This window comes from Antechinus flavipes, chromosome 2 (assembly GCF_016432865.1).
Source record: "Antechinus flavipes isolate AdamAnt ecotype Samford, QLD, Australia chromosome 2, AdamAnt_v2, whole genome shotgun sequence".
Lineage (NCBI taxonomy): Eukaryota > Metazoa > Chordata > Mammalia > Dasyuromorphia > Dasyuridae > Antechinus > Antechinus flavipes.
Window position 1 is genome coordinate 76,136,073 of NC_067399.1, and position 60,948 is coordinate 76,197,020.

Here is a 60,948-nt window from a genome sequence, read left to right on the forward strand (position 1 = left end):
TCATTATTCTAGGACATCTGTTCCCTTATCTCCATCCATCTTGTAACAGTCTTCTAATAGGGTTCTGGGTTCCTAGGTATTCCCATTTTCAGTCTATTCACTACACAGTTGCCACAATATAAGCTTTCTAAAGCACAAATCTGACTTTTCAAGAACCTTCAGTAGCTACTTATTATAAACTAAAACTTAATTTGGCTTTAAAAATCCATCATATTTGACTATCTTACTTATGTAAGCTAATGATACACAGTACTTCCCTTCTTCCACTTTAGATTAAATTAGACTAGCTGTTCTTTTAAATTCAGCACTTGCTCATCTGTATCTGGCCTTTTGCATAGCTTATCTTCCATGCCTGGAATGTATGTCTTTCTTTTTTCTGCTTCTTAGTATCTTAAAGACTTAGTGTCATTTCTGATAGGAAACTTCTTGTTCTACTTAGTTGTAAATACTCTTTTATTTTCTCCTGAAATTATCATACATATTTTTTTTTTTTACAAGTTGTATGTCTACCTCTTCCCTCAGGAGAATCTAAAGATTACTACTTCTTTTGTCATTGTATCTCTATACTTAACTGCATATAGTAAATACTTAAAGAATGTTTACCAAATTTATATTCATGACAGCCTTTAAAATAATTGAAGACATTTATTTCCCCCACCATGTCTAATCTTCCAGATCAAAATTTCCAATTTAGCAGATCTTTATATGGTCTCAAATATCTTCATGATGTTCCTCTGGAGATGTCAGCTTATTTCCTAACTGGAATTATTTCCTAATATGGAACTCCCTCTAGTTCTGGTCTGACAAAGACAGAAGGAAAGAAGGGACACTAATGAAAGAGAAAAATATTGATAAAGCTTTGAAAACATTTGTCCTTATCCCTTTGAGGGAGGGTCATGCTTTCCAAGATAGTGGTGGTTTGTGACCACGTCATTTGGATCTTGACTCTATGACCCCATTTGGGGTTTTCTTGGCAAAGAAACTGAAGGGATTTTCAACTATCTTCTCAAGTTCATTTTATAGATGAGGAAGGGTTAAGTGGCTTATCCAGAGTCACACAATTTAAAAGTGTCTTAAGGCCATATTTGAGCTCAGGAAGATGTCCACCTGACCCCAGACCTAGTTTTCTGAGTTGAATTCTGTCCTCAGATATTTTCTAGCTGTAGAACTATAGACAGATTACTTCACTTTGTTTGCTTGTTTCCTTATCTGGCACTAGAGAAGAAAGTGGTAAATTATTCCAGTATTTCTGCAAGAAAACCCCAAATAGAGTCATGTAATCAATCACAACTGAAATACTACTTTGCAAAGGAAACAAAAGAGAGCAAAGTTTACTATTCCAGAAACCAAACCTAATGGTATGGTAGAAACAGATTACAGAGATCAGTGGAGGCCTTATGAAAATCTAAATGTGATTTTTAAAATCAATTTTTTTAAAAGAACAGGGAAAATTAATAACAAATGAGGGATTAAATAAAATTGTCAAGATAGTCTATTATGTGGCACAAAGATTAAAACTTAAAATGGGATTAATATTTACAGAACTATAAATCCCCTGATAGATTTCTTAACACAAAAAGAAATACATAGGGCAAAAACCCAAACTTAGAAATTGAGCAGTCCATAAATGATCTGAGTCTTGGAATGACCTACAAGTGAAGAGTCAAAGAACCATTCCCATATTGAATAAATTTTTGTAAAAATGGGAAGGTAACCTTATTAAGGGTAAAATGTAAGAAAAATATGGTCCTGATAGTTTTAACTAGGTAGAGAAAACAGGCTACTGACAAAATAAGTAAGATAATAAAAATGTTATATTTAAAAATTATTCCATTATGATAATATTGGATTTATACCAAAACTATAGGAATAGTTAATTTTAAAATAAAACATTTAAAAATATATCTTATGGCAGTAGACTTGGGAAAGTATTAGACAAAATACACCAAGTCATTTGCGCATGTGTGCATATGTTTTAAAGACTAAAAGGATTGGGACTTATGATTTAATTGCTCTGGGAAACTTGCTAGATGAGAAAATTTCCTCTGCTGCACAGGTCAGCACTTTCCCTTCATCCATAGTTAGTTTTACAGCACTACAAAGTTAAGTAAGTAACATTCTAAGAAGAAAATAAATGTATATAGGAAAAAAGGAAGCAAAATTGTTTCTGCAGACATGCAAAAAAATTTTTTTAATTTAGATCCAGTAGATAAACTCAAATAATCAATAACTTTATTAAGGTAGCAAAATATAAATTAAACCTATAAAATGATCTTTTCTGTATTTTATAAAAAACCCTAGGAAGATACAGAAAAAAATTTTACTTGACATAACTATAAAATGCATAAAATATTGGAGAACTAATCTCTCAACCAAGCAGAACCTATATGAATGCAATAAAGATAATTAGGGAAAGTTTGGTCATGATAAGCTGCACTAATAGATGGCTGTAATAACTAAATTTACTTCTATAGCAATGCAATTATCAACGGGTTTATTGAACTAGACAAAATAAGACTCTAAAATGAAATTTCTAAAAAGTGAAATGGAGGAAGGAGGGAAGGCTAATGTGAACAGTCCACAAACTACATTATAAAGCAATAGTAGTCAGAGCTATTTAAAACTGATTAAAAAGTATAAAAATACATAAATAGGTAACCTTAGTAGTAAACAATTGAGCCAAGTGGCCTGTTGTTGGATAAATGCCTGGTAAATTCAATAGATCACACAAACTATTGGAAAGACTGGAAAAAACAGACGGTTCACTGTGATTTTTCCTTGACTTTTTATTTGAGAGGTTTTGAAGTTCTTTGTGGAGGAAGTATGCTGGATGAGCTAAGCAAAAATACTTCCTTTCACTTCACCATCTTTTCCTATGAATTTTAAATGTTATGTATTTTCATTTATTAAAACATGTTTTTTATACCCAGCCTAAATTTGCCTCACCCCAATTTCCTTCTGTGGCTTCTAGTTCTAAGACCAAGAAAAATATGTCTAATCTGCCTTCCCTTGTCTTCTGTTAAGTCATTATCCACATTCCACCCTTTCCTTCTGTTTCCCTCTAACAATTCCATTAAATTTTACCTCTTTCATTTGAAAGCATCACCATCATTATTCTAGGGCATCTGTTCCCTTATCTCCATCCATCTTGTAACAGTCTTCTAATAGGGTTCTGGGTTCCTAGGTATTCATTTTCAGTCTATTCACTACACAGTTGCCACAATATAAGCTTTCTAAAGCACAAATCTGACTTTTCAAGAACCTTCAGTAGCTACTTATTATAAACTAAAACTTAATTTGGCTTTAAAAATCCATCATATTTGACTATCTTATGTAAGCTAATGATACACAGTACTTCCCTTCTTCCACTTTAGATTAAATTAGACTAGCTGTTCTTTTAAATTCAGCACTTGCTCATCTGTATCTGGCCTTTTGCATAGCTTATCTTCCATGCCTGGAATGTATGTCTTTCTTTTTTCTGCTTCTTAGTATCTTAAAGACTTAGTGTCATTTCTGATAGGAAACTTCTTGTTCTACTTAGTTGTAAATACTCTTTATTTTCTCCTATAATTATCATACATATTTTTTTTTTTTTTACAAGTTGTATGTCTACCTCTTCCCTCAGGAGAATCTAAAGACTACTACTTCTTTTGTCATTGTATCTCTATACTTAACTGCATATAGTAAATACTTAAAGAATGTTTACCAAATTTATATTCATGACAGCCTTTAAAATAATTGAAGACATTTATTTCCCCCACCATGTCTAATCTTCCAGATCAAAATTTCCAATTTAGCAGATCTTTATATGGTCTCAAATATCTTCATGATGTTCCTCTGGAGATGTCAGCTTATTTCCTAACTGGAATTATTTCCTAATATGGAACTCCCTCTAGTTCTGGTCTGACAAAGACAGAAGGAAAGAAGGGACACTAATGAAAGAGAAAAATATTGATAAAGCTTTGAAAACATTTGTTCTTATCCCTTTGAGGGAGGGTCATGCTTTCTAAGATGGTGGTGGTTTGTGACCACGTCATTTGGATCTTGACTCTATGACCCCATTTGGGGTTTTCTTGGCAAAGAAACTGAAGGGATTTTCAACTATCTTCTCAAGTTCATTTTATAGATGAGGAAGGGTTAAGTGGCTTATCCAGAGTCACACAATTTAAAAGTGTCTTAAGGCCATATTTGAGCTCAGGAAGATGTCCACCTGACCCCAGACCTAGTTTTCTGAGTTGAATTCTGTCCTCAGATATTTTCTAGCTGTAGAACTATAGACAGATTACTTCACTTTGTTTGCTTGTTTCCTTATCTGGCACTAGAGAAGAAAGTGGTAAATTATTCCAGTATTTCTGCAAGAAAACCCCAAATAGAGTCATGTAGTCAATCACAACTGAAATACTACTTTGCAAAGGAAACAAAAGAGAGCAAAGTTTACTATTCCAGAAACCAAACCTAATGGTATGGTAGAAACAGATTACAGAGATCAGTGGAGGCCTTATGAAAATCTAAATGTGATTTTTAAAATCAATTTTTTTAAAAGAACAGGGAAAATTAATAACAAATGAGGGATTAAATAAAATTGTCAAGATAGTCTATTATGTGGCACAAAGATTAAAACTTAAAATGGGATTAATATTTACAGAACTATAAATCCCCTGATAGATTTCTTAACACAAAAAGAAATACATAGGGCAAAAACCCAAACTTAGAAATTGAGCAGTCCATAAATGATCTGAGTCTTGGAATGACCTACAAGTGAAGAGTCAAAGAACCATTCCCATATTGGATAAATTTTTGTAAAAATGGGAAGGTAACCTTATTAAGGGTAAAATGTAAGAAAAATATGGTCCTGATAGTTTTAACTAGGGAGAGAAAACAGGCTACTGACAAAATAAGTAAGATAATAAAATGTTATATTTAAAAATTATTCCATTATGATAATGGATTTATACCAAAACTATAGGAATAGTTAATTTTAAAATAAAACATTTAAAAATATATCTTATGGCAGTAGATTTGGGAAAGTATTAGACAAAATACACCAAGTCATTTGCGCATGTGTGCATATGTTTTAAAGACTAAAAGGATTGGGACTTATGATTTAATTGCTCTGGGAAACTTGCTAGATGAGAAAATTTCCTCTGCTGCACAGGTCAGCACTTTCCCTTCATCCATAGTTAGTTTTATAGCACTACAAGGTTAAGTAAGTAACATTCTAAGAAGAAAATAAATGTATATAGGAAAAAAGGAAGCAAAATTGTTTCTGCAGACATGCGAAAAATTTTTTTAATTTAGATCCAGTAGATAAACTCAAATAATCAATAACTTTATTAAGGTAGCAAAATATAAATTAAACCTATAAAATGATCTTTTCTGTATTTTATAAAAAACCCTAGGAAGATACAGAAAAAAATTTTACTTGACATAACTATAAAATGCATAAAATATTGGAGAACTAATCTCTCAACCAAGCAGAACCTATATGAATGCAATAAAGATAATTAGGGAAAGTTTGGTCATGATAAGCTGCACTAATAGATGGCTGTAATAACTAAATTTACTTCTATAGCAATGCAATTATCAACGGGTTTATTGAACTAGACAAAATAAGACTCTAAAATGAAATTTCTAAAAAGTGAAATGGAGGAAGGAGGGAAGGCTAATGTGAACAGTCCACAAACTACATTATAAAGCAATAGTAGTCAGAGCTATTTAAAACTGATTAAAAAGTATAAAAATACATAAATAGGTAACCTTAGTAGTAAACAATTGAGCCAAGTGGCTTGTTGTTGGATAAATGCCTGGTAAATTCAATAGATCACACAAACTATTGGAAAGACTGGAAAAAACAGACGGCAAGTTAGCATATATTAGACTTTTATATTCTGTGCCTCGATAAATTCCAAAAGTATATACATTTTTAATACAAAAGGTAATATATAAATAATTAGAGGACAATAGAAGGATGGGAGAAAAACCAGAAAGTATCTTTCCCAACTATAGCTAGGATTAGAGATGATCATCTTTTAAAATAAGTTTATTTTATAAATTTTTAAGCTTTTGCAAGACAAAATGTCTAAAATAAGAGAAGCCATATATTTATGAAAAAATGTAGCAAATATTCAGTAAAGGTCTCACAAATGATGAAGATACATGGTAAATTGATATAGAGGAGCAAAAGTCATTTCCCAGTAAGTGGTCAGAGTTTTCAAAAAAAAGAAAAAAAATGCAAACTGTTAATAAAGAAATGAAAGAATGCTCCAAATCTATGGTATGCAGAAAAAGTTCAATTTCATTTCTCTGAAGATTGATTCTATTTTTAAGATATAGTTGAGCTGACATAGGTTTAATACCCCTCATATGTGTAACTTACCTTTCACCTAAGTCCTGAAGAAACTTACTTAAAAATCAAACTGAACAACAATCCAGTGAGAAATAATAGGGAGGATCTGAGATAACTCAATCTACCAATTGGGATGATTTTATCTTTGCAAGGAGAGTTTCAAAAGATGTACTGTCAGGCTAATGAGAAGGAAGACACTTAAGTTTCAAAGATCCTGTCAACCCTCACTCAGGGTCTTTGAACATTGAAAGACCATTGTTCAATTCATTAGTTGCTGCTAGTATAACTAATAAGTTGACCATTCTTGCAACTTCATTTGTTAGTTTCATTTTCAAACAACACACTCATCAGATTGGCAAAAAAAAAATAAAAAAAAAGGTGGAATGTTGTAAATGATGTTTGGATACAGGAACAATAATACGCTGTTAGTGGAGGTGTGAATTTGTCCAACCATTTTGAAAAACAATTTGGAACCATATTAGGAAATTATGAAGTCCAAAAGAATAATCAGGTGGGAAAAGGGCTGTCCCCTTTTTAAATGGAGGCTCTGAGAAAGGCTCTCAATGTCCACCCTCTCCATTCTGAGGGAGGGGCTCAAAGGGTATTGAAGAAATTAATTTCATCTGGTAGGAAAATAAATTATAACATGAGCAACAAGATGGGAGACTAAACATTTTCTACAATACCCATGATCTCTAAAATCTCTCCAAAACAGAAATTATGCACCAAAAATAAAAGAATTTTAGCTGTTTCCATGGTCAAGGACAAACAAAATTTTGAAAAAGCCTTTAAAAAACCCCAGGAACTAATGCTCACTGACCCTTACACTCAGCACCCCTGTTTCCCTCAAAACTGGCAACAAGGCTGCTCTAGGAGACCCAAGAACACAATATAGACTTACATCAAAATCATCTGAGCCCTAGTCCCCCCTTACCTATTTCCAGAGCTATAGAGATCTGAGCTGCTGAAGTTTTGTTCCAGCCTTGACATCCAGGTTGACCATAGCACATCAGGAGCCAAAACCTGTCAGGAACTGTAACTCAAAAACACCACCACTGCCAGTGGCAGAGAAAATTCAACTGCTGATACCAGCCCAGGGGTCAGAGCACCAGACCTGTGGGCATAAAATCTGAGAAAAAGAATATAGTATCCATCACTTTCAACAACTCAAAAGTCAGTTGAGGCAGAAATGACCTATGCTGGTGAACTATGAATTGCTCAGTGTGGGAGGATACGAAGATGCTTTGAAAACCAGCCCCCAAGGAAACCACAAACAGAAGGGAAGGAATCAGGAGGTGAATGATGAAGAAAATAAGGAAGAAAAATCACTGAATTGTACCTTTCATTCAACAATACCACTACTAGGCATAAACCCTAAGGGAAAAATCCCATATACAAATTTATATTAGTAATTTTTGTGATAGCAAAACAAAACAAAACAAACAAACAAAAAAAAAAACCTTTGAGAGAAAAGTTGAAACCCAAATGGACAACAATTGAACAAATTGTATTATAGGAATGTGGTGAAATATTGAACAGTTTTTAAAAAGACTGAAGAATTTGGACAACCTTGAGAAGAATTGTATGAACTACTGCAGTGTGGAATAAAGAGAATCAATACAATTATCACAGTAATGTAAAGAAAACAACTTTGAAAGTTCTGTTCAGTGAAATGACTTTCCTATTCAAAATATTTGACAATAAGACATACTTTTTTTCTCTGGAGGGAGATGTATCAAGGTCAAATTGGGGCAGATTGAGGCTTGAATTGGTAAACCTGGCCAATGTATAGATTTGTTTTGTTTGGCTCCATCTATCTAACTATCGATATATATTTTAGAAGGGAGGGTCCTATGATGGCATGTGATTGGGAAGTAACAGTGATATTTTTAAAATGCATCAATAAAATATTAAAATAAACTCCATATAAATCATTTAGTCAATAAACATTACATATCTATTGTGTACCAAGTACTGTACTAAGCATTGGTAAACAAAGAAAATGGAGGAAAATAGTCCCTGCCTTCAAAAAACACACAATTTAATGAAAGAAGACAGTACATATAAAAACTAAACATTGAAATTTTGAAACAGAGAGAGTGAATTTTTGTTCATTGTTGGTTGTAATAATAATAATAATTCCCCCCCCCAACCATTGTGAATATCTTGTCATCATTTTTTTTTTTGGTGGGGGGAGAGAGTGAGAACAGTTAAAAAAAAGAGTATCAGTAGTCCACATATTCAGAGAAGTATGCATAATGTAATTCTCTTTTGAAAGAAACATTTTATGATTTTTAAAATAAATTTAGTGAACCTAAAATAATTCCTAAATCATAGTCCTATTCTCATTCTTCTGCCCTTTTAACTTAAATCATAAAACACTAAAAATGGAGTTTGCACTAGAAAATGAATTGCAGGCAATCTAGAAATCACTTCCCTGCCCTTTCACCACCTCTTTTCCTCTATCATTTTGTAAGTACATACTTATTAAACACCAGCTAAGTGCCAAGAACTGTACTAAGTGTTGGGGATAGAAAAAGGCAAAATGAAGCTCACAGTCTTATGGGATAATATACACAAATAAGTTATATAAGGAAAATTAGGAAATAATTGACAGCAGAAGGACATTAAAATTCAGAAGCGATGGGATGGCTTCATGTAGAAGATGAAATTTTAGTTGAGGTTTAAAGGAAGCCAGGGAAACTTATAGCCAGAGATGAGTGGGGATATGTTGAAACTGTGCTTTTGGAAAATCTCTATGCTAGTTCAATGGTGGATGAATGTAGGGGGGAGAGATTTATGGCACAAAGCCCAGCCAGCAGCATTTTGCAATAGTCCAAGTGTGAGGTGATTAGGAGCTGCAACCAACATAGTGGCAATATCCAAAGAAAGCAGGGAGAGTATTTCAGAGAGATATTATAAAAATGGAATTGATAGGCCTTAGTCACAGATTGGATGGAGGTGAGAGATCCTGGTTTTAAGATTGGATGAGGTGGGGGGATGTTAGTACCCTCAACAGTAATACAGAAGTTTGGAAGCTAAGAAAGATTTAGATGGAAAGATAATGAGTTGAGGAACGTATTGAACATGTTGAATTTAAAATGTCTATTGGATATCCAATTTAAGATGTTTGAAAAGCAATAGAATATGTGAGACAGGTCAACAGAAAGGATATGGCTGGATCAGTAGAAATGAGAATCATCACCATAGAAATGGTAATGATTAATTAAAGCCATGTGATTAATTAAATTCATGGGAGCTAATGTGATCACCATGTGAAGTAAGATAAAGAGAAAAGAGAGGATGACCTCGAACTGAGCCTTGTGGCTTAGTGGGAATGACCTGGATGAAGGTCCAATAATAGAGATAAGGAAATAGGTAGGAGAACTAAAAACTATGGAGAGAAGAAAACATCAAGTTAAAAAGGATGATCAGTGTCAAAGGCTACAGTTAGGTTAAGAACAAGGACTCAGAAAAGATTATTGGATTTGGCAGTTAGAAGATCATTGATAACTAAGCCTTGATTGCTCTTCCTCCACACCTTGTCTCCTGATTTTCCCCAGTTTCCAACAAAATCTGCAACTCAAATACTACCCTATGCAGGACTGGCCTTCCATGATCCTCACCCTACCTACCTTTTTTTTAAGACTGAAGAATTTGGGCAAATTTGAGAAGAACTGTATGAACCACTGCAGTGTAGAATAAAGAGAATCAATACAATTATCACAGTAACATAAAGAAAACAACTTTATAAGGCTTCAGACTTCTGTTCAGTGAAATGACAAATTTCTATTTCAGAAAATTTTACAGTAAAACATACCTTCTTTTTTGGGGTGGAGATGGGTTGTAGAATCTTTATGTGGACTAATAAGGGCTAGCTGTGGTATTTTTAAGATTTGCGAAGTGCTTTATAAGTATCTCATTTGATTCTCAAAACAATCTGTGACAAATAAGAAAACTGAAATTTAAAGAGATTGTAATTTGCCTAGGGTCACATAGCTAGTAAGTGTCTGAGAGGGAATTCAAAGAGGTCTTGATTCCTAACACTCTGCTTTATCAATGTGCCTCTCAAAAACAGATTAACCAAAATACAGATCTTCCTTCTGAAATAAGAAAGTACTTGGCAGAAAGAATCTAGTATTTATCTTGAGTCCTAAATGCTGTATGATTCTCGGAATAGTTACCTGCTATGAGGCTTTATTTGCCAAGATAAACCTCACTATATTTTGAATTCAATCTCTTCTACATCATGGATGTTAGTTCTTATAAGGGCTTTTCATTTCTGTGACCCAAGATTTCCCCACAAAAACTTTTAATATTAATAATAAAAAAAAATGTGAACTAACAACTGGCATTTATATAGTGTTTGAAATTAAAGTGTTTGTATGTATCTGATTCTTGGTCACTTTGCACTTCGTCCCAGTTTTCCCCACTAGATTATACCCTCCCAATGGGAGTCACATTATCCTAAAAACTATATTTACCCTCTAAATTAGCTCATTTAAATCTCTCCCTATCTCACTTCTACTTCCCCACTGAACTCAATTAAGAGTTCCTATATCAGGTGTTTACATTTAAGGTATCAGTGAAATCTTTGCTGTTGACAAGATATAGTGTTTTAGTTATTTACAAACAGAAAGGAGGGGGAGAGAAGCAGAAGGGGGAGAAAAACTAAACATTGAAATTTTGAAACAGAGAGAGTGAATTTTTGTTCATTGTTGGTTGTAATAATAATAATAATTCCCCCCCCCAACCATTGTGAATATCTTGCTTTGTGGTCATCATTTTTTTTTTGGTGGGGGGAGAGAGTGAGAACAGTTTTAAAAAAGAGTATCAGTAGTCCACATATTCAGAGAAGTATGCATAATGTAATTCTCTTTTGAAAGAAACATTTTATGATTTTTAAAATAAATTTAGTGAACCTAAAATAATTCCTAAATCATAGTCCTATTCTCATTCTTCTGCCCTTTTAACTTAAATCATAAAACACTAAAATGGAGTTTGCACTAGAAAATGAATTGCAGGCAATCTAGAAATCACTTCCCTGCCCTTTCACCACCTCTTTTCCTCTATCATTTTGTAAGTACATACTTATTAAACACCAGCTAAGTGCCAAGAACTGTACTAAGTGTTGGGGATAGAAAAAGGCAAAATGAAGCTCACAGTCTTATGGGATAATATACACAAATAAGTTATATAAGGAAAATTAGGAAATAATTGACAGCAGAAGGACATTAAAATTCAGAAGGGATGGGATGGCTTCATGTAGAAGATGAAATTTTAGTTGAGGCTTAAAGGAAGCCAGGGAAACTTATAGCCAGAGATGAGTGGGGATATGTTGAAACTGTGCTTTTGGAAAATCTCTATGCTAGTTCAATGGTGGATGAATGTAGCAGGGAGAGATTTATGGCACAAAGCCCAGCCAGCAGCATTTTGCAATAGTCCAAGTGTGAGGTGATTAGGAGCTGCAACCAACATAGTGGCAATATCCAAAGAAAGCAGGGAGAGTATTTCAGAGAGATATTATAAAAATGGAATTGACAGGCCTTAGTCACAGATTGGATGGAGGTGAGAGATCCTGGTTTTGAGATTGGATGAGGTGGGGGGAATGTTAGTACCCTCAACAGTAATACAGAAGTTTGGAAGCTAAGAAAGATTTAGATGGAAAGATAATGAGTTGAGGAACATATTGAACGTGTTGAATTTAAAATGTCTATTGGATATCCAATTTAAAATGTTTGAAAAGCAATAGAATATGTGAGACAGGTCAACAGAAAGGATATGGCTGGATCATTAGAAATGAGAATCATCACCATAGAAATGGTGATGATTAATTAAAGCCATGTGATTAATTAAATTCATGGGAGCTAATGTGATCACCATGTGAAGTAAGATAAAGAGAAAAGAGAGGATGACCTCGAACTGAGCCTTGTGGCTTAGTGGGAATGACCTGGATGAAGGTCCAATAATAGAGATAAGGAAATAGGTAGGAGAACTAAAAACTATGGAGAGAAGAAAACATCAAGTAAAAAAGGATGATCAGTGTCAAAGGCTACAGTTAGGTTAAGAACAAGGACTCAGAAAAGATTATTGGATTTGGCAGTTAGAAGATCATTGATAACTAAGCCTTGATTGCTCTTCCTCTGCACCTTGTCTCCTGATTTTCCCCAGTTTCCAACAAAATCTGCAACTCAAATACTACCCTATGCAGGATTGGCCTTCCATGATCCTCACCCTACCTACCTTTTCTTTAAGATAACCATCAATTTACATTGTATATATCACATATGTAACTAAGTATTTGCCATTTTCTCACCCATTAGTTCCTTGAAGGCAAAGATTAAACAATTCTTAAAACTGTCTTTTTTTAAATTCTCAGAACTCAGCAAAATGAGACATAGTATTTCACAAATGCTTCTTGACTAAATATATGAAGAAATTATGTTTTAAAAGCTTATTTCTTAGGTGTTTGGATGAATAATCATTTATATAAGCACTTACTATGTGCCTTGCTTGGCAGTGTTAAATGCTGAGAAAATAAAGATTAAAAATATTATCCCTAATCTCAAGAAATTAACATTCAAATGGAAAATCTACTGAGTCTAATAATGTAAATAACCATGTATATGTGAAATATATACAATGTAAATAGGAAAGCAATCTCAGAGAGAAGGAACTGTACTGGAGAAGAGGTAGAGAAAAAACAGACATGGCCTCTTCCAGGAGATGAGATTTAAACTTAGTCTGAAAGGAAACCAGGGAAAGTAGAAGGCATTTGAGACATGGAAGTCAGCCAATGAAAAGGACAGACAGGAGATATGTGTAGATAGAAAAGAGGTTAGTGTAGCTGGATCATAAGGTACATGAAGTAATAATAAGTATAACATTTTAAAAGTAGGAAGAAATCAAGTTGTGAAAGAATTTAAATGCCAAGCAGAGGATTTTTTTGATTCTTGAGGTTATCCTCTAAAGTTTTCCAAGAGAGCCCCTGAAATTTATGGAACAGGGGAATGATGAATTAGATGTGTGCTTTGTCAGCTGAATGGAAGATGGACAATACAAATGAGGAACAATGAGCGTTCAAACTAGGATTGAGGATATATGAATTGAGAGAATGGGTATATAGGAGATATGTTATGAAGACAGAAATGACAAAATTTGACAACAGATGAGATGTATGCATTTTAGTACAAGTGAAGAGTTCATGATGACACTGAGATTACAAGCCTGAGTGATCAGGAAGATATATGTGTTCATTCTTTCTTGGGAAGTTGAGAGTGTGAAAATGACTATGCTAACTACCTTGATTTTCTGGGTAGTTCCTACTTTCCTTGGCTTCCTATCAGACTAAGTTCAAATCTCATCTCCTGGAGGAGGTCATGACTGTTTTTTCTCCACCTCTTCTCCTGGGTAACTGTAAAGACTGACTTGACCAAGCAGGATACAAGACGGCTTGACATACCAGAATCCTTTGTGAATTTGGAGATGTCTGTAGCTGTCAGAAACCGCAGCACCAGCCTTGATCAGCTCAGGATCAAGCTTGAGCAGAAGCTGCAGACTCAAGACCTGGCTCAGTATTTTCTAAACAACCTATTCTTTTTATCTATACTTAAGTTTAGACTCTGCGTCATACTGCTTATCTTGTACAAAGAAATCAGTGCTCTTGTTTCTCCCACTCATGCCTGGAACACTCTATCCATAATAAAGTCCCTTTCCCTCCCAGAGCAACACCCCCTTTCCTATTTCCCACCTCTCTGTGTTAGAAAAGTATATAAACTATCTCCTGTTTTCCCCAAATTGCAGGCTGTCTCCTCCACATGATTATGTTTGTACATGCCTAATAAAGATCATTCTTGACTTTAACAGGCATAATCTTGCTTCAGTTTTCTTGCCTTTGGGAAAGAATGATCCAGCTTTTCAACTAAGCTAAACAGATTTATTTTTTGTTCATTATACATGGCATTCTATCTCCATCTCTGTGCTTTTGCACAGGCAGATATTAAAAATATTATCCCAGATCTCAAGAAATTAACATTCTAAGGGAAAATCTACTGATTATAATAATGTAAATAACTATGTATATGTGAAACATATACAATGTGAATAGAAAGGCAATCTCAGAGGGGAGGGACTGTGTTGGAGAAGAGGTGGAGAAAAAACAGACATAACCTCCTCCAGGAGATGAGATTTGAACTTAGTCTGATAGGAAGCTAAGGAAAGTAGGAACCATTTCAGACATGGGAGTCAACCAATGAAAAGGGACAGACAGGAGATACAAGTGTACTATAGACCTGGAATATATTTCCTACTCACCTCTATATATCACTAGTAACCTTTAAGACAAGTCTCAAGGCAGAGAGTACTGGACTCTGAAGTCAGGAAGGTCTGAGTTCAAATCTCACCTCAAACACTTGACACTTACTGTATGACTCTTTACCCACTGAAAATAAATAAAACTTGGCTCAAGGACTATCCCTTGAAGCCTTTCTTGATTCCTCCAAATGCTAGGGACAACTGCCCCAAAAAAGTCACCTTGTATTTGTTTTACGTTTTATGTTAATATGCTGGTTCTAATCTAATGCTAAGTTCTTTGAGGGGAAGAACAATGGTTTTGTGCCTTGCACATAAAAATGACTGATTAGGAGTAAAAGGAGGGAGATGCTGGAATTGAGTAAACCACACTGACTCCATCTTGTGACACAATTTTGGAGCTAGCTCAGTTCTTTTTATTGCATTATAGTCCAATTTCTGTCTTATGAGAAAAGTTTATTCAATTATGGGAATTATGGGAAAATTTTATTGCATTGTCTGAACCTAGAACTACATGGCTAGGAAGCTGGACCACCTCGACCATCTCTAAAAGATCTTTAACTGAGGATCTGGGTTATGTTCACTAGAAACCTACTCAGATCTAAAGATTGATATGTTTTCTCACAATTATACAATTTAAGCAACCTATATATATTATCTGAAAATTGTCCCCATACTGGTCAGTCTGTTACTTTTTTTCAGTGTTCCTCTGATTAAATATATATACACATCACCAACTTCCATCCATTTAAACAAAGAACTTTCACATAGGAACAAGTGGCAGTATTCTATTAATGATGACCAAAAAAAACTCTCAAGTTAGTTTGGGCTCTGCTGGCCAAATAATACCACTTAGAATGACTAAAATTTCTATACCCTTTGATTCAGAGATTTCACTGTCAAGCATATACTCCAAGAAATCAATGATAAAAAGAAAGATCTTATTTGTACTAAAGTATTATAGCAACATTCTTTTTAACAAAGAAGTAAAGACAAAGCATATATCTGTTATTCAAGAAATGACTAAACAAGCTTGGTATTGAGTACATTAGAATAAACAATGAATATGATGAATAGACAAGCCTGAAAAGACTTATTTAAATCAAAGTAATACTCTTAAAATGGTGTGCAAGTTAAGGAATAGGATGGCAAAGGGACAAGATAAAAGGAGACTATTCAGATTAAGAAGTCTGTATTAGACTTCTGAGGAGGGATAATGTAAAAAAAGAGACAAAAGGATAAATGGTGGATGAAAATAGGATGGAGGGAAATACACAATAAGTAACTGTAATTTTGAATGTGAATGGGAAAATCTCACTCATAAAATGGAAATAGATAGCAAAATGGATCAAAAACTAAAGCTAGCAGTATGTTATTTAAAAGAAATACATTTAAAAATGAGAGGTATACATAGTAAAAATAATGAACTGCAATACAATTTATTATGTTTCAGCTGATATAAAAATGCTGAGGTAGTAATCTTGAATCAGATAAAGTTAAGCTAAAATAGACTTAATTAAAAGAAATAAGCAGGAAAACTATAAGAAGGGGCCATAGATAAAGAAGCAATATCAATATTTGTGGTGATCTTTTTTTCTTTAAAATATAATATATGATGGTTCTCTCTGGGTGAGAGGCAGGTTTCTCAGGGAGGTTTTCTGGAGGCAGCCTTAGTTGCAGTTGAAAGTAATAATCACCTCAAAAAGCAGCCAGGTGATAAAAGTTCAGATCTTTTATTGCCTCCAATATAGCCCGGTTAGTTGAGGCCTATCTCTCTGCTTGGTTCTAAGAGCTCTTGCAGCTTTGGCCTTTGCTTCTGCCTCTGCTTTCTTCAGCCTCCAGAGCCAGCACCAAGTTGAATCTGTCTTGCCTCTGAGAGAGGGTTTCTGGCTCTCAATCTCCCAGAGTACTCCTTTCTGCCCCCAGTCAATGTTCCGAAGTAAAACTCCTTACTCAGAGAGGGCTTCTGGCTGAACTCACTTGATGCTCCCCTCTCAATCTAAAATCATCTGAACTCTCTTCTGCCACCAGCCAACCAAGTGGAAAATGGAATGAATCTCTCTCCAAGAGCCTCTGCCTGTTTCTTATATATGAGAAAGAGGAATTGTGGGATATGAGAGAGAGGGATTATGGGTTTTCCCCCACAGTGCTCTCTGGCCCTAAGAGCTTCAAGGGAGGTGTGAATTCACAAAGTTACACAGTTAACTTTGTGAATCTCCCATACTTGTGAATTCCAATGAGTAAAGGTATAAACACAAGCATTGTATCAATTAGTTCTACTTAGTACCTTGTTTCAGGTTCTGGCCCAAAACATCTCAACTCTAATGACTTAACAGTTTGTAAAGATTCCAACATCTCCTGCTTTCTTTTGTTTTAGAACATAGGGTGGTCATGATCTCCCTGACTTCTCAAAGAGGTGAGAACCCCCCAAAAAAGGTGATCACTCCTTCCCTGATTGCTCAAAAAAGGAGTGAAAACACCATAAAAAGAAGGTGGTCACGCCCTCCCTGACATCTCAGGAAGGGAGATGAAAAACAACAAAGGAAATAGGAAGTCAAATCAGATTAGCGGGTTTCTGAAGGGGCTCACTTGAAACAGGTACACATAAATCCATCAATATGGGAGGCATTACACAAAATTTACATAAGCACATAGGAATATAACACAGGCTAGTAGTAATGTAACAAATAACATGAATCAACATGAAAATTTAAGTACTGCAACAGTCTCATCAACAATTTTTCATCTCAAGAAATCCAATGATTCTTGAAATTACATAAAATACATAAGCACATAGCAATATAACATGAATCAACCTGAGAATTTACACATGTCCATAAGTCCTAGAAATAAGTCCAAAAGGATTCCATTGTCCATCAGTTCATGTGCCAGGAATCCAATAGTTCCTGTAAGCTCTGAAGTACTGCAAAAATCTCATCAACAATTTTTCATCTTAAGGAATCCAATGATTCTTGCTGGTTTTTCAAGAACTAAAACAGTCTCATTTTGTGTTAGGAAATCCAATGATTCCTGAAGATTTTTAAAAGTTCTTTTAACAGTCTCATTGTCAGCCATGCTCTTTCAGTGTCAGATGTTTCTTAAATCTTCTCCTTTGTTTTGAAGTTTTTCTCTTTTTCTGTTTCATCTCAGGGAATCCAATGATTATTGCTGGTTTTTCAGGAACTGAAAGCTGAAGATTTTAAAGTTCTTTTAAAAGTCTCATTGTCAGCCATGCTCTTTCAATGGTGAGCACAATCAGCAACAGAACCACCCAATATTTCTTGGGGTCTACTCCGTCTCTCTGCGATTGACAAGGCTAACGCGGCTCGTTGACACCCATCTGATTCCTTCTCCACCTGTAGAGATAAAAGCAAACCCTCTCCCTCAAGCAGTTAGCCTATCTGGTCCCTTCCATCCACCACTTTCTGGATCTCTTGTGGAGCTGCTCGCACTGGACACTGTTCTTCTGATGGGTTATAAAACCTGTCTGCTGGAGCCAGTGCATCTTTATCAAAGATTTAAAAATTAATGGTATAGAGAACTAAATTTAGAAGTTCTCTAGGGTTACCCGTGGATCCCCCTTTCTTTTGTTTTTGGAGGAGTATCTTAATGTCCCTGTTTCTTCTTTCTATGGTTGCCTGACCTTGAGGATTAAAGGGTATGCCAGGCGAACGAGGAACACTTGTGCTTCGGTTCATTCCCGGCTCCAAGGGGAGCTGACCTGAACGTGGCAGGAGAGAGCTCAGGGGCAGCAGAGCTCAGCGCTGCGCTCCGCTCTTCTCTCCCGCTTTATCGGGGAGCGGCCAGAGAGGCGCGGGGGCTAGCGGAAGACGGCTAGCCAAGAAAGAGCTCGACCAGGCACCTGCCAAGAGAATCTCCCGAGGCACGGTCTGGCAGCCGGCACCGCTCAGCACAGACCCCCTAATAATACTAATATAATACTAAATAATTACTAAATGTTTACTTTTTTAATTGCATAGTCTATTTAAATTTAAAAGTAACTTTGTTACTGATTTATGTAAACTATTAAATTCTGTTAAACAATTTCAGACTAGTTTCAGCTTTGTTTATTTTTTTAGACAATGCATCTATTGCATTTTAGGAAGAGGAGAGAGTAATAAAGCATGTGCTTTTTGCCTGTTTGCCAATAATCGTAATCCTAGCTCAGATCTCTCAAAAAAACATATTTTAGTAGTTTAAAACATCTTTGTCATATTTTGAAAATTCACAGTAAAGATATTAAACATCAATTTAATAATAAATTTGCTCTCAAATTGTCTATAATGACACAGATTTCTACAAACAGGAAAATTTTTTCCTTTCTTTTCATGTTTGAAATTTTACCTCTGCAGTATCCAACCAGGCTGAGATTGTGAAGACAGTCAAAGCAGGATTTCCCCTTACCTTCCACTGGAAAAAAAGTCTAATCAAAGAATCAATGGCAGTAAGTCCCTGCTTAATATTGCAGATACCTAGGAAAGGTATTTTAGGTACAAGACTTAATTAATCTTCCCTATTCTCCTAAATATCCTTTCTGTACTTATTTACAGCAGTCTTTATTAGTGACTCAGTCACTAAAAGAATGTTCCCCTTCAAAAATATCCAAAGTTAATAAGACTTTGTGCATGCTATAGGAATAGAAGTCCAAGTCAAAGCCCACTTCATTCACTATTTACCAAATTCAGGTTTCCCTCACAAAAGATTTGGCAATAGTAAGCTACCACATGAACTCAGTTGGAGATATTTCTTCCATAACTATATAAAATGCTGATAATATTAATAGAAGATAAAAACTTGCTGGATTGTTTCTATTAATCTTATAGAATGTCTCATGAGATATTTGTTATTATTTACAGCTAGAGTTTTATAATTTTAAATTTATATTTTAATTTAATTATAGATAGAATAAAAATTTTTATTATAGTTTAAATTCTAGTGTCTTCCCTTTTAAAATTATTTCTTATTTGTCCTATGTACAGCTCACTTTATATATATTTGTTTGTAGCTTGTCTTTCCCATCAGATTATAAATTCTTTGAAGGCAGGGGCTGTCTTTTGCCTCTTTCAATACCTAGAGTTTAGCGTAGTGCCAAATACTTAATAGGCACCTAATAAATGTTTATTGATTGATTACTGAGTGATTTATTTAATTTGGAGTTGGGGGGAAGCAAAAGTTGTCACTGTTTTTAGAAGCACTTTATAAATATAAAATAATATTATGAACATTGTATTAAATTACATTTTTATTGTTAAAAATGAGTTCTCAGAACATCAAAAAAAGTTGAGAAATACTACCATAAAAAGACATTTGCAGTCGTTTTCCATTGTGACTTGGTTGATAACAACCATTAGCAATACAAAGTTACATAAAGTCCCAAGTAAACAAAGCACAATTCATTCTTCCCAATTTGCCATTTTCTAAAAGGCTAATTCTTCTCACTTCCAAAACTCACTCCTTCCATGCAACTTAAAGTCAATTTGTGCTCTGAGGAAATCTTTTAGTACAATTTGGAAAATGATAAAATTCTCTCCTGGAAAATACAGAGCCATCATTGCAAGTGAGACTAACAGTTTATGATAATCATATTCAAGTACATTTCTGAAGGATGCAAAACTTAGTACATTGATCTCTCATTGCTTAATAGCCATAGATAACTTATTCTCACAATCCTGGAGAATAAATTTCCTCACAGTGAGAAACCACCAGTGTTAGAGATGTAACCAAAATCATCATTAGAAGGTTGAAGGCCAATTGAGGTTTACCTTGCTTTTCATTGCCTATTACTGACATTAAAGACATCATTCTGTTCTAATCCTGCACAGTACGGGTATTCGGGGGAAAAGTGTAACTCTGGTGTGAGGGCTGCCTAGTCCTTTTCAAAATTGCTTTCCACTTTTGATATCTCCTGAATCATCCAGTTCTCACCTCCAAGAAGCTGTAACGTGCTGAACAGCCACAGTCTAGTAAACTGTTTTGGCAGACAGGCTAAACCAGGTTGAGGGTAAGAAGTAATTGAAAAGGAAAAGAAGGTTTTTTTTTTTTTAATTGAAATTCTCAGACAAGGGCTTGGTATTATAGAAGAAATGGACAAAACTTCTGTGCTGGAATTTGGGAAAAACATCTCCCCAGAAACAGTTGTCTTAGAGATCTAGAAAGGGAGCCTGTGGTGAGCTTTTTCTTCTCAAAACGCAGCCAGGTGATAAAAGTTCAGATCTTTTATTATCTCCAATATAGCCCGGTTAGCTTAGAGGCCTATCTCTCTGCTTGGTTCCAAGAGCTCTCTCCAAATGTCGCCAAATCCAAAGGTCTGGTCCTTCAGCCTCTGCCTCTGCTTTCTTCAGCCTCCAGCCAGCTCCATTCTTCATGTCATTCCAGTGAAATCTCGACTTGTAGCTTCTTACTCTGAAGAACTTCCTTGACTGGCCCATTGAAGCTCTATTTATGCTAGTGCTCTCTGGCCCAAAGAGCTTCAAGGGAGGTGTGAACTCATTGAACTCCAATGAGTAAAGGTGTGAACACAAGCCTTGTATTAATTAGTTCTACTTAGTACCTTGTTTCAGGTTCTGACCAAAACATCTTCTTGTAAGATTAGATCAACTCTAATTAGTTAGTAGTTAGTAAGGATTCCAACAGGAGCCTGTCTATATTCCATTCTGATTCTATCTCAAAGGTGGGCCTCCACCCTCTTAGAACTCAGATCCCATATAAATAGTACAATGAGAAGAACAGACCTGATATTGGGTGACTCAAGATTAATAAGTTACATTCCATTATTAAAACATTTTCTCCCCTCCCCAAAGTCACCCATTCTTCTCATCTTGCCTCTTGATTTACAGATCTTCAGTAAAACTGATCTAGGTGGAAGGAATTCTGGGAAGATCTCAGGATCTCTGGGTTTAGGAATTCCCCAACAATATCCAAGATATAAAAATATGTCAGAACAAAAACCATTCCCCAACATAGGTGTGGCCAAGAGATATGAACAAATAGTTCTTAAAAGAATTGCAAAGTATTCACAGGCACTTGAAATAATGTTGCAAATCATAATATAAAATAAAAAGTAGTATCTAAACAACCCTGATGTTTCACTTTATATTCTGCAAATTGGTAAAGATGACTAAAAATTTCAAAAGTCAGTGTTGGAGAGGGATTCAGGGAAGATAAGAACCATAATACATTGTTGGTGAGCTGTGGAATGGTACAATGGAATTATGCAAATAGCGACTAAAATATCCATACCCTTTGAACCAGAAACTCTATAACTGGGCACACATGCTAAAGAAGCTACTGATAAGAAAAAATTTTTGTAACATTCACAAGAAGATGTTCATAACAACACTTTTTGTGATATCAAAGAAGCAAAGTTTATACCTCTCAGTTAAGAAATGGCTAAACAAATTTTGTTATGTGAATATAATGAAATATTATTCTGCTGTAAGAGATGATAAATGATGAATGTAGATTACAAAGAATCATGGAAAGATCTATGTAAAGTCATACAGAATGAATGATTTCAATAATATAAATGGAAAAATGACCACACAAAAAATATAAAAGTGAATGTTACAAAATTATTTTAAAACAAAAAGGGTTGACAAAAGAAGAGGAATGAGATAACAAGCCCAATCTCCCTTTCCTAGACACCTTTCATGGTGATAGGAAGTCCACAATAAGTGTTGCATATTGAATATGTTTTCAATTTTTTTTCAAAATATTAATTGCTTGTGATGTTTTTTCCCTCTTTTTTGTCTTTAAAAATACTATCTGTTATTCAGGATGGCTATGTTAGAGGAGACGAGAGAGAAATATAGAGGAAAACTTTGATGATATAAAATAAAACAATGAAAACTTATTTTTAAAAAAGGAGATACATGATTTATTGCTGGAACTAGAGCTGTTAAGAAGTCTCTTTCTGACTAATGTTTTCTGATGTTTGGTAGTATAGCTTATTGTAATCATAGAGGCTTTCTATATAAACTTTCTCTAAGAATATAAAAATATGTGGTCTGCAAGTAAATTATTTAAGATCTTTAATTGAAGGGCATTCAATCTTAAAAGGGGTTAAAACTGTTTACATTAGCCTGTTTCATTTTCTGGTAGTTATGAGAATAGAATTTGTCATTTTAAAAAAAGCTACATAATATAACTGTTCAAAAGAATCAGAAACTGCAGTTACTATGTGTGACCTTCCAGGTAATTACAGTGCTTGGTGATGTAATCACATCTGCCTAGCCTGTGCATAACTTACTATATTCCAAGCTGTCCTTTCCCAGGCATTCTTGCTTGCTTAATCTGTATTTATTCTGCAGGAATTCATGCCAATCTTTCCTGGCACTAACCTCCACTTTGGTTTACTCATTGGCGGGTGGAGACCTAGAAGTATGGGAGTAGATATGCTTGAGATGGATAGGACTGAATCTGCAGAAGCAATAAGCCACCTGCTTGGTAGAAGGAGAGACAGTTTGTCTGAAAATGCTAAAATTTCTCCTTGAACACAACTTTCACAGAGTCCCTTCATACACAGACTGATTTATCTATCTTTGTTTTCATTTGTGTTTCCTTAGCAACACTGTGGTTAGAAAGCATTTAAGGGTAGAGCTAATGATAATAAAGATTCTACTTTTACTATTCTTCATTTTGGAAGAACACTGTTAACTTTTTGTACTTCTTTTGCTTTTCATGAACTCTGTGAAAGCCAGAGCAGCTGGTCTGATTTCTGATATTTCCACAGATTGTGCATTCCACAAATATGCATATGACCTTATCCAATAAGAAAATCCAACATTTACTTTCTATAGGTTTTGTTTATTTGGGGAGCATTTATCTCATTGTATACTTATTCCCATTTTTAAACTATAATATTGAACAAGATTATTTATACTTAGACTTAGTTTTGATCTGGGGTTGGTTTTGTTGTTTTGGAATTTTTTTTTTCATCTAGATCTTAATCAAAACATAAACTGTTTCCTGATTCCAAGAAAAAGTTCTGTTTCTCTGATAACTGATTCCACTGACTGCACATTGTCTGTTAATGATTCCAAACCTACCAGTTGATCATTTTAAAGGTGAATCAGTTCCTTGCTCTTTGATCAACTTTTAACATAACTTTTCCTTTTACACAAAATAACTATTTCCCTCTATATTATCTGCAAGTAAATTTTTTTTCTCCTTCAAAGTACCTATATTTTAGGGTCCAATAAATTGATCACAGTTTTTCCTATTTATTTATGCTTTTGAGATTGAATAATTGTGGACAATTGTGTCAAGCCACTTTTTAGATGGCCCATAAGTGCGGAGGTTCACTCCCTAGTCTTACTCTAAGTTACTTATGTTCTTAGGAGTTGTATTTGGCCATATCAGACCTGGCTATATAGAAATATTTTATAAAAAAGCTCAGATGATCATTAAATTGTATTTATTCTACAGATAGAATTGCAGCATGGGATATTTATTGTATTCTGATTAATAATACAACTGGATTATCAAATGAGAGTAGTTATCTACTCTCTATGGGAATAAATCTGAACAACTCTGTAGTAGCATTATAAGGCCTTCATTAGGAGCCTAAAGTAGTGATTTGTGTCTTAGAAGTGTCTTAGATTGGGGCAACTAGATGGTGTAGGGGATAGAGCACCACCCCTCAAGTAAGGAGGACCTGAGTTCAAATCTGGCCTCAGACATTTAACACTTCCTTGCTGTATGACCCTGGTCAAGTCACTTAATTCCAATTGCCTGAGGAGGGGGGAAGAATTGTTTTAGATCAAATAAAAATATGGTCATTCTATAATCACTATTATATTAGACCAAGTTTAAAATAAAATTGTCTTTGACAGGTATAAATGAAGGCTTTTTTTTTTTAAGCAAAGGGTAAAGCTTCTATATTCCTGACAGATTTGAATAATCTCAGTCATGTTAGGAAATTGAGATAAAGTACCCTTATGATGATCTAAAAGGATTTGGGTCTCAACTTATATTTGTATTAAGGGTGTTTGATTTATACCTTGATTTTGAGTAAGACATGGAATAAATAGATTTACTTATATGTGAATGGGCCCTGTTTAGATTTTAATAAATTTGAAGATCTTAAGGGTCAAAGACAGAAATAATGAGGTATAATAGCGAAGTCAATGAAATATTTTCATGTCTCTGACTCCTCAACCTAAACTGAACAAACAAACCCTTACACTTACCATACTCCTACAATCTTTGTGTTAATCAGAGTCTATAACTTGTTGGTTTTGAGGCTCCAAGTAGCTCTAAAGAGGGAAACGTGTGCTGATACTACAAAGTATCCCCATCCCCTTTTTATCATCACTAGAAAAATGAAATAGCATGGAAGGAAACTGAGTTCCTATCCCCAGTGAGCACAACCACTGTAGTCCTCCCAATAGGCTATTGGCTCTCACTTGGTAGACAGCAGGTTCCATTGAGCACAGCATTATAGACCAAGGACAGAAAAACAAATTCCTAGAGAACATCTACTATTCCCAGGTGGCATCCCATCCAAATACTAACCTGATCTCACCTTGCTTGGCTTTTGAGATCAAGGCCTACTGGTGGCAATCCAAATGCATTACTCTTTCCAGCAGCTTGGGCTTTCCAGGAGGATGCCAGAAGGTGTAGTCTGAAATCTAGAAGTCAGGAACAAGATAGTAAAGAAAAAAAAAAAAAAGCACCCCAGATGAGCCATTCAAGAGAGTCAGCATGGGAAGGAAAAATGGAGGATCTTTGGGATTTCTGACTATGGGATCTAGTTGGAGGGACACAGACCAAGGACAATACCCAGTGAAAGCATTTGTTAGTGGTGGAGGGGATGAGTGGCCTAAGTACTGACTCTTGTGAATCCCAGTGTTGGACCTGGACATCTCCATCCTTACCATTCTGACTATTATTGCCAGTCTTCCAGAAGCTCCTAGTTCTTTTCAGAAGAGATTTCCCCAAGAGGATATTAGGAATGAGCTTTTTTTAATTTAAATTTTTTTACTAATAATCAACAAAATTTTTTTAAACTTTCAAAAAAATTATTGGTTTTCAACATTTTTATAATGTTTTTATTTTCATTTTTCTCCCTTATTCCTTCCCCTCCTTCCCAAGATGGCAATCTGATATAGGTCAGGTAAATACATATTTCCATATTAGTTATATTGCAAAACATAAGAAGAATCTGAACAAAAAGGAAAAATCATGAGAAAGGAAAATCAACAAAAAATGAAAATAGTATGCTTCGATCTTCATTCAGACTTCATAGTTCTTTCTCTGGTTACGGATAGCATTTTCCACTATTTGGAGATTGTCTTAGATCATTGTGTTGCTGAGAAAAGCTAAGTCTATCATAGTCGATCATCACATAAACTTATTATGTGCAATTTTCTCCTGGTTTTGCTCACTTCAGTCAGCATCAGTTCATGTAAGTCTTTTCAGGCTTTTCTGAAATCAGCTTGCTTATCATTTCTTATAGAACAATAATAGGAAACTTATTCTTAGTCCAATTAAAAACAGGACTTTGACATTTATGTCTATGAAATTTAATTAAAATTGGTTTTAAACAGATTTTGTAGCCTCTCAGGTTGGTGTTTTCCATCCTTCCAATCTTTATATAATTGTTCATTTTATAATCATATCTTATTTGCCTTCATTCAAATCCCTACTTTCTAACATACACTCAGAAGAACCTGGTTGGATGACGGAGGTACTGAGAAAGGAGGACTGTTGGGGAAGGAGTTATTACAAGAGGTCTATTTAGTTAAATGATATAGTATTAGTTAATATTTATTTATGTAAACTGATGTCTAGCACAAATATTAATTATTTTTAAAAAAAGCCCTTTAAGGCTGGCAAGAAACTTTGTATATGCTGTTTGATACTTTGTTGGGCATTATATAACTTCAACAATAGAAGGAAACTCAATTTTTATCAGAGCCTTGTGCATAGAAGGCACATAATAAATTTTTATTGAATTTGAGATGCAGGCAAAGAATGTTAGTGGTATGCAAGTCCAGATAATAGGACTCCAGATTCAGGAATGAAGTATGATTTCAGACCTTAGGAGCATCCAGGGGAGCAAGACAAGATTCAAATTTCAGAACAACAGAGAAATGGGGAATGAAATATTGGTAAGGACTCATATTGGACAATAATAGTTGTTGACAGAGGAGTACTATGTGTTGGCAATGAAAGATTATTAAAGAAATCTTGTATTGTCTCTTACGTTAAAGGCAAAACTATTCAATTCCCATTTCGTTTCTTTTTTCTCTACCAAAGAAAATTATCTTAAGACTTGGAAGGATAAAACATTGAATTGAGAATGGAAGTGCAAGTTAAATGAGGACATGCTAAAGATGTTCTCAAATGAGTTCAAGTTACCAGTCTTGAATAACTGCTTCATAATACTGAAAAAACAGTAGGATATAATTGGTGACTGTACATGATCTTTGACAGATAGAATGAGGAAGAAAATGCAGAATAGCATTTGCCCCTATTTTCAAAGGGAGACATCGTGGTTACTCTCAGGTTGAGTAAGCTTGATTTTCATCAGTAGAAACAATACTAAAATGGATTATTAAAAGGACATTTTAGGGAGTGATTGGAAAGGAAAGCTGTGATTATGATTATGATTGTGCTAGAATGGGTTCATCAAAGATAACATATGCTGAATGAATCTGTATATTTTGTGGGTTTTTTTTTTTTCAGATTTTGCTAGACTTTTGAATTAGGGAAATGTCATAAATATAGTGTGGAAGAATTTCAACATGCATTTGACAAAGTCTCCTGTGAGATTCTTGTGAAAAATAAAAAGAGATAGAGTATGATATTCTGCAACCTAGATCTGAATCCTGATTCTACCCCTTACTTACTCTGTATGCAAGTAAATTCAGTAAACATTAACTAAGCATGCATTATACATGATGTATTGTTATAGGTACTCAGTACACTAAAAAAAAAAAAAAAGTGATAGTTTATGCTTTCAAGGAGTTGAAACTCCATTGTGGAAGATGTACTGGGCATATAGATAAGTACAAAACAACATTATTTTATAGGAGTGAAGGAAACATCTAAATACCCAGGTGATCACTTGAGAAGCAAAAGAACATTCTTACCTGGGAAATTAGACAAAACTTTGTGAAGGAAATGACCCTGAAGATGAAGTTTAATTGAAAAAGACTTTAAGAAGCAATAAACTGGGAAAGTATTTTACATTCAAAGGTTCTGATAAAGGCCTCATTTCTAAAATATATAGAGAATTGACTCAAATTTATAAGAATTCAAGCCATTCTCCAATTGATAGTCAAAAGATATGAACAGACAATTTTCAGATGAAGAAACTAAAACTATTTCTAATCATATGAAAAGGTGCTCCAAATCACTGTTGATCATAGAAATTCAAATTAAGACAACTCTGAGATACCATTAACACTTGTCAGATTGGCTAAGATGATAGGAAAAGATAATGACAAATGTTGAAGGGGATGTGGGAAAATTGGGACACTGATATATTGTTGGTGGAATTGTGAATGTATCTAGCCATTCTGAACAGCAATTTAAATTGGAACTATGCTCAAAAAATTATCAAACTGTGCATACTCTTTGACCCAGTCATGTTTCTACTGGGCTTATATCCCAAAGAGATCTTAAAGGAGGGAAAGGGACTCATGTGTGCAAAAATGTTTGTGGCAGCCCTTTTTGTAGTGGCAAAATTGAATGGATGCCCATCCATTCAATGAATAAGTTATGGTGTATGAATGTTATGGAATATTATTGTTCTGTAAGAAACGTCCAGCAGGATGATTTCAGAGAGGTCTGGAGAGACCTACATGAACTTATGCTAAGTGAAATGATCAGAATCAGGAAATCATTATACATGGCAACAACAAGACTATACAATGATTAATTCTGATGGACATGGCTCTCTTCAACAATGAGATGATTCAAACCATTTCCAATTGTTCAGTGAAGAGAGCCATCTACATCCAGAGAGAGGATTGTGGACCACAACATAGCATTTTCCCTCTTTCTGTTGTTGTTTGCTTACATTTTTATTTCTTTCTCAGTTTTTTTTCTTTGTTAATCTGATTTTTCTTGTGCAGCAAGATAACTGTATAATTATGTATATGTATATTGGATTTAACATAAAAAAAGAAAAAAAGAAAAAGACTTCAATCTTTCCCAGTAGAAATGACATATGACAATGTCTAATCTTATCCTTAACACCTAAAGGCCAGGTATAATGACTTTTACTTCTCCCCAGACTTCTCCAGGGATTTAGGCTCTAGCTTTCATCAATGATTTTCCCTCAATTATGAGACATCCCCTGTACCTCAAGCCTATTTAATCACTTGACATTCATAAATATATTGGTTTTTAAGAAGAAATATTCATATCAAAGATACAACAATATTCAAACATACTTCCTATTATGTGGCACATAATTTCATTCTGCACTACCTCATACTCTGGGAAGGGGATTGGATTCCTACTTTAGCTCATTTCCTATTTTGCTTCCTAGATAGTTATATTCCTATATTCCAAGTTCCAAATCTGAAGACCCCCAAAGGCTAAGATCCCAATCATCCAAACGTCTTAGGACTTCCCTGCTAAATTGATTGTAAGCAGCCTAGAATCCTGTCTATGACTCAACTGTTACTATGGTTCAGTAATTCCAGATGTAATACAGATTTTACATCCTTCATTTGAATCTAAGAAGAACATAAGAAATGGACAAGCAGTAACCCCACTTCCTTTTTTCAGGATCATAGAGCCTAAGCAGGGCGAAGGGGAAAAGCTAGCTCTTTCTCTCTCATTTGTGCAGTTCATGGCAGTGTGAGTCAACCTTTACACTCTCTGAATGCTGAGCAGGAAAGAAAGCTAGTGTCATACTCTAGCAGTTTTAAAAAATTAAGTCTGCTTCAACTACCCATGTAGTAGGGAGGTTATATGATGTTTTCTCCCAGAAGTTGGTATCTGTATCTTAGGTGATCTGGGGAAGCTCCAATACCTTGTTACAAATGAGGAATATATGTGTGTAGAAATGAAAGCACAGAGGGCAGGATGAAATCAGAAAAGAAAGAGTCATTCAGTATGGCATGTAGAAGGAATGCAAAAGAATGGAAAGAAATAAGGCTAGGAAGATGGGTTGAAAGCAGATTCTGGATAGCTTCAAATTCTAGATAAAGGATTTTTATTTTATTTACTATGTAGACAAAACTTATCCATTGAAGTTTTTTTTATTATTATTATTAAAGAAGTGATAAGGTCATTCAAGTTATTAAATTTTACATTTAGGACTTCATTTAAAATCCAATATTTGGGTTTCTAAAATCCATTTCATAGATATACAATATGGGAAGACTTCAGAAGTTTGTGTGTAAGTCATCATCAGGATATAGTGAATTACAAGGTCAATATAAGTTAACAGTACTTCACAGGAACCCAAAATATTCATGGGATTGAGGCTAAATTGAGATAAGAATACAAGACAGAATTTTATGGAACAAATTGAAAGACAGGCTACAAGGCAAAAGATGGTGTCCAGAATAAGGGACATTATTTTAGATTACATTTGGAATATTAAGTTCTGAGTGCTATATTTCTGCAAGATTACTAACTTGGACAAAGTCATTATTAGTGTGACTACTATGGCAAAAGAAGTAGAAACCATGTCATAGGAATTAGCTTAAGTAGGTAGGGAAGCTTAGCCTAAAATAGAGCAAATATATTGGGGCTGGGTGATAGAAAAGTAATTACCATAACAGCTGTCTTGAAGTCATTGAAAGTTAGTCAAAAGGAAGAGGCACAGAATTTATTTTGCTTCATCCCAGAGGATGGAACTAGAAGTATTGCATACTAGTTACAAGGAAGCAAACTCAATATAAGGGGAAATTTCTCAACAATTGGAGTTATTTAAAAAACATTTTTAAAAGTTTTGTCTTGAGAGGTAATGCATTCCTTATGCTTTAAAATTTTTACCTTAAGTTGGAATGACTTCTTGCTGGGGATGTGCTAAAGAGGATTCCTATAGATATGTATTGGATTAGAAGATCTGAAGTCCCTTCCCCATTGAAAGTCTATAATTCTACAAGAACAAGGCAATACTCCCTTATCAGACCCATATTGTACAAGCTCAGAGTACAACCTGCATCAGATCTGACATGAAGTTGAGTTGACATTCCATAGATTTCAGGATCCTTATATTTTCTTTGCATATATGCTACATTGGGATGAGGAGGTCAGGAGGACTTGCCTATTAGGTTTAATTAATCTCCGCTATAAAGCTGAAAAGAGGCAGGAGGTCAGGGAGCTTGAGTAATTATTAAAGATTCAACTATATAACTCCCAAGGTCTCTTTTAGATCTAAAATTTTGTGATTTTAAAATCTTTGAAAAGTTCTCTTTTTATTTTTTTCAGGGCTGCCTTTATGTCTCGATTTCTTAGACTATAAATGAAAGGGTTGAGCATTGGAGTCACCATAGTGAAAATAACTGTGGCAGCCATATCCTGAACTGAGTAGGAAGATGATGGGCGCAGATAGATTCCCATGATAGCACCATAAAACAAAGAGACAACAGAGAGATGAGAGCCACATGTGGACAGAGCTTTCTTTATCCCCTGAGTAGATGGAATCTTCAATACCCTGGAGAATATGTAGACATAGGAGATAGTGATACACATGAATGGAGTCATGAATACCATTCCACCTACAGTGAACACCATCAAGTCATTGAGGTAAGTATCAGAACAGGAAAGCTTTAGGATGGGGTACGGATCACAGAAGAAGTGGGGAATGGTCTTGTCAGCACAGAAGGATAATTGAACCATAAGTAAGGTATGTAAAAGAGCATGCAGGTGAGTGATGACCCATGATACCATCACCAAAATGATGCAGAGTCTAGGGCGCATGATGGTGGTATAGTGGAGTGGACGGCAGATGGCCACATAGCGATCATATGCCATAACTCCCAGAAGGAACCCATCCATGTTTGTAAAAGTGATAAAGAAATATATCTGTGTCATACACTCTATGTAAGAGATATATTTACTTTTCAATATGTGGTTCACCAGTGTCTTGGGTATTGTGACTGATGAAAAACAAAGGTCGACAAAAGAGAGATTGGCCAAGAAGAAATACATGGGGGTGTGCAGGTGAGCATCTAAGCCAATGGCCATCAAGATGAGCAGGTTCCCAACCATAGTGACCAGATATACAGACAGGAACAACCAAAAGATAATTTGTTGTTGTTCTGGTAGCTCAGAGAAACCCAGGAGGTAGAATCCAGAAATACTGGTTTGATTTTCTCTGTTCATAGCTATTGGAGATAAAATGTAGTTCATTAAAGTCAGAGGAACGTCTCTCATCAATTCAAAGAGTTGTTTTTTTATGAATACAAACTTGCAATGTTTATTCGACTGAGATTCAGATATAGATATTTTTTTCACTGCTTTAATTTTAAAAAATGTTTTTATTAGAACAGTGACACATAGAAACATTAATTAGTAAGATCATCTCATGAAACAATATTAAATGAAAAAAAAGTTATAATGAAATATTCAGCATTGTACACAAGTAATCATAAGTTCTCACAAAATCACAAATTCTTGAAGTTGGAAGTTCCTCAGCAAGAATTACTTTTATACTGTACTTGACAAGACTTCATGCTATGTCTTCTGTAGAGAATTCATTTTACTTTTGTATAGTACTAATTATTAGTTCCTTTTTTTTACATTAAACCTGAATTTTCCCCTTTAAAATTTCTGTTCAATATTCCTAGTTCTGGCTTTTAGGTCAAGCAGCATAAGTTCAATTCATTTTATTTTAAAATTTTTCTAAATTTCTTTTTTTAATGAAAAATGTTTTGCAGATACCTTTTGCTTTCCCATTGTAGTTTTTTTGGATCTAATAATTCCTTTTCTATGTGAAAATTCTCCACATACTTGGAGTTAGTTATAATTTCCTCTTAAAATTGTCTCTTCTGGTTAAAATCTCCATTTCCTTTAGTTGTTCTAAGATATGAACTTTACAGATTGTCCTTCTTTGTACAATGCAAATGGAAAATAAGTTGTGTAAAATCTTACCACACTAGAAACACTTTAAGTATAGGACTGGTAATAGACTAAATGTTTGTTGTCTGAGGATCAGATTGTCTAAATTGGAGAGGTTGCTAGGTGGCAAAGTGATAAACTGAGTTTGAATCCTCCCTTTGAAGTTTCCTCATTTGTAAAATGGGAATAATATTAGCACTGATGTAAATATCAAGTGAGATAAGATCTGAAGTTATTTGTGGACTTTTAAGCCATGTATAAATGCTAGTTATTATTATCATCAGATTGGCTACAAGTTAATACATTTTCATTGAGAGGAACTTTAAACTAATTACTAGTTACAAAAGAGCTGTCTGTATTGGTGAATAGGGTTTCCATACTTGCAGATCATTAAAATGTTAAATCTAAAGTAAGCAAACATAGAGTAATTACCTAAGTATAGTTGGATACATGTCCACCTAATCTTTATCTATTATACATCATTACTTAATCCTTCCCTGGCCTCATTTTCAGACTTGTATTCAAATGATCTTTCCTTATTCACCTAGATCTAAGACTTCAAGTTTCTCCATTTTCCTAATTGCTCAGCATAAACTAGTCCTTGAAGCTTTTAGAGATATTATTTCTGTGACTATCTTTTTTCATAGTCAGCTTTTGCAAAATTTTCCCCCACAAGAATGAGTACAGAATGATTTTTACCCTCCCTATTCTTAAAGTAATATTGAAATCAAAGTAATGTTTTTACCTCAGAGTTGTTGGAAGGGACCTTAGAGGTTAGAGGTTGTGTTCAATTGTGTGGAATATATAATGGGTGTCACAAGAATTCAGATTAGAGAGAGATTAATATGGGCTGTGGTGCTAAAGGAGAACTTCATAGAGGTGAGTCTTGAGTTGAGAAAATACAGATAGAATGTTACCTTCTCTTCCATGAAACTTTCCCTGAACTTCCAAGGTCAAGTGATCTTTCCTTGCTCAATATTGTAATTGAGCAATACATTGCCTAAAACTTAATTACATTGCCTAAACTTTTTTCTTTTCTTTTCTCTCTCTTTCTCTTTTATTATGGCTATTTATACATATACCTAAAATGGAAGCTTAGTTTGGAAAGTAGTATTTAAAAACATCTTCATAATCAGTCATCCAAAAGAGGAATTATCTACATTGTGAAGCAGTCAGTTCTTGAATCGTGATTTTTAAGGAAATGGGTGTCACTGGGTGACCATTTTTCAAAGATGTAGGAGAGAATCCTACTCAGATATGGGTAATTAAAATCTAAGATCGATTCAGATTCTTGGGAATTTGTGATGATGTAAGTCTGTCCTACTGTTTGTTCCCTCAGCCCTTACCTGGATGTTTTTTTTATTGAATTTGAATGTAGTTTAATCCTGTTCTCTCCACTTCTCTCTTTGAAATGATTCACATTAAGTAGCTGGTAGGGAATTCAGGAATTTTTCTTCCCTGGCGGAAGAGGCATGATTAAGATGATAAGGTCTTGACTAAAGCTTGTGATGATGGTAGAAAGGAGTAGAGAGAAAGGACCTCGGTCCTAGATTTCTGAAGCTGAAATACCTGCATAAGTCTTGTGTGGGGAATATTTCACAGGTTCAGGAGTCTCTAGAGTCTGATTCCCATGACAACTTGTTAGAGACAGGCACAAAATAATTGTCCCCAACTTAATTGTGCCAACTTATTTCTGTTCTTCATTCTGGGTGAGAGAAGGAAAAATTGAGGAAGAAAAGCAGATAATTGCTTAGAGTTCTCATTTTGTCACCAACTTATGGCATTATTTGGGGCAGGTTATTTCCTTTTCTTTTTTTAATAATAGCTTTTTATTTTTCAACATTCACCTTTGCAAAAATTTGTGTTCCAGATCTTTCTCCCTCCCCATCCCCTAGACAGCAAGCAATCCAATAAAGGTTAAACATGTCCAATTTATCTAAACATATTTCCATATTCATCATGTTGAATAAGTAAAATAGATCAAAAGGGAGAAAATAACACAAGGAAAAGAACAACAAGCAAACAAACAATAACAACATAGGTGAAAATACTATACTCTGATCCACATTCAGTCTCCATAGTTCTCTTTCTGGATGAGGATGCTTCTTTTCATCACAAGTCCATTGGAATTGCCTTGAATCACCTCAGTATTGAAAAGAACCAAGTCCATCACAGTATCATTATCAATAATATTATTATTGCTGTATACAGTGTTCTCTTGGTTCTACTTACTTGGCTTCAGTTCATGTAAGTTTTTTCCAGACTTTTCTGTATTTCTCTTTTCTAAAGACTGTAAATTTATATAACATAGGGATTGTACTAGATGATCTCTGATGAGAGCCTAGCTCTTCCATTCTACCATTCTCTGAGTCTTCACTAATTATTCTCTTTTTTGCATTAAAAATTAATGCAACAAGTTTAAGAAAAAAAGCAGAAAAAGGGAAACATCTCTTTATCAAATAACTCTGATAAGGTTCTGTTATAAAGATATATAAGGAAATAATGCACATATATAAGAATAAGCAATTTCTCAATGGATAAGTAGATAAAGAATATGAACAAAATTTCTCAAAATAATTGCAAACCCTAAACAACATATGAAATATTTCATTAAATCACTAACACTAAGAGAAATTCAAATTAAGAAAAAACACTTGTGAGATTTCAGCTCATATCTAGCAAACTGGCAAATATGACAAAATATGGGAATAAGGTTGGAAAAGTTGTGGAAAGATGCAGGTGCTAATGTACTGCTGGTGGAATTATGAATAGATTCAACCATTTTGGAAGGAAATTTGGAATTATTCTATGAAAATGTTTAAAATGTCCAAACCCTTTAACTTGGTGCTATATATATAGCCTAAGGACAGTTCGAGATAGAAAGGTCTCACATATATCAAAATGTCTTTTTTGTAGTAATAGGAGATTGGAAACAAAGTAGATGTCCATCAACTGCCAAAGGAGTAAATAACAGAATGTAATATTACTGGACCATAAAGAAATGTTGAATATGAACACAGGGAATCATGGGAGACATATGAACTGATACAAAGTGAAGTAAGCAGAATCCAGAAAACAATAATGTAAATGTAAATAACAAAATAAAATCCAGAATTAAATTCTATGTAATTATAGTGACCAAGTCTGGCCACAATGAAGAGATATGACAATATACCTCTCTTCTTTCTTTGTAGAGGTAGGGGACTAGGGATGTGGAACACTGCATTTAATTATATTCAAATGAATGTTGCAAACAATAGTTTTGCTAAACTACCACCCTGAACCCCCTATTTTCTTTTCTTTGTTGTAAGGGACATTTTCTGGGTGGTGACAGAGAATTATAGGCCAGAACTCTGAAATAAGGATTCTTACAAGATATTAAGTCAGTGGAATTGATAAAGACAATGGTTATCTAGTTCAGCATGGTGCTTAATAGTTCTCTAGTTCAGTACATATACTAAGTATTTAATATAGTTCTACAAGATTCACAACTACGATGATGTAATTATAACAAAGTATATAACAAGCCAGCAGGGACCCAGAGACACATTCATTCCATCTTCCATCAGGCTCTTAGTGGCTCTCCTGGGAGACCAAGAGGCTCAGAGACAGAGACAGAGAAGACAAGTGGATTGGAGGCAGGAGCTGAAGCTCTAGGAGCCAAGGAGAGACAGATTCATTCCATTGTCCACCTTTGTGGTGGCTGGAGGCTGAAGCACAAGCCCAGAGAGATTCATTCATCCCATCTTATACCACCATGGTGGCAGGGCTCTCCTCCTTAGCTTCTACTTTGAAACCAAGACTCTGGAAGGCCTCTAAGAAAGCTAGCTCAGGCCCCGGGCAAGGAAACTAGATTGTGAAGGAGATAATAAAAGAATTGGACTTTAACACCTGGCTATTCTTGAGGTGATTACTCTGACTGAAAAGAAGGCTGCTCCCAAGACTTCCAAAAAGCCAACAGAACATTACAGAGAATGAAAGCAATTTCATTAAAGATATTAATTTTGTTTTAAAAATTTAAAACAGAATAGGAAAAAGAAAAACAGAAAAAGAAAATAAAACAGAGCAGAACAGAACAGAACATTGTCATGTGCCCAGCAAAACATCAAGGAGAATTCAAAATATGTAACAATATTTTACCAGTTCTAGAAAGGATTATTTAATAGTAGAAGAAATTATATTCATGAATGGCCATCTTTTCTTTGCTTCTTTGTAGGCTGTTGTTCTCTGAGGCACATTTTTTTTTTTAAATTTTGTTCTTTTTACTCCCCTTCATCTCTCTGCCTCTCCCAAGCAAGTTATAGTTAAGTGTATATATATATGCATACATACATACATAGATATATACCTCCTTATTATTGTTCGTCCTTTAGAGGACTATGACATCAAGAACGTGATGCTGTGATATGCAAGTGAATTGGACTGAAGTGAGGGAGGACTGGGCAAGGTCACCTGTCTCACTTTCTCCTCCAGAGACATCTGGAACTAGTGACCTGACATACAGGACAACTGGAAATGGCCCTGAATGTACAGCAAGATGGTGCAGTTGATAAAGCACCAGCCCTGAAGTCAGAAGGAACTGTGTTCAAATATTACCTCAGACATTTAACACTTTCTAGCTGCATGATTCTGGACAAGTCACTTAACTCCAATTGCCTCAGCAAAAAAAGAAATAATAAATATTTACACACACACACATACGTACACACACACACACACACACACACACACACACACACGTGGGTATGGGTATATCAGTGTGTGTATGTGGGTTACCAGTGAGTGTGTTTATATATTATATATATATATATATACACACACATACATATATACACACATATGCATTCACACCCACTCACAGACTCACATACATATACATATATCCATATACACACTTAGAGCAACATACATACATATCTATATATACTCACACATATATACATATGCATTTATGTATATAAACATGCATCTAAAACAATATTAGTATGGCTGACATAATATAGATTTCTCTTTTGATTGAATCTTTTAAGTTTGACTTTATCTAAAATGAATAATTACTAGCTGTACTTTTTTCCTAATAAATTCTACTCATGATCCTTGTTCTAATGTTTGAGTATATCTTGTTCTTTCCTTTCCCTGCTAACTCTTCTGCGTTGTTCCTGCTCTTTAACTTGCCTTGCTATTATTTAGCCTCCCCCAATGCAAAGATCCTGCCCTTGTCTTCTTTCCCCACCTTTTGTTTCTCCCCTCTTCTAGCTCTTTCCCCTTATTTCATTATAGATTTTGGAAAGTGCAATAATCTTTATGGAATATATATAGTGTTGCCTAATTAATCCATTCCTGGTATGAGTAGGTTTTCAAAACTATAAGTACTTCTCCCTACTTTTAATAGCTCTGTGTCTATTTGTCCTCTGCACTTTATTTGTTATAACAATTACTATTTTTACCTTTTCCTGGGCAGTTTTACTTTTTAGAGTCAAATAATACTCAACTCTGCCCCAATCTTTCTTTTGAACTACCCAATTGCATATGTCAATTCTTAAAGATATGCTTTACATTTCCACATAAAAAACATAAATAAAGAGGACAGCTAGGTGGGGCAAAATTGTTAGAGAACCAGCCCTGAAGTCAGGAGGATCTGAGTTAAAATCTGGTCTTAAACACTTAACACTTCCTGGCTGTGCGATCCTGGGCAAATCACTTAACTCCAATTGCCTCAGCAAAACAAACAAACAAACAGAACACAAACAATTTTCCCAATTTGAAATTAGTCTTTGATATCTGTTCTTATATATTAAATTTTCTATTGAGGTCAAGTTTAAAGTCCTGAAAAATCTGCATATTCACTAAATGTCCATTTTAATTTATTCAATGTTATAATTTTGCTGGACATGATATTTTTGGCCACAAGCCTAATTCTTTTGATTGTTGGTAGATGTGATTCCAGGACTTGTGGTCTTTTATTGTGGCTGATGATGTCCTGTATAATTCTAATTATAGCTCCAAAGTATTTGAATATTTTTTCTTATTTCTTGCAAAATTTTCTCTTTGCTCTGGGGGTTTCAAAAATTTGGCAATAATATACCTGTGGTTTCCATAAAGAATCTCTTTGAGGTAGCAATTAATTGGTGAATTTTTTCTATGTCTACTTTCCCATCATGTTCTATCACTCCAGGACAATTTTTTTAGATTATTTCTTGCACTATTGTGTCAAGATTATTTTTTGGTCACAGCTTTCAGGTAGTCTAATTATTCTTATATTTATCTCTTCTTAATCTGTTCTTCAGATCTGTTGTTTTTCTATAAAATGTTTCACATTTTATTCTGTTTTTTCATTATTTATATTTTATTTTGTTATTTTTTGGTCTCTCATAACTTCACTGCTTTTTCTTCCTTCCTTCCTTCCTTCCTTCCTTCCTTCCTTCCTTCCTTCCTTCCTCCTTCCTTCCTTCCTTCCTTCCTTCCCTCTTTCTCCTTTCCTCTCTCTCCTTCCCTCTCTCTGTCTCTCTCTCTCTCCTTCTTTCCTTCTGTAATAAGATGTATTAGTGTAAACCCTTCTAATCCTAGGGTGGGGAATGGTACTTCTGACTTCACTTCAGCTCTCCCCTCTGATTTGGAACACCAAACGAAAAGCTCCCCATTCCTGCAAGTGCCCACAGCTAGCAAGCAGTGTTCTTGCCCCGTTGCCTCTGCACTTATTAGGTATGTTTGTTCCTTCTCACCAGGACCAAGTCTCTATCCCACAGTTGGGTCTGGTGTTCCTAATCAGCAGAGATTCCTTCTGTCTTGACAGACTCAGATTCCATCCCATCACCCACTCCACACGCAGTCTGGAAGGTGAAAGTTCCTCTAATTCTAGCTGAGGCTCTAGTCAAACCCAGCCAGCCCCAGTGATCCCCACTTGATATTTCTGTGGAGTTAACTTGGAGGTATTTGCACTGCACACTGATTAATTTTTGGCTTAGGGTCTTTCTTCTGATCTTCTTGGGTTGTCCCAGGAGGATCCTGTTCTACCCCAAGTCTTTACAATTTTTTACTAGTATATGTTTGAACTGAGGAGCAAATTTGTTCTGTTTGTAAGGGAAATCTGAAGAGCTTGAAATTTACTGATCTACTCTGCCATCTTCCCAGAATCCTCCCCTAAGGAGAAAAGATACTCATCTCAAAAGTTAGAAAAAAATGTTTTATCCTGTATTCTACATTGTAGAATATTGTATAGGAAATATGAAGATGAGAAAATGCAGTTGTTTTTCTCAGTGAGAAAAAGTCTAGTTAAAGGAACTGACAGTGAGCTTACAGTCTAGTTAAAGGAAAAGAACTTCATGTATGAAAATAAGAGAAAACAATGCCAAGAAATATAAGATCAAGAAATGGCCTGTGTTTAGAGGAAAAGGAAAGCAGAATGGTTTACAAAGTAGAACCATAAAGATTCCCACAGAGTTAAAAGAAGAGGGGAGTGATACTGTAACAGAATTTAGTATGCTTTAGGTGAACAAAATAAATCATAACAATAGAAAGAGACAATATTAAAAGAGATAGACAAGTGAAATCACATTATTATTTCTAGGGCGACTTGAGTGGCTGGGAATGGCATATTTCTCTAACACCATCACCTGGAGTTATGTTCTCCATATTTTTATGAGTATACTCACTAGCACCCCAGTTCCATTTCACCACTTAATATCAATTGATTTTTATAAAGGAAGGTTTACTTCAAAGATATAGCAAAAACAAATGTCTAGATTTTCCTACAGTACCTTGGGGGCATATTTTCTTCTAATATTACTTTGATATTTATGTGTATATGAGGGAGAGAAAGAGACAAAGACAGATAGAGAAAGAGAAAGACAGAAATAGACAGATTATGCTCAATTAATATTAGTCCCACTAGATTTATGTCAAATACCAAATGGATTGGGACTCCAAAATTCACTCCCAAAGATTACTCCTACTTTTTCAGCATATTAATGCCATATTGGGGAGATCTGGATAGTTTTCTTTCATTATTTCTTCATTTTATTTGTAATAGGATTGTATTTTTCTCAATTATTTGTAATTTTTTAGCATTCATTTCTGTAAGATTTTTAAGTTCCAAATTTTTCTCACTCCCTCCTTCTCCCCATCCCTCTTTTTTTCCCCATCCCTTCTTTTTAAAATAGTATGCAAGTTAATATAGAATATATATGTGCAAATATGTCAAACATTCTTCCAAGTTAGTCACAGTTGTGAAAGAAGAAAGTGATCAAAGAAAAAACCCACAAAAAAGTATACTTTGATTTGCATTGATTCATCAGTTCTTTATCTGGATGTGGACAGCATTTTTCATCATGAGTTCTTCACATACTGCTGCTAACACCATGTACAATGTTTTCCTGGTTCTGCTCATTTCACTTTGCATCGGTTTCAACTATGCTTTTCAGCTTTTTCTGAAACCTGCCTATTCCTCATTTATTATTGTACAATAGTATTCCACTACATTCATATACCACAACTTGTTCAGCCATTCTCCAAATTATGGGCATCCTCTCACTTTCAATTATTTTTCCAACATAAATAGGGCTGCCATAAAATTTTTGTACATTTTTGTACATATAAGTCCTTTTCCTTTTTTTGTGATCCTTTGGGGAGACAGACCTAGTGGAATCAAGAATATGCACACTTTGCTAGTCCTTTGGATATAGATGCAAACTGCTCTTCAAAATGGTTGGATCAGTTCACAACTCCACCAACCAGTGTATCAGTGTCCTAATTTTCCCATATTCTCTCCAACATTTATCATTTTCCTTTTTTGAATCACATTACCCAATCTGATAGGTGTAAGGTACCTCAGAATTGTTTTAATTTGTATTTCCCTAATCAGTAATGATTTAAATTATTTCATATGCTAATACATAGCTTTTATTCCTTTGAAAATCATTTTATCAGATTGGTAATGGCTTATGAGCAATGAAGTCTTTATCAGAAACACTTCCTCTAAAAATTGTTTCCTAGTTTCCTGCTTTCCTTTTACTTTTGCTTGCATTCATTTTGTTTGTACTAAAACTGTTTAATATACTCAAAATGTTTTACATTTTGTGATGTTCTCTTTCTCTCATTTGTCATGCATTCTTCCCTTCTCTATAGATGTGACACTTGCTCTTCTAATTTGCTTGTAGTTGTTGACTTTTATATCTAAATCATGTACATATATTGATCTTATCTTGATATAAGGTGTGAGATGTTGGTCTTGTTTTCTAGTTTTTCAAATATTGAATTCTTTTCCTATGGGTTGAAGTCTTTGGGTTTATCAAACCCTAGATTTCTATGGTTATCTATTACTGTGTCTTGTGTAACTAATCTATTCCATTGATCCACCACTCTATTTCTTAGCAATTACCAAATAGTTTTGATTACATAGTTTGAGATCTGGTTTTCCAAGGCCACCTTACTTTGTATTTTTTTCTTTATTAATTCTCTTGATATTTTTGACCTTTTGTTCTTCCAGATGAATTTTATTTTTGCCTAGCTCTACCAAATAATGTTTGGTAGTTTGATTGGATTCTAAATAAATAGATTCGTTTAGGCAGAATTATCTTTTTTTATTATATTAGATCTGTCTACCCATGAGTATTTGATATTTTTCAAAATATTTACATCTAACTTTGTGTGAAAAGTGTTTTGTGATTGTGTTCGTATAGTTCCCAGTTTTGTATTGACAGGTAGATTCACAAATCTTTTATCTTGTCTATGGTTATTCTAAATGGAATTGTTTTTTCCTCTCCTTTGATGATGGGTTTTGTCAGTAAAATATAGAAATGCTGATGCACTTGGTAATAACATATTATCCTGGTGATGAATTTGTTAATATTTTATTTAAAATTTTTGCATCAATATTCATTAGGGAGATTGGTCTGTATTTTTATTTTGGTTCTTCCTGGTTTAGATATCAGCACCATGTCTGTGTCATAAAAGGAATTTGGTAAGTCTCCTTCTTTGCCTATTTTTTTCTAAATAACATATAATATTGGAATTAATTGTATGTTAAATGTTTGGTAGAACTAACTTGTGAATTAGTCTGGTCCTAGAGAATTTTTCTTTGGCATTCATTGATGCACATTCAAATCCTTTTTCTAAAATGGGGTTAAATATTTTATCTTCTCTTCTATTAATCTGGGCAATTTATATTTATGTAAATATTCATCCATTTCACTTCAGTTGGCAGATTTATTGACATAGTCAAAATAGATCCTATTGTGTTAGAGCAGAACTGGTCAGCTGGAACTATGTCCAAAAATACCCTGTCCATATTGGACATATTTATTAAGTATGGATCCTAGAAACTGCTGAACTTTAAAAAGGCTTTTCCCATCCCAGGCGGACATTAACTCATAATGGACATGGCTTCTGGGAGGTGCCAATCTTGTCAGTCAGCAACAAATTTCTTGTTTGCTAGCTAGGGACAGAATCAGGGTAAAGGAAGTTAGGTACAAGTGAATATTGACCTAAAGAGAGGAAATATGAAAGAACAGTTGCCTTATCCTTAGAAGGATCAAATAATGATTCTTTACCCAGCACAATATGACATAGTAACCCCATATCCAGATTAATGATAGAACCACTCCCCAGTGTCTGCCTTTCCCATTATGGCTTTGATTTCACTGCCTAATTTGGCAGAAGGTATATATTCCCATCATTACTAATACATCTTCCCTATGGTAGGAGGCATTTACAAAATTCTTTCGTAGTATCTGAGGAATTCCCAGGAGGCAATCCTTTATTAACCTGTCCCATTTTTTTCCAAAGCCATACCCACTTAGTCAGACTCCTGTCACCATGCAGGTATTAATGTACATGATGATCTTATCTGACCTCAATGCTCTTTCATCTGCTGCTTGCAACTCAGCACACGAGTACTTAACAGGATGCCCATTCCCTAGGCCAGCAAAATCTAATTGCACAAAGCTTGCTTTTAGGAAGAACTAGCCACAGAAAAAATAGACAAAAGAATTGGTCAGAAGCTAGAACCACAAAAAGGAGGGCCTACTAGATTAGGAATCAGGAATTCAGAGACCACAATCTGTTTATGAAGTATACTAATATACATGGAACCTATACAAAAGCAATTTTTAATATATCATTCTGGTTTAATATTAGGAGCTTTCTATGTTTTACACATCTTGTTAGAAGAGGCTTTTTACATAACCCAACTCATGAACTACTATGAACAGAATGATAGTATAACTGAAATATAACTAGAGCTCAAGAAAGCAACTTCTTTTGAAAAGTGATATAGAGAATGGACACTTTGGGGAAGCTTTCATACAGCCCACTTTAACCAGGTGTTTAAGAATAGAAACTTCCATATTACTATTCTATGAAAAAATTATGAATAGGCTTTTTAAAAGACCTGGAAAGATTTATATGAACTGATGTTGATCAAAATAAGTAGAACCACAAATACATTGTACATAGTAACAGCAAGAATGTGTGATGATCAACTATAAAAAACCTGGTTCTTGACAGTGGTTCAGTGATCCATGGCAATCCCAATAAACTCTAAATAGAAAATACTCTCTTAATCCAGAAAAAGAACTATGAAAATTGAATATAAATCAATACATGCTGTGAACATAAATCAATACAAAAAATAAATAAAATACTGGGATTAAAAACATAATTTGTCTATACCACCTGCGTTGTTGAAAAAAACAAAAACAACAAACCATTATCCTTTGCATACAAAAAGTCTATTTTTGTCCAGATCTAAATGTAAGTGGGGGGAGGAACTTCTCCCTATCCTCATTCCTTGATCCAACTAGCTCTAGAACAATAAACCATATTTGATGATTTCAGCAGCCTTATTTTCATTTGATTCTCACAACCAACTTGTAAAGTTGGTGCTGTTATATTACCTCCATTTTACACGAGAAAACTGAGGCTGAAATTAAAATGACTTGCTTAAGATCACACAGCTATCTAGGGAAGGATTTGAACTCAGGTATTCCTGATTCCAGGTTCCATACTCTAGCTACTGTGCTGCTGGATTCCCTACAATCATTTTGGGGAAGCCAAGTATAGGTAACTTGTCCCATAGTGTCCTGAATCATTTGGATTCTCCCTATGCACTGTAGTCTCCAAAATTCTTAGTTATACCCTTTGTCTTCTTAGGTCTTATTGCCCAACATTTTTCAATCACATGGGCTATTATCTGATGTAGCTTCTCATCCAGCCTGGTCAATCATATGTAATCAATTCAGGTAGGGAAGCCTTTTTCAAATCCCTCATCAGAGTATGGTTATATGAAGGAAAATTCAGAGGGTTCTAGGAAAGGATGAAGACATACTGGATTCCTTCCCAAGTGAAAACCAACTGCTTCTGAATAGTGTCAGCCATGGAAGAGAAAAGTGTTAGACCGATTGATAATCCTGTACCATTCACTCTAAGCGGCTTGACCTACCATGCTGATGTCAGGAAGTTACATTGAGATGAAGATCACAATTTTGTTTAGCTCTCTATTGTCCACTACAAACTATCAGATGCCACCTACCTTCTTCATGAATTACAAAGGGTACAAGCAAAACAATCTAGCTTCCTTCATCTCCATCATCAGAAAGAAAATCTTTTTCACTACTCTCTCTACTTCATGCACCCTTCCAGTGGAGGGGGGGTAGTGTTTGGTGTTAATAACATGGGATGTTTGAGTGCAACTTCAAGAGTTTCTATTTAGCCCTACTAATCAGATACTTAAAGGGGCCAGTATAATTCCTGCTTTCTGGGAGCTTGATCTCTTCCCTTGGTGACCTACAAGTGGGAAGTTGAGTGGACCTCTTTGTCTTCCTTGGTATGAGTAATGTGGTTGCTACTCTCCAACAGTTCCTTGTGTCCAAATGGATAGGGGAACTTTAGGAGATTAATCAGGTTCAGATGGGATTAAAGGGCCTGTGTTACATTTCTTGCATGTTTTACCAACAACTCCATAGGCTGGCAATCATTTGCTTTCTTATCAACTCTTTTAGGAATCAAAGATCTCTGAAAGAAACCTACCACACACACTTACTAACCTAGCAGAAAGGTGGGCTTTGTAGCACCTTCCCTGTTCTCAGAGTACATATTTGCAATGAATGCATTAATGTACCCTGGCCATTTTCCTGACCCAGTCATTTTGTCTACTTATCTATCTCCTTCTTTAATGATTGTGGGGAGGGAGAATTTACAGCTAAAGCAAGATACCATTTAGATAGGGAGTATACCCACCTGAAGACAGGCTCTTATTGCCCCAACTCATGATCATAACACATACAAGTTAATGGGGGAGGTACATATATTCAATTTACCACATCCTTTTCATGTAGGATCCCCCTATACTTTCTCCCCAATGTGAGGGAACTGATTATAATGGGAATTCATATTTATGGGGTCATAAGCTATCTAAAAAGGGGAAAAGGGTAAGTCAGTCTCCATCCATAACAGCTGATTTAACTGGCTCAGGAAAAGTAAATTTTCTTACAACTTGCCAAACTCATAGGATACAGAATTACACCCTTACTCTAACATCTCTTCAGGTTGCTATTTAAGCTTCTTGTGCAACCTTCCTAGATCCTTGGTGGTGAATGCTTATATTCTCTTTGTGGAGTAAAACATTTTTGGAAGCAAAAGCAAGAGTAACAAGAAAAGTCTTTGATTTTTTTACCTCCAATTTTCAAGTTTCATTCTCAAATTTTATTCTCAAGGCATATAAAACTGATTTCAAGAGGATATGAAATATTTTCCAGCAAAATTTCTTAGTCAAACACCATACTTCTCATCATTTGCTGATAAGTTTCTTTCTTCCTTAAGCCTATCTCTGCCCCAACATTATACTTTCCACTTATACTATTTATTAGTAGCTTTAGCAACTGTTTGTCTCATTACAGTTTTTTAAAATTTAAAATGGGAAACTCTTGTCTCTTTTTGCACAATGTGTTAAGCTAGGTCGCATGCAACTTTTCTACTGGCATCTCAAATTCTCCAAGGCAGTTCAAAACAAGGAGGGAAGAATGGACCTGGTAATAAATGTATTTTCCCTGAATGTCCTTTCCTGCACTCATTTTACATTAATTATGCTAAATGATGTGAACTGAGCTGGATTCAAGCTGGTAATATAATTCCAATATTGTAATGAAACATGATACTCATAGGTCATTCAATAGTTAACAAAAGGATGTTTAATTAGCTATAGCATGTAAAGGATACTTAATAAGAATGCAGCAGTTTGGGCATTCCTTATCTCCTTATGGAAATGAGGCAGGTTAGTACACAAGGATATGATAAATGCAGTGGCCTTAGGAATCGAAAGAGCCAGAGTCAACATGAATGAGCTTTTATATGCTGTGAGTGGGACAAAAAGCCACTTCAATATGATTTGAGGCCAGCAAGAAACTCTTTTGATTAACTGTACCTTCTAGGCCTTAATTCCCTGGGCCAGTCAAGTCTTAGGGATATCTTCCTCACCTTTTAGATAAAGAATTAACTTAATCTACTTGAGACCAAAACTTCTAGTAGATGTTGATCTTATCACTCTATCCTACTTGCTTTTCCTCAGATATGAAACTATTTCCCAAAATGCTCTCTTCCAAACACTTATTATCCCCAATTTCATCATGACTCAGTTCAACTGAATAAGGTAAAAGCTTCTCAAGGTAATTATATTCACAAGATTCTCTCTTCATGAAGTTTTTCTCCAGTATTTCTGGATACAATCCAGAAATGAAGAATTTCTCCAGAATTCTGCTTTCCTGAAAGCCTATCCTCCTTTCATCATACTACATTCATAAGGCTACTCTCCAGAGTGAGATTTCTGATGTTCCCTAGATATGTGTTATTGGAGAATGTCTTCCCCCAGTTAATTTCAATGATAAAATATCACTTTTTTATACAAATCAATAATAAAATCAAACTTCAGCAGAAATTCTTTCCATATTCATAGCATTTCTTAAGCTTCTCTTCATTATGCCTTCTGATTTTGATTAAAGTATGAAATGTCAATACCACAATCGTTAAATTCAAAAGGCTTCTCCTTAACATGAATTTCCTAATGTTCCATGAGACACGTGTGCTATCTTTCCATATCCATGTTTTCTCTCCTGTAGGAATTCTGGTATTGTCAGCCATAAGGTCTTTCCACAATTCATTGTTTGTAGAATTTTCTTCCATTATAAATTTTTTGATATTCAGCAAGCCATGAGCTTCAATAGAATGTTTTTTTCTCAATAAATATACTTTAAGGTGCTACTTTTCTATGAATTTTTGCTGCACAGTCCACTATGAGAATTATCAGAAGTTCTCCCCATAATCATGACATTGATAAGGCTATTTAGTATAACATCTTACTCTAAATTATACTTTGATAACGACCTTCCCTGGATAGCTGTCTTCAGAAGTTCTCTTTCAAGTATAAATTCTATAATGTTGAATGGACTCTGGCTATTGGTTGTCTTGCAATTATTAAAACTGTTATGAGTTATTTGAGACAAAGTATGAGATCTTGAGGAAGATTTTCCCACATTCACTACATTTACAAGTTTTCTCTCCCAACTAGTCTCTGATGTAGAATAAAAGTCCTTGTATTAATTCTCTGATGTCAATTAACTCTCAACTCCAGTTGTAAGCCTTTTCACAATCATTACATTGTGAGATTTATTTTTAATATGAATTTATCTAATGCTAATTATGAAATTCTGAAAATCTGAAAGATTTTCCCACATTCACTTAAAAGGTTCTTCCTTAGTGTGACATCTCTGTCAAGTAAGATATATTTTGATATGAAATGACTTCCCATGATAATTACCTTTATAAGTCTTCTATCCAATATGTTCTCTGTTGTTTAGTTACATAATACTTTCTGTGGAAAGCCTGCTGAATGAATTCTTTGATGTTTCTTCTCTCTAGAATGAAATCTCTGATGTTAGATTGACCATGAACTCTAAGTATAAGTTTTCCCACAATCAGTCTGTTTATTGCTACTCTTCAGTATGAATACTCTGAAATAGAATTATAAATTCTTATGGAAAAATTTCCCAAATTCATGACACTCATAAGGCTCCAGTATGAAGTCTCTGATGTATGATAAGATGTTCTTTGTTGCGGAAGGCTTTTCCACAATAGTTACATTTATAAGGTTTCTCTCCCGTATGAATTCTCTGATGTCGATTTAAATGTGAACTTTGGCGGAAGGTCTTTGCACAGTGTTTACATTCATAAGGCTTCTCTCCAGTATGAATTCTCTGGTGTAAAGTTAACTCTGAATTCCGGTTATAAGCCTTCCCACAATCCTTACATTTATATGGCTTTTCTCCAGTATGAATTCTTTGATGCAGAGTTAATTCTGAACTGCGGTGGAAGGCTTTCTCACAATCTTTACATTTATAAGGCTTCTCTCCTGTATGAATTCTTTGATGAAGAGTTAACTGTGAACTCTGGTGGAAAGCCTTTCCACAGTAGTTACACTTGTAAGGTTTTTCTCCAGTATGAATTCTTTGATGTCGAGTTAATTGTGAGCTGCGATGGAAGGCCTTCTCACAATAATTACATTCATAAGGTTTCTCTCCAGTATGAATTCTCTGATGTGGGATTAACTCTGAACGCTGGTGAAAGCCTTTCCCACACTCTTTACACTTGTAAGGTTTTTCTCCTGTATGAATTCTCTGATGCCGAGTTAAATGTGAACTCTGGCGAAAGGCCTTCCTACAATAATTACACTCATAAGGCTTTTCTCCAGTATGAATTCTCTGATGTCGAGTTAACTGTGAACTCTGATTGAAGGCCTTTCCACAATAGTTACATTCATAAGGATTGTCTCCAGGATGAATTCTATGATGTAGCATCAAGTCTGAATTTTGGTTGTAGACCTTCACATGATTGTTATATGTGTAAGGCTTCTCTGTAGCATGAATTCTCTGATGAAGATTTAGCTCTGTACTATGGCGGAATCCCTTTCCACACTCATTACACTTGTAAGGCTTCTCTCCAGTATGAATTCTCTGATGGACAGTTAATTGTGATCTCCTACAGAAGGCCTTTCCACAATAGTTACATACATAAGGTTTCTCTCCAGTATGAATTCTCTGATGTGCAGTTAACTGTGATCTCCAACGGAAGACCTTCCCACAATAATTACATTCATAACGCTTCTCTCTATTATGAATTTTTTGATGGTTGTTAAAGTACTGGCTATAAGAGAATTCTACTGGATACACATGATAGTCATAAAACTTCTCTCCAGTATGAAGTCTTTTATGTCCGGTAGATTGTGAGTCCCAACAAAATGTCTTTCCACATTCTTTAGATTTCTCTGCAGTATGTAAGATCTGCTGTTGGATAAAGAATGAGCTGGAAGGTAAGGCTTTCCTACAATCATTATCTTCATAAGGCTTTTTTCTACTATGAATTGTCTGACATTCAACAAGGTGTGTACTCCAAATGGCTTCTATGTATTCATGACTTTTATGAAGTTTTTTTCCAGTAGGAATTCTGTGATGAAAAATAATTGATGAATTATGGTTTTAGGTTTACTTATATGAACTATATTCACAAAGTTTCTACCCAATAGTTTTCTATGCTATTTAAAAGATATGAATTATAAATAAAACGTATTTAGTTATAAATTTTTATTTCCTTAAGCCTGAATGTAGGGGGTTCTATTAATACATATCTTATTTATGAAGTTATTGTAATAAATTAACACCAACTAAAGTAAATAGATAGGACTTAGCCAGAAAAATCTATAATATGTCAGAAGTTTTCCTTTGAGTATTTTTTAAAACTTACCCAGAATGTATCTCCTGCTTCAGTCCCTCCAATCCTACATAATATTCCCAGGATTCTCCCAATTTAGGAATATGAGAATCATTCCTTCTCAATTTTTCATAAGTTGGTTCCTTGGTTTTAAGACTAGTTTTCCAATCTGAAAGAAATGAAAATGCAAATATTTCCTATTAAATCTGAAAGTAGAATAAATCCTGTCTTCCATTTCTTTATCATGAAAAAATTGTAATTTTTGTCTAGCTTTATAAAGGAGTTAAGTAGCACAGTGGATAGAGCACTGACCCTAGAATCTAGAAGATACACCTTCCTGAGTTCAAATCCAGCCTCAGACACTGAATGACCCTGATTAACTTGTCTGCCTCTAAAATGAGCTAGAGAAAGAAATGGCAAATCCCTATAGTATTTTTGCAAGAAAATATCCAAAGAGGTATAGCAAAAGATTAGACATAACTGAAAAATTACTGAACAATGACCAAAAAAAAAAAAAGCAACTTTTTGGTCATTTAATTAGCAAGAGTACTAAATGTATGAATTAATTTAGATATTTTCTTTTTTTATTATATTGTCATAAGCAGCTCTGAGCCCTACATATGCTTAAATTTCTTAAAGTATTCATCATTTCTTTAAAGAATATGGATCCTAGGGGAAACTAGGTGGTACAGTGGATAGAGCACCAGCCCTGAAGTCAGGAGGACCTAAGTTCAAATGTGGCCTCAGACACTTAACACTTCCTAGCTGTGTGACCCTGGGCAAATCCCTTAACCCCAATTGCCTTAGAGGGGGAAAAAAAAAAAGAGTATGGGTCCTGAATCTGCCTTGGTAGATAATTCTTATATATTTTATACATTTCATAGTTATTATGAATGAGATGTCTATCAATGACACATGGGTTTTATTATTGCTGAAGAGAATTGATTTTGTAGGTCTATTTTGTAACCTAGTCTTTCCCTAAAATTGTTAATTGTCTCAGTAAATTTTTATTTATTTTGGAATTTTCTATGTAAAGCATCATTTCATTAGTACACAGAAGTGATTCTTCTGTTTGGTTGTTTTTATGCTTTTAATTTCTTGTTCTTGTTTTACTTCTATGACTAGAATTTACAGAACTAAATCAAATAAGCATAGGAAAAAGGGCACCCTGACTTTACATACAGATGTACATTGCATATAATGCCAGTTGTGGTTTTAGACATATTCTTCTTGTATTTTTTTTTTTTTGGCACTTCAGTAGTTTTGCCAAAAGGTCACTTTCTTGGGACCCGAATATAATGGTGCATTGTTAGGTTTCTTCAGTCAAATCAGTTTGCACTACTGAATTAGAAAGCTGCACCTTGCAAATGCTTTACAAAATAAAGCATAACACATATGAGTTATACTGTAGTTCTTTGGTTTATCTTTGAAGGAAGTTTTTCTATACATCCATTTAAAAAGTAAATTCAATTCCTCTGCAGTATAGGTTTGTTGTTATTTTTGTTGTTGCATAAAAAGATGTAATATTTTGTCAAGAGCTTTATCTATATATATTGATATAACTGTGCTTTGGATGTTTCTCTTTTCAATATGATAAATTATAATATTTTCCTAATGGTGAACCATCCTCTCAGGTTTGGCACAAATTTCAACTTTATCATAATGAATAATTTTTTGGATATTATTGTGGCTTTTTGAACATGATTTAATTTTTTAAATATGTACTTAGTCTTCTTTGAATTTATCTTTTTCTGGTTTAAATATTTGGATTACAAGGTTTTTGGTTTTGGGGAAAAGGAGTTTAGCAAGGTATATTCTTTCTTAGCTTTTTAAAAAATATTAAACTTGCTTAATACATAGGATAACATATAAACTGAAAAAAAGTAAAATAAGCTCAAATAGGAAACAACATATAGTAAATGTAAACGGAAAGCATAACCACAAAATTATTTTAAATAGATGAATAAATAAAAGTGTAACAACCAAGTATGGTGTCAAAGAAAAAATACAAGTACTTCTTCCATTTTTTGCATAGATCTGAGACTATGGATTTGAAATATAACATTCTATTTCAGATTTTTGATGTGTTTAGTTTTACTAATTTTTAAAAATTCTTTAAGAATTAAGAATATTTCCCTCAGTTTCTGAGCTAAAGAATGACTCTTTAAAATGATAATATAAAGTATTAATTTGCAACTAAGAGAGACATTATTTGTAATAGACAAACACTAGATCTCAGTAAGTTCAGAGATAAATAAAACTTAGATGTCCTCCTTTCCTCAATATCACAGCAAGAAAAAGAAATTACTCAAGATGGTTAACTTTATACTGTTAAAAGGGAAGAAGTTAGGCTCTGGAGTTAGACCAGATTCAGAGCTTGCCTCTGATAATTACCAACTAGTGTAAATTTGGGCAAGTTACTTTAACCTCTCTGTAACTTAATTTTCTACCCTATAAAAGGAAAGAAGGAGTTGGACTAGATACCCTTTGTGGTCCCTTCCAGCTTTAAATCAATGATCCTAGAGCATCAATAAAATAGTAAAATGCAAAATAAACTTATGTAGATGCATACAACATTCCCTAATAAAAGTAGGAGAAAAAGATAAAAGTGACATGTTGTTGGAAATTACTATAAAATATATGATCTATTTGAGGGAATCTAACACAGAGAGGACTTATACAAATAAAGTTATGACATTATTAAGAAAAATAAATTAATATTTAAATAAATGGAAACATTCATTGTTCATGGTTGAATCCCCACAATGTGATCAGATGAAATTTTTGAGGTGAAGAGTCCAGATTAGTTTCATGGATTTCATGAAAGAGGAGAAATGAAGATATAGACAAATTCCCTTGGGAATGTAATTCACCAATTAATTTATCCTTGAAGGTTTTTGTTAAGGTGATAAATTAAGTAGCTTGTCTAAGGTTAAAAATCATTCCCTCTACACATTCCTTTGATTACATTTCCTCTCTTTTTATCAAAGAGATTGTTACCCCAATCATTTAATCTCGCTTCTTCCTTAACTTGGTAATCTTTAATTATCTTCTTGTTACTGGTTTCTTTCATAGGAATTTGGTAAGTATATGAAAGAATGTAAAGACATGTCAACTAATACTAAATAAAGTCAGAACAGAAAAAAATGCACAGTAAATCAAATATAAATGTAAAACACAATAACAAAATAATTTTTTTAAAAAATGGAGGTCACGGAATTATAATGACCATGCTTGGCTTCAAAGTAAAAATATAGAAAATGATTTCTCTTTTATCCTTTCATGATGGTAAAACATGTTTTTTCTCTAAATTATGTGGAAAGGGAGAATAAATATTGCAAAAGGCAGTTAAGAGAAAAACAAAATATTAAATATTTTTAAAAACATTAATATTTAAATTATTTTTAAATACGGGAAGAGCCAAAGCATAAAAGAAAAAATTTAACATGATAAAATATATATTTAAAATCAGAATGGAATATGAATTGCAATGGAGAAGAAATTTTCTGAATATTTAAGGATACAGAAATGACTATTTCCTTTCTCTTTATCATTCAACATAAGACCATAAGAATTAAATAGAAGAGAAAGATATTAATCAAAATAATTAATTTCATGCTGTAGTTACAATGGAAAAAATAATTTCTAGAGTTAAAAAGACTTGATTCAAAACCTGTCTCAGTCACCACAACCTTGGGCATGTGACATAATCTCTCTTAGTCTCAGTTTCCTTATCTCTAAAATGAGGGAATTATATTAGATAGCATCTGAGGATTCCTCCAGTTTTAAATCTATGAATCTATGATCTTACACTCTCAGTAAAGTAGCAGATAAAGAATGATATAGCTGGCAAAGCATTCTTTTTTATGAAAAAAAAAAGTAAAACTATTTAAAAAAACTTTAATACTTACAATCATGATAAATATTATTGCTAGTTTTACTATACTGCCATTAACTGGGAACAAATTTCCCTAGCCAAAAAACAATAAAAATTAAAATGCATAGTTCAACATTATCATATATAATGTGTAACATTATATAGCATATGATTAAAGATGGTGGTTGCTAATAGTTGGAATGAATCATAAAAGGTACCATAAAAGAAATGGTATTTGAATTATAATTTTTAAAAAGCTAAGGGTTCTAAGAGGAAAGGAAGAATGGAAACAGATAAGATGGGAAAATGGGGCACTCTGGCATAGTGGAAAAAGAAATAGATTTGGAGTCAAAAGACCTAAGGTTAAGATTCCACTTAGTATATATATATATATATGACTTTGAGCAACTAATTTTATGTTTCAATTTCCTTATCTATAAAATGAACAGATTGGGTTGGCTGGTCTGTGACATTCCTTTTAATTCTAAAAATGCAATCTGATGTAATGAGACAAGTCCAAAAAAGTAGGTGAAATCAGATTGTAGGAAATTTTAATTACCAGTTTCTATTTTATCCAGAGACAATGTAAGAAAAACATCCTAAGAATTTAAGTAATTCAGAAGTGAAGGAAATTGACTCAAAAGGTAATAAATCTTCCCTTACTGCATGTCTTCCAGATAAGGCCAGATGACCATGTCAGATATACTGTAGTGGTTATAGGTTAGACTGGACAGCCAATGGGTTCCATTCTCACTGTTAAATTCTGTAATAAGGGATTAATGAAGATTTTTAGTGAGGTCAAGGGAGAGGAGGATGGCATGGCAAATTCTATGTTTCAGGAAATCAAGTCAAGTAAATAGGCATTTATTAAGCATCTATAATGTACCACTGTGCTAAGTGACAGATAAAAAGAAAGGTATTCAAATAGTTCATATTTTAATGCACACATAAACACCTGTGTGTAAATAAACTATAGACAGAATAAATTGGAGATAATTTCAAGGGGAAAATGACTAAAGCTTTTTGCAGAAGATGGGACTTTAGTTTAGACTTGAAAGGGGAGCCAAATGGAGAGCAGAAGGTAGTTCTAGGCATGGAAAAGAGCCAGTGAAAATGCCCAGAGTCAAGATATGGAGCATCATTTGTGAGAAAGAGCAAGATGGCTGGATGATGGGACATATGTGGAGAAGGATGAAGTCTAAGATTAGAAAGGCAGAAAGACTAGATTGTGAAGGACTTTAAAATCCAAAGCAAAAGATTTTACATTTGATCTTGGGGATAATAAGTCACTTTAATGAAAGGGAGGTTAGTAATGCAGGGGGGGAGAGTAGAAAGAGATGATAAGGTTAGACCTGGACTTTAGGAAGATCAATTTGACAACCAAAAAGAACACAGAATAGAGTGGGGATAGACTCAAGAAAAGAGCTACAGAACAGATCAGCAGACTACCATAATAATCTAAAGATTAAGTGTCTACACAAGGGTGGAAGCATTGCCAGAAAAAAAGGGGACATTTACAAAGGATCTCAGGAATATCAATTCTATATTAGCATGAAGAACAGATTAGATAGCACAATATCTTGCAGAGAGACAAATTAAGAGATAAGAAATGATAAAAGTGTAAAGTAAGGAAGCAGCTGTGTGAATAGAGAAAAAAAGGAGGGATAAGAAAGATTCTGTAGAAATAAGAATAACACTTGATAACTGACTGGAGAAAGAAAAATAAAGGAAAACTCTGAGGTGGCAAAATTAGATGACTAGAAAGATCAGACAGCATGAATAGATTTGGAAATTTTACAGGGCAGTGAATATTGGGGAAAATATAAGTAGTTCCATTTAGGACATGTTGAGTTTGAAGTGACTCAAATCTAAGATTACAAAACACTAAGAAAGAGAATTTCTACTCAGTAAAAACTCAAGGAAAAATTGAGTAGGAAAAGGATTAAAATATATGCCATAATGAGCCTCAAATGCAGCAAAAATCTATATTTTTTCAAACATTTAAACAGGACAAAAATAATCTCTTCCCCCCCCCCATTCCTCTCTCTCTCTTTCAGATACCAAAAAAATATGACCACAAAGGACCCACACTTCCAAACTCTTGAGGAATGGCTAGATAGATTGTGAATAATTAAAAATAGATTATTATACTATTATAACTGCCATTCCTTAATAATACAAAAATGGAAAGACTAGCCCAAGTAAATAAAAAAAAAAACTAATCTGAAAATACATATTCTAAAGAAAGTTATATTTTAAAAAACCCAACATAATTTTAAAGAATTCTAAAGAAAGTTATATTTAAGAAAAAAAAAAAAAAAAAAGGTTATATATCAGAAAATTGGATGTTTTTATTATAGTTTTATCTTTTCCATTCCTTCTTAATGGAACGGCCTTCCCATACTGGAGGTGCTTTTTTCTAAATCATTAGTCTCTAGGTGACTGAGGAAGTAAGGAAAGAAAACAGATTTTTATCCCAAAAAATTATATTAAATTTACCAAAAAAAAAAAATTTTTTTAAAGAATGACTAAGGGAACTAAGGTTAAAAAAAAAAAATGGTTGTTGGGGATTGTGACCTGAAGGAAAAATGGAAGAATAAAAATCTCTGACCAAAGAAAAATCTTCATCAACAGATGTAAGAAAAATAATTTATTGATAGCTCTTGCTATTCAGAGTTCAGCTCTGCTCCTGACATACAAAGGCCTTTAAAAAGACCTCAAAGACTAATTAAGTTGTGGCTCACAAAGATTCCTCATTTGCCTCATTTTCAATAACTCACCTGGACTGATGGTTGTTAGTATTTCCCTGTCCTGCATCCAGGGTCCTTTATCTTCTTCCAAGTGGGCGATCACATCTGGTTTCCAAACTGTAAGTCCTGCTTATTGGAAATGGAAAAGTGTTGAGAACAAAAGCCTATCCCTATCCCTATCAATATCCTATCCCTATTCATGATTTGGGGTAGAGAGGCACATTAAGGATACCCAAATGGAGTCCAAAGAAGCTCTAAACTGTCACCTGCATTATTTTCCTTAGATAGGTGGGGATGAAACACAGGGGATTTACTATCACAAATAAAAGTATGTTTGATTCATTCCCACTAAGAGGATGAAAATTTCTTATCCTTAGACATCTATACTGAGCCTCTGAGGGATAATCTTTGACCTAAAGAATAAAAAATGGGAAGGCTACAGTTTGAAATATAACAACAAAAAATACCCAATATCCCTCTACGCAGAGTAAGTACCTTTTAGCTAAGACTAAAAAACAAAAGTTAAACATTTATGGCCTCAAGAAGATTAGCAAACTGATTTTTGCAAGTCAAACAATAACTCTTAAATGTTTATCATGTAGAAAATGTTAATTTACTAAGTGAAGTTAAAACAAAAAACTCCACTCTGGAATGAATCAGACACATAAGAGATAGCTTTCCTTACCTAGGAAGACAAGGTTCCTATAATTCTCCAGCATCACATCCCTGTATAACTCCTTCTGCCAAGGATCCAAGTTTCTCCATTCTTCCTGGGTAAAGTCCACAGCCACATCCTTGAATGTCACCAATTCTTGTTGGACCTTCAAAGAGTGATAAATTTCACAGGAATGTCAAAAAGTGGTTCTTGATGGTTAGTGTTCCAAGTCAAACATATACTAAGTACCAACTAGTTACATTTTACTGTGTGCAAACAATTACAGCAATTCACACATAAATTGAATGTATTTGATTTGTAAAGTATTTTTTTACAAAAATCCTCTGAGATAATACCAGAATTTACTGTGATTTTATATATTAGAAAACTAAGAATCTTAAGTCAGATATCTACAATCACACTTAACCTTAATCTCCTTAAGTGAAAATGTGTGAATCAGACATTTCAAATGTTCAATTCTTAATTTGCTATCAACAGTCTCATACAACATTAGTTATCATGATCCCAAGTATTAACAGATCCAATTAGAAGTAATAACACAATCTTCCTTCACTAATAATGAAATGTAATATCCCTTGGATAACATTCTCAGTGCCATTTCCTTCTTTTTGTACCATTTCAAACTAAATCAAACAAGCTTACTAATAGCTATCTTCTACATGGCTCACGATTATTTAACACAAGTAGTCTGTTTGTAGAATATTAAAACTACCTTAAATAAATTATCTCATTTAAATCTTGCAAACACTCCATGAGTAGATACTATGTGTATTACTTTTCCCCACTTTACAGATGAAAAAACTGAGGACCAAAGAAGTTAACTGACTTGGAAAAGATCAGAGTATTAAGAAGCAGGACTGAAACCCATGTCTCCTTGGATCCACTTATACCTCTAGCAACTTCACCAAACTAATCTCCAAACAACTTAATTTTAAGAAATCTTGTAGCTTATCACTAAAATTCTATGGATACATATTCTCACAAAGTTAACTTTTAAGAATAAAATCGAGTCAAACATTATGATTTATATTGTTACAATTGCCTTGAAGTTATTCTATTTCTACAATTAATCTCTGGGCCCACACTTAATTACAGAAAAGAAAACCAAATAATTCCATCTTAACTTTTTTCCCTTGCTTCTCTCACAATAAAAAGTCAGTAAGGTTAATATTACCTCATATTAAAAAAAAAAAAAAGACAAGATTAATATGAAAGAAAAAGTTTAAAAACCACTAGATTCCATACTATCTTCTTTAAATAGAGTACTTAAAGCATATACTGAAACATCTGAATTCTGTTCAATAACTGATCTTGTCCAAGTTATTGCTCTCTCCATTTCCGTTTGTCAAATAGAAAAATAATGCTTACACTACCTACACTTTCTGTGAGAAAAGTATTTTTAATTTCAAAAGATTAACATCAATATTAGCTATTTTTAATTTTTTTTTAATCTTTCATAACACCCTGTTCAGAAATTTGTAATCAGAAGATTTGAATAAATGAACTTTGGATTGAGAAGAAAAATCAGTAGCAAAGTAGGAAGGCACATTTTCTGTGGAGTATGAATGAATGTTATCCATGGTGGCAGCATAATATAGAGCAGGAAAAAAGCCCTGGGAATCAAAAGCCCTATTTATTTTTTAAATGTTGGCTCTACTTACTATAGGTGTGACCTCAAATATCAAGCATGAAATTATAGAACAAATGCTGAAAGGAAGTCAGAAATATCTGGGCCCAAACCTCACTTCTTACTAACCTTTTCTCTGGCAAAATGAGGATAGCATTTGTGATACCCACATATCGAGTTGTTGTAACTTCTAAAAAACTGTCTGAAAGGCTTTTGTAAATCTTAACATTTTGCACAAATAAATATTATTACTTCTTGCTGTAGAGTTTTTACTTCATCTCTAAAATGAGGGAATTGGATCACATGATTACTAAGGACTTCTCTAGCCCTACACTCTAATTGAATAGATGAGAAAGAGAAGGACCTTGGACACCATCTAGTCTAACCCCGCCAGTCACAAATAGGAAACTCAAGCCCAGGGAGATTTTATCCTTGGCTCAGACAAAACAGAGCCCAGTTCTTAGGCTCCAGGCCATTCCTTCCAGAACAAACCGAACTCACTCTGTAGCCCGGAGCGGTCACGAATACCGAAGCCATGCCGCTCCCGGGAGAAGACAGAGGGCTCACAAGGCAGAACTGGGAAAGAAAGTGATCAAAGATAAGAGTTAGGCTTCCCTGCCCCGGACAGACCAGGACCACAACTAACCCTCCCGCGCTCCCCAACAACTCGGCCCCGCTTCCAGGACCAGGCGCACGAGCAGCATTTGCGCTTTTAAGCCCATCTCCGGACAGGGGCCAAGGAGAGCTTGACCCGGACGTGGCAGGAGGGCGCTCAGGAGCAGCAGAACCCCGGGCTGCTCCCCGCTCTATTTTCCCGCAGTTGGGGAGCGGCCAGAGAGGTTCGGGGTCCAGTTGTGGACTGCTAGCCCAGAAAAGGGCCCGACCAGGCACCTGCCAACAGGATCGCCCGAGGCACGGTCTGGCAGCCGGCTCCGCCCAGCACAGACCCCCGATCCCCGGGAGCAATTCAGCTCTCCGCGGCTATAGAAGCAGGAAGGAACCGCGGGAGACGTCGGGACGGAAGGAGGGCCGAAGGCCGGAGGAGCCCCAGCTCCGGGGTCAGGGAAGACGGAGGAGACACAAAGCAAGTCCATGAGGCCAGGCTGTCCAAATGACAGCAGAGAGGAACCGGAAGAAACGTCAGAGTTATTATTTCCGCTCCTTCCAGTTATTCTCCCGCAAGTTTCCACAACTCCCGAGACGCAGTGTTTTGGTAGCTGTTAACATTCCAGGACAACTGCTGTGAAAGGTCCCGCCTTATTCCGACGGACGGCGGAATGTTGAGGCAGGGATTTCTGGAAGTGGAGTCAGAAGCGTGAGAAGATTTGTGCGCATGCCCAGGATATGCTGGGATAAGGCGGAGGCTTTCGGGATGAGGTCTTGAGCTAGTCGCCTGGCACGCCAAGACCAAGCCAAAAACCCCGTCTCCATACCAGGAACTTCCAATGGAACTTTTATCCGAATCCCGCTACCCCTCTCAGTTGAAACTCCTTCTCTCACGTGGGGCTTCTCCCACTCCCAAATCTGCCCACCCCCTTCCATTGCGCCTGCTTGATAGGTGCTCCTGATGAAACCTGT

At 34.7% G+C, this 60,948-nt stretch overlaps 2 protein-coding genes across 2 annotated transcripts; both read right to left on the bottom strand.

Moving 5' to 3' along the window:
* Positions 1–30,980: 30,980 nt before the first annotated feature.
* On the bottom strand, positions 30,981–31,954 carry LOC127552372 (olfactory receptor 1361-like). The gene has a single exon (XM_051982924.1). The coding sequence runs from the start codon at positions 31,952–31,954 to the stop codon at positions 31,004–31,006; it is 951 nt and encodes a 316-aa protein (XP_051838884.1). The 3' UTR covers positions 30,981–31,003.
* Positions 31,955–42,521: 10,567 nt separating this feature from the next.
* Positions 42,522–59,945, bottom strand: LOC127547966 (zinc finger protein 883-like). The gene is made up of 5 exons (XM_051975100.1): positions 59,872–59,945; positions 57,753–57,888; positions 57,098–57,193; positions 50,474–50,609; positions 42,522–50,176 (listed from the first exon to the last, which is right to left on the bottom strand). The coding sequence occupies exons 1-5, from the start codon at positions 59,905–59,907 to the stop codon at positions 48,739–48,741; spliced, it is 1,842 nt and encodes a 613-aa protein (XP_051831060.1). The 5' UTR covers positions 59,908–59,945; the 3' UTR covers positions 42,522–48,738.
* Positions 59,946–60,948: the final 1,003 nt, after the last annotated feature.

Excerpts from the sequence above, each read along its gene's own strand:
- LOC127552372 (XM_051982924.1), bottom strand. The coding sequence starts at position 31,954 with ATGAACAGAGAAAATCAAACCAGTATTTCTGGATTCTACCTCCTGGGT.
- LOC127547966 (XM_051975100.1), bottom strand. The coding sequence starts at position 59,907 with ATGGCTTCGGTATTCGTGACCGCTCCGGGCTACAGA. Across the intron at positions 57,194-57,752 it reads TAGGAACCTTGTCTTCCTAG|GACTTACAGTTTGGAAACCA; the intron begins GTAAGGAAAGCT and ends TCCAATAAGCAG. Across the intron at positions 50,177-50,473 it reads AAGCAGGAGATACATTCTGG|AATTCCTACTGGAAAAAAAC; the intron begins GTAAGTTTTAAA and ends TTTTCATCACAG.